Source organism: Leptonychotes weddellii, chromosome 3 (genome assembly GCF_054177405.1).
Source record: "Leptonychotes weddellii isolate Sample4059 chromosome 3, ASM5417740v2, whole genome shotgun sequence".
Taxonomy (NCBI): Eukaryota; Metazoa; Chordata; class Mammalia; order Carnivora; family Phocidae; genus Leptonychotes; species Leptonychotes weddellii.
The window spans coordinates 154294433-154366521 of record NC_138371.1 but is presented as its reverse complement, the minus strand read 5'-3'; the positions used below and the strand labels follow the sequence as shown (position 1 = coordinate 154366521).

At 33.5% G+C, this 72089-nt stretch overlaps 1 pseudogene; it reads right to left on the bottom strand.

The window, feature by feature from the left end:
* Positions 1-20999: 20999 nt before the first annotated feature.
* Positions 21000-21130, bottom strand: LOC115940467 (U4 spliceosomal RNA; annotated as a pseudogene).
* Between the last annotated feature and the right edge of the window lie 50959 nt (positions 21131-72089).

Genomic DNA, 72089 nt, shown 5'->3' with positions numbered 1-72089 from the left:
CAACAACAAAAGAACAGAGGAAAACTCCTATTACCAAGTTGATGTCACAGCTATGACTATAAAAGTCAGCACTGTGAGTGTAGTTTTAGGAACAAACTCAAGTATAATTGTCATTCAACTTATTATTAAATAGCTATTTTTGATGGGAAGAATGTTCTGAATAAAAGGTCCTGAATTCAGAGCTGATTTTGAGAAATTTATCATATTATTATGTGCACTTTTTTTCCCCCAATACTAAGAACATTCACAAAATCTTGTGTGGGTGTCAATTTTAGTTGACAGTTTTCAGCTTTAGCAGGCAGACAAGTTTTCCAGTTTTTGCCAGTGTCCCAACAATTTTACTGTGCAAAATCATACAAAAAAATGAAACATGCTACCAAAATTATTCCAGGTCTCAAGCAATTGGCAAGAGGGTAAAAATAAACAAAAGTCAAATATAACTTGACAGGCCAAGAGTACAGGAAAAAGATTTAGAAGATACATAACAAAATGGAGCTGGTTCACTATTGATTTTCTTATTGTTTAAAAAGGAATTTGCAAAGAAAATTTCTAAATAATAAAATGTCCTATGTGATCAGTTTTGTTTTAACTACATTTGTTTAACTGTGTATTATTCTATATTTTATTTTCCCATTTAGGAATATAAACAATGATTATGCTTAAAGAGACAAGAAAAGCTTACTGTAGTACTGTTATATGGGTACTACAGTAAATGGGTAAATTCTAAAATGTCAATTTTATACTTTTCATAATTTAATTGGAAATTCAAAGGAAATCTACAAAAAATATCCCCCAAACACTACATTTATTGAAAATAAGTCCCATCCATCTGTTAAAGATAACAGAATTATTAAGTCTATAAATCCTATATACTGATATTGACAAAAAGTTGTGACTCACAATGTTAAAGCCAATATTTATAAACTGAAAACCCGTACACTTGACCAAGTGTCTTTTATGTGATTTGAAAGAGATGGATCAGCTTTCTTTGTTAGCATTTTTTTTTGACTAAACTAAGTTATGGTATGCAGTCTAAGTTCATAACTATTTTTGTATATTTATTTAAGCAATATTTCCTACCCAAAACAGATTCTGCTTGTCCCTCAAAGATTATGTAAAGAAAAATCCTCCATAAAGCTGTCCGAAAAGAAATGTGTCTTTGCAGTTTTGTGGTTTATTTCTATGTGAAAAATATAATTGTAAATAAACAATAAACAATATAAATAAATAAGTAAACAATAAACAACATAAACATTAAATAAACAATAAAATCTCTCTTCATCTGATTATATATATGATATATATACATTATATATATAATCATTTATTATGTGCTAGGTACTCTTTTTTTTCCTAAAGATTTATTTTTTTTTTTTAAGGAGTGGGGGAAGGGGCAGAGGGAGAGAGAATCACAAGCAGACTCTGTGCTGAGCCTGGAGCCCTACACAGGGCTTGATGATGGGCTTGATTTCATGACACTGAGATCATGACCTGAGCCAAAACCAAGAGTCGGATACTAACCAAATGTGCCGGGTACTCATATAAATGTTTTATACCTAGTACTATGATTCTTATTTAATCTTTAGAAAACACTATGTGGAAGATAACATCAAAAGAGCTAAAGCAAAGTAAAACAAAGGAGTTTATTAATAAGAAATGTATTAATCTTTAAGAGAAAAAATAATTAGATAAATGAATGAATGCACCCTAGGTCCTTAGATTACCATGGCCAAGTTTTGATTTATTCTAAAAATTTACTAACTGCATGACCATGGATAATTCAAGTCAATATTTTTGCCTCTGTGTCCTAGTTAGTAGAGTGAATTTACAAATTGTCCTGCATAATTCATAAGCTTTGTTGAGATTTACTTTGAGAACCTGTAAAATTATGATAGTACAAAGTTCTTCTTGTAATTATTTTATAAATAAATCAATTAATTTCAAGGCACAGTCACTTTAGTATTATGTTGACAAAATTTTATATGAAGTAGAAATAACTAAGGCCCCCAAACTTTGTTGAGTTCATCCTAATCTCTCCAATGGGAAAAAGAAAAAAAAATCAACTTGATCATTTTCACTCTCTGCAATACAATTATGGGAAAATAAGTTACACAAAACATCAAGAAAATGCTTAACATCAAACTCCTTTATAATTTTTTCTAATGATTAAATGACTAAAAGCCCTCACTAAATGAAGAAAATAATTTTACTCATTCAAATTTAAAATTCGTATTATGATCATTAAAAACATCACTCACTTGGCTTGGGTGGTTTATTTTACCATCTTATATATGGCAAATTATTGCCCTAGACGTTCACAAATCTTTTCTTACACTACAATGCTTATTTCCAAGTTTCTGAGTTTGTATTCCAGTAATCCTTCAGAAGATTTACATTGCTGGGACATTTACACTAGAGGGGAGGAGATTGGAGAAAAGTAGGTGGCAGTGAAAATAATATTTAAACAGAAAGGAACAAGTGTGTAAGTGGAGTATAGAAGACTTGACATTATATGTAGTCTATTGTTTCCTATATTTACTGTTTTTGCAAAGTATTTGAGATATATTTTAGAGGGAGGAAGTTTTGAAAAAATAACGGCAAATATATCACATTTGGATATTAAGAATTCCATTCACTGAAATTATTTTGGCTAAGGGATTAATTAATTCATGTTGCAAAGAAACCTGATTAAAGGGAAGACATTTCCCTTTCATCTTACCTCTTCTTTTGAGTTATGATTTTTTTTAACATTTGAACCATTTTTAAAACCTATCCTTATTTAATAAGTTAGTTTTTAGGTAAACATTCAAGCATGAAATTGAATCATGTTTTCCTCAGGGATTCATTCTCTGTATCACTAACTATGCTCCTGTCAACTTTGCTACAACAATACTGGCTATAAAAAGAAATGAAGTGGGAAATCATGAAAGATTTAAGATTTATAAAGAAAAGTAATATAATTTTAAAACTTATGTTATTAAAGAAAACCTTGCATGATTTTTTCTGGATAAATGCACTTTAAGTTAATATGCAAATATGTAAAATATTTTTAAATTACAATGAAAAATTCTGAATTTTTAATTTATATCTATAAATGTTTGAAAAAATCTTACAATAACTGATGATATATGATGCAAAAATATGTGTGTATGTGCATGTATTACTTTATTTACTTATATATTTGTAATTAGAACAACATAATTGGCACTAAACATTCAGATTTGTCTCTAAAATAATGATGGTGATGCCTGAAGAGGATGTTAGAAGGATTAAAAAATATCATAATGTCTAGCAAATAGTATGCATTTGATAATAATAATAACAATAACAGTAACAAATAATACATATATAAGCATTAAAGAAAATAATTAAAATAATAATGTGGAGGGGTAGACAGTCTCAAGTTATTGATAAAACTTTTTTTTTAAGATTTTATTTATTTATTTCAGAGAGAGAGAGAGCGAGCAAGAGAGAATGAGCAGGAGAGAAGAAGAAGCAGACTCCCCAGTGAGCAGGGAGCCCAATTCAGGACTCCATTCCAGGACCCTGAGATCACAACATAAGCGGAAGACAGACGCTTAACCGACTGAGCCACCCAGCTACCCCGATAAAACAATATTTTTAAACACAGTTATAGTAATGAAGGATGGGGTATATTTGTCCTACTTCAGGGAGCTTTCCATGTGGGTTTTTATTCAGGTGGACAAATTAATTAATTCTATGTTAATCATTTAAACAAAAATGTTTTAGTGCTTTCTCCTGCTTTATTTGTCTCCATGCATATATCAAGGTTTCCTTAATGTTAAAAAGTGTCAGGGCGCCTGGGTGGCTCAGTCGTTAAGTGTCTGCCTTCGGCTCAGGTCATGATCCCAGAGTCCTGGGATCGAGCCCCGCATCGAGCCCCGCATCGGGCTCCCTGCTCCGCGGGAAGCCTGCTTCTCCTTCTCCCACTCCCCCTGCTTGTGTTCCCTCTCTCGCTGTGTCTCTCTCTGTCAAATAAATAAATAAAATCTTTAAAATAAAAAAAAGTGTCAAATGAATAATCTAATTTACAATTTACAGGTAGATTTTCTGATATTTTTAATAAGAATCTGGGTTAGACTGTGTGCATTTACACTAGCATTTTTTTAAATCTCAAATTATGGTTTTCAAGAAGAGAAAGAAGACATCAATTGTGACAATCCCCCAAAACCTTACATTCTATAAAGTTGTATTTCATCAAAAAGACAGAATCTTCCCAATAACTTTTTCTAACCTTTAGAGAGAAGAAATTCTCTTCTATTTTTAGATATGCGGTATACTTGAAGTATCGAGGTTTTAAAATCAAATTCAGTACACCACATTGTAACACTATACGGTGGTAATGGAGATACAGCTCTTCACTTAATGGCTCAAAATAAAAGGTGATATAAAAAGAATTAACCTGCACATTAACACGTTAACAAATATATTTGGACATATTGATGTGACTTTTCAAAGGATTATTTTAGGCTTTTTTCATTTATGTTTTTAAACATGAGAATTAAAGATTATACAATAAGTATGTGTTCACATATAATGAAGTGAGTTCATCACATCAGGATTTTCAAGGCTAAATCCCATACTTAAGGAAGACTGTTCCACTTTAATCCATTTGAAATGTTGAATCAAAATATATAAGTAAATCTGCTCATTGTGAGGGATGAATAATGTATATTTTGAATGCCACTTCTTAGCAGCATGAGAACAACATTCCACTTTCTGCAGTCATAACTTAATTTGATGATATCTATGCCATCTTCTCAGACATTGTGGGAATACACATTTGGATGCATGCTGACTAAAAAGCTAGCATGAATAAACCCAGCCAAGGTAGACTCCAGAAAATATGTCAGAACATCTACCTGAAATTTTGGCATACAATTATTTAGTTGACATATCTAAAGGTCAAGTAAAATGTGAAGAATGCATAAAAGAAACAAATACAGCAGGAAAAAGGCACTGAGGATTTTTTTTTTACTTAAAGTATTAGGAGCAGATAATGTACCAAGCATCTTACTGGGTAAGATGTAAATCATAATAGCTATTTAATTAACATTTTCTGTAATTAGCATTTTCTAAGATTAGAAATTAGAAAATATAGAGTTTACTTGTATATTTAGGAGACAAATTGCCTGAATTTCAGGAAAATGCTCATGCCATTAATGTGAATGTAACGGGAATGAAGTAATTGTTTGTTAACAATGTTCCTTTTGTAGTTATTTGTACATCCTGCAATGTCCATTTGTATAGTCTTATTCATATTGGAGACACGTATCAGATCACGTTAGGTAGGCCTTTCTGAATCCAGTGAAGTTATGTGAAATATAACAAACAATTTTGTGATTTAAGGGTCAAAATTTAAAAACATCCTATTTATATATATAATATTATTTTTATTATCAGTCAAAATTCACTACTTCCTCTCTAGCTCACTTATATAATAAAATTAATGGAGCCGGCTTACATGCTAATAATTATATAATTGAATCTGAGTTTTAGGCTAAATTTACTGATGTAATTTACAATTTCTTCAGATATTCAGATTAATCAGCTAAAAAGACCGTATCTGTCATACATTATTAGCTAAAAAGTTTTTTAGTGAAATAACAAAGATAATCAGTGGGTCAACTTTATCTCATTTTTAGAGTATGATATGTACATGTTTCAATCATGTTTGAGTATAAGGAATATAATTTAATAAATACACACACATGGACATCTGAATAATAGATACATTGATCTATACTAGAAAATATTTTCTTATATTTTCTTATATGTCATCACTGCTGGTGCATTAACTTCTCACTTTATGCATGATGATACTGAAGTACACCAATATCAGAAGGTAGTAAATGACTGACATTAATCTATATCTAACTGATATTTAGCACATATTATGACTTAACTACTGGCTAGATGGGAAAAAGAGAGGCAAACATGTTCCCAAATTAACTATCTAAAAAATAGTCAATTCCCATTAAATGTAACAAAATGATTTGATAGAGATGGTTGTAAGGTTTATAGAAAAAGGACTAAGCTAAGAAAGGTGTGGGGTTTGGGAAGTCTTACAAGCAAGCACTTACTTGCCTAGAATAGAGAAAAATAATAGGCAGGGAACTGAAAATTGTTCAGTTTTATTGGATCTTAGAGTATTACACAGTTAAGACATGAAGTTTAAGAAATAAATAGGGGCCTAAAAATGAACAAGGATACAGGAATTTGATTTTTGCTTTGTGTACCTAGTAGCTGAAAAATTTTAAGCAAAAAAGTAATAAAATGTGATTTTAGCTTTTGAATGATTTACAATTATGAAAATGATTCATGGGATAGGAAATGAACTTGAGTGTATAGAAGATGAATAGTAGAACAGATTAAAAGGGCTTGGAGATATTCAGAAAAAAAATAAAAATAGAAAAATGATTAACACTTTAGACCTAAGTAGTGACTAATTGTCAACAAAATAATTTAAGTGAAAATATTTCACTTATTATTAATAACCTTTCTCTATGCTACCCTTCAACATCTCTTCTAACTTTTTTTTTTAAAGATTTTTTATTTATTTATTTGAGAGAGAGAATGAGATAGAGAGCATGAGAGGGGGGAGGGTCAGAGAGAGAGGCAGACTCCCTGCTGAGCAGGGAGCCGGACGTGGGACTCAATCCCGGGACTCCAGGATCATGACCTGAGCCGAAGGCAGTCGCTTAACCAACTGAGCCACGCAGGCGCCCCCATCTCTTCTAACTTTTAACTTAATTTGGACATATAGGCATTCTTTTCAGCTACCTACATATAAATTCCTTTCTATATATGTATATATGACTATTATTATTCTTTGTAAAAACTCATTCTTATTTCAAGAGGCGGTCTCTTATTGGCTGATAACATAGATTTTATATATGATCATCATAGTTTTTTTTTTTTTGCTCAATCATATGGCATATCTAGATGATACCATTCTATTTCAATTTTTACAATACTTTTATTTTGTCCCAGTTAATTTAAAAACTTGATTAAATCTGAACCTTTAAGTTTCAAAAATAATTATTTTCATTTTTATGAGAAAAGGGATAGCTAAATCTCCTTATCTAAACCAGATTTCCAAGCCATTGGTTTGCATAAATAACTATTCAGACCCCTTGTGAATAAAAAAAAAACATTATTAGATGAACCATGAGAGACGATGGACTCTGAAAAACAAACTGAGGGTTCTAGAGGGGGGGGGCGTGGGAGGATGGGTTAGCCTGGTGATGGGTATTGAGGAGGGCACGTTCTGCATGGAGCACTGGGTGATATGCACAAACAATGAATCATGGAACACTACATCTAAAACTAATGATGTAATGTATGGGGATTAACATAACAATAAAAAAATAAAAAAAACCATTTTAATAAACTGTAACTCAAAGTGAATTAGTATTTTGGTATATTCTGACGGTTGTTTTGAAGATTCAATTAATGACGTAAAATGCTATGTGAGGGGCACCTGGGTGGCTCAGACGGTTAAGCTTCTTCCTTCGGCTTGGGTCGTGATCCCAGGGTCCTGGGATTGAGTCGCACATCGGGCTCCCTGCTCAGCAGGGAGCCTGCTTCTCCCTCTCCTGCTTCCCCTGCTTGTGTTCATTCTCTCTCTCTCTGCTGTCTCTGTCAAATAAATAAATAAATAAATAAATAAATAATAAAATAAAATGCTATGTGAATAGAAAGCAAATATAGTCTGCCCATATATTTTAGCCTTTATGTTTTGTTTTTTTTTACTTTAAGGATATTGTCTCATTATAATTCAAAATATTTCTGAGAAGTGAAACATTATTATAGATTCAATAGGTCACATAAACTTATAATGAATCGTCTTTATATTCCAAAAAGTATCTTTGTTATTATGTCCTTGAAGAAAGCAAATGCTTTAGTTTGCCATATTTTCATTGTTTCTATAATTCCTTCTCATTAGCTCATGGGCTCAAACTCAAAACTGAACTGAATGGATGATTTTGGTGAAAGTTCACCCTGTAATGTGGCAACAAGAGTTACAAAAGCAAGCAATTAAGATGTAGAATAATAGTGTTTTTGTTTTGTTTTGTTTTTTTAAATTTGGGGTTATTTATTTATTTTTGTTTTTTAACTTGAAGGAACTCTGTGGTCATTTAGTCATTTTTCTCTTCTATTTCTGTAAATGGGAAATAAATGACTCTTACTCACTTCATATCATACAAGTATTTGTGTCATAGTTATGATTAGGATCCAGGTCTTCGGGTCTTAGTCAATACTTTGTTTCATTATGGATGTTGAGAAAAAAATTGTTTCTTTACATTTTACCAGGAAGACTACATCCTTCCAGGCTTGTAGGTATCAAACTGCTGCTATGTGACTGAACTAAGACTTAGTTATAAAAGAGAAATAAAATAAAATTAAGCTCAGACAGTTTTCTAGAGTTTGTTTCTATTTGAATGGAGGAACAAAAATGAACATTGACCCATTTCTATCATGCTTGCCAAGTTCCCCTTATACTGTACTGACAACCATCAGTCACTTTGTCAGAAATGTGCCAAAGATTCCAGTCATTCATGTAGCACTGCACCATAATACATACTGTTTAAGTCAGGCATTAAATCTATCCCAGAGCTCTAACCTTAAATCCTTTTTTGTATTTAGCTGTCTGTGAGTGACAGGGCTAATTGGTTCACTGTCTTGTATAAGGTTACTTTGTACCTTTGTACAGTAGTCAGATGACGGATTTCTGAAATTGTCAAGCTGGGAAAGTTAGTTCTTTATTTTTTACCTTCCTACAGGTCTTGAATGTATTCTTAAACACTCCTATAAATGGGCACAGCCTCTTTATATGAACATCACCATTGTGGGTGCCTCTAAGAACCTAAATTTTATCCTACTTGAGAAATCCTGGATTAGGATATATCAGAATGATATAATATTTTTGACTATGTATACTGGGTGTCAAAATAATCAGATGAACATGAAAAATAACAGTAAAATTGTTATTTGACAATCTTCACAAGTGTATGAACCAGACTCTATTCTATTATGCACATTATGTTTACTGAATTCAGTCTCCATATTATTAAAATCTGTTCCTTCCCTAGTTTTCAAATTTGTGTAGCCACTCCACTGAAAATTTAAAGAGATATAAACATCTTTAAAAAAACAATAATAATAAAAGAGTCTAAGCATTGAAAAAAAAACTGTCTTAGTTCATTAAGCTGCTAGAAATAACTATGGAAAACAGCATAGAGGTTCCTCAAAACACGAAAAGTAGAAATGCCATATGATCCAATAATTCCACTACTGGGTATTTACCCAAATAAAATTAAAACACTAATTAAAAAAATATATGTACCCCTATGTTTATTGCATCACTATTTACAATAGCCAAGATATGAAAGCAGCCTAAGTCCATCGATAGATGAATGGATAAGGAAGAGGTGTGTATACATACACATACAGGAATATTACACAGCCATAACAAAGATGAGATCTTGTCATTTGTGACAACATGGATGGGCCTAGTGAGTATTATGATAAGTGAAGTAAGTCAAATTGAGAAAGACAAATACCATATGATTTCACTAATATGTTGAATCTAAAAGGAAAAAATGAATAAACAAATAAACAAAAAGCAGGATCAGACCTATGAATATAGAGAACAAACTGATGGTTGCCAGGTGGAAGAAGAGTGGGGAGAGGGACAAAACAGGTGAAGGGGAGTGGGAGATGCAGGATTCCAGTTATGGAATGAATAAGTCATGGGGACAAAAGCACAGCATAGGGAATATAGTCAATGATACAACAATAGATAAAATGATACAACAAATAATGTTGTATGGTGATGGATGGCAGCTACACTTGTGGTGAGAATAGCATAATATATAGAGAAGTTGGATCAGTATGTTGTATGCTTGATACTAATAGAGTATGTGTCAACTATAGTCAAGTAAAAAATTAAATTAAAAAGTAACTGGTGAAAAAAGAGAGATGTTTTGCAAAAGTTGTACAATACACAATATTTGACAACTGAGGCTTAATTTTTGAGTGAAAAGAATTAGAATCTTCAACATTAGTTATTACAAAAGCAGGATGGTAAAACCTCTGGTAGTTCTGAGTTCATATGAAGGACAACACTGACAATTTCTTATAGTGACATTTCATCACTAGTCTTGCAGCATTTAGTGTCATTTAGTAGTATATACGATGAATAACATTCCTTAAGTCATACTAGCAAGTATCACATTTTTTGATAAAAAATATACATCAACAGTTGTTCCAAAATCATCAGTACTATAAATTCCACAACAGCAGCTACTTATATAATAGCTACTGATTGAATAGGGCCAAAATCTTCATTTAACCATGTAGATATACTACTGAACATGCTTCCCCATCAATAAATACCTTCTTTTTCTAAGAATATGGTTATCTATAGAAGATGAGTTTACTAATTACTTTCCCATTAGCAACTTCATTTAGCTATTTCTCTGGCTTCCTCTTTTTAGTGAATATTCACAAACTGCATTAATTGGTTTCCCAGTATGGCATATTTACAATCCAACAGTTTATCCTTCCTAAATTACACTCTTAATCTCAGAGTAAACTTCATTATCTTTTTGGTTTGAGAAGTTATTAAATTAGTAATAATAGCCTGTCTCATCATAAACTTTCATATATATGTCCAATTGTCAGAGCACATTGGGGAAGTTACTTGTGTCTAAAATCTTGATCAGTATAATCCAGTAGAAATATAACTAAACCAAATATATAGTCTTAAATTTGTTAGTAACCATATTAAAAAGCTAAAAATAAATAAGTAAATTAATTTTAGAAATTATTTTATATAACCTTATTATCCAAAATGTTATCATTCAACATGTAATTCTATAAAGTTATTGAGAGTTTGTATTCCTTTTTGTACCATTTTCAAAATCTATTGTGCACTTTACAGTTGAATACATTTCAATTCAGACTAGTTACATTTTAAATGCTTGATAACCAAGTGACTAGTGCTTAACATATTGGACACTATAGGTCCTGATTGCTGATAAAATACTATTTGATTACAACATATTAATCCCAATATTCAAGATGAAATGACCCAAAATGTTATTCCTTTGAAGCTGACTTTCCTCAGCATTGCATGAAATTTAACAGAATACCCTCTCACCAAAGCCTAGACAGCTATTGCAGATCATTATTATGGTTGAAAGGATGGAAGCCACAGTAAAAACAGGTCATCATCCAGTTCCCTTATATAAAATTTCTCTCTAGCCTCCTCTCCTTAGAGGGTTATAGCCTTGAGAATTGATAGAAACATGTTTCCCTCTTTCATTCCACAGAGCATTTTATACATCTCTCTTCTCTTTCTTTCTCCTGTTCCGGCTACAAGCTGCTTTCTCAGAAAATCCACACTTTTAATGTTCTGCTACTTTCCATAAACATCCCCATGGGAATTAATTCATTTCTTATTTCTACTTTTGTCATATGGATTTCTGGTAAATACAAACCCCTATTAATACGGCATTTTAAAAAATTCTGTCAAATAACTTTATTTTTGAGATATTTTATTTCCCAGGCTATTTTAAGAAAATATAACAACATTAACCATTTAAAATAATACAATTTTATTTAAAAAATAATCTATCCCAGATTGTGTGTGTGTGTGTGTGTGTGTGCAGGATACTAATCTTAAAAATACAATCAGATCCAGATATGTTTCACAGTGAGTTAATATTGCAGGCTGAATTACTATAAACTATAAAGTTTAAATTTTTTTTAAGATTTTTTAAATTTATTTGAGAAAGAGAGAGCATGAGCATGAGGGGCAGAGGGAGAGGAAGAAGCAGGCTCTCTGCTGAGCAGGGAGCCCAACACGGGGCTCAATCCCAGGACCCCAGGATCATGACCCGAGCAGAAGGCAGACACCTGACTGAGCCACCCAGGTGCCCCTAAACTATAAAGTTTAAAGAAGACTTTTATTGGGGCACCTGGGTGGCTCAGTCGGTTAAGCGGCTGCCTTCGGCTCGGGTCATGATCCCAGGGTCCTGGGATCGAGCCCCGCATTGGGCTCCCTGCTCGGCAGAGAGCCTGCTTCTCCCTCTCCCTCTGTCTGCCGCTCTGCCTACTTGTGCTATCTATCTCTGTTAAATAAATAAAAATCTTAAAAAAAAAAAAGAAGACTTTTATTTGCAACTTGCCACTTTAATTGCTGTACAGAATTCTTTTCCAAATTAAAACAAAAATAAAGTAATAATCTGTGGTACTTTGAATCCAGATCTTTACATCACCTAAATAGCACAACCACAGGCATGTGAAGCTAACTCATTACTCCAAAAAGTGAAATTTTTTTCATATCACAGACTTTGCTTCATGGGCTAAATCTTACTTTCAATTTAGGAGAAATATCCCTTAATCCAAAGAATTAGGAATTTTGACTAAAGAAAATAATATTAAAATTGATTCAGAACCAGTATTTTCCATAAAATAGCATTTCTTTTTATCTTAGGTGATATAATTGGGTGACCCAATTATTCAGATCAGTTCACATCACAATGAACCAACACCCATCTTCAGCCCAGGTAATGAAAATGCAAAAATGATGCACTTCCTAAGCTCTATGTATTCACCTCAAATGCATCCACAGTTTGTACTTCTCAATATATTTTTATATTTTTTACATATGGTTACTCATTAACTAGAAAATGAATGAGTCTCCTAAATAAACATTCATTGTAGCTCACCTAAGCAGTCTTATGTCTTTATCCTGCTTACCTCTAGAAAACAAGATTAATTAGTTCCTAGTCTATGATCCAGCAATCCCACTTCTGGGTATATATCCAAAGGACATGATATCAGTATCTCAAAAAAGATATCTGCACCCCTATGTTTATTACAGCTCTATTCACAGTAGCCAAGATATGTAAACAGCCTAAGTGTCTGTCAACTGATAAATGATTTTTTAAAAAGGTAATGCACAAACACACACACACACACACAAACACACACATACACACACACACAGGAATATTATTCAACCTTTAAAGTGAAGAAATTCTGCATCTGTGACCACATGAATGAAACTGAAGGATCTCATACTAAATAAATAAAGTCAAATACATAAAGATTCATAATCTCACTTACCTAAATAGGTAGTCAAACTCAAAGTCTTAATGACCTGAAATCACTAAATATGTATAAGTTAAATTACTTTATGAGTAAATGTTACTGTTCATGTTACCAAATGTTACAGGGAGAAGGAAGCTGAAGATCAAAATTGTTAAATTTGTCCTTCCACATTGCTAGTTGCCCAGTAAGTTCAACAAGCTTATTGATTATGTTTGCAGTATTTTTACTAATATATTAAATTGGAGTAAGATTCTTATGTGGATTCCGTAATGTATTATCTATGAATCTTCATAGAAGTAATTTTACATATAGAAGCCATCTGATCCAATATTTTAGCACAGGCTAAGGATGTAAAGTCTAAGGATGTAAAGATGAGTAAGACCATGCCCATGGTCCTCTTCTGGAGGCATACAAAGTAAACAGAAGATTATAATGCATTGTGATTAGCTCTAAGCTGAAGTAAATATGGAGAACTAAAGATATTCAATCTCTAGAGTAGCTGGAGTCTGGAAAAAATTACCTGAAGTTAAGATTTCTCAACTGAAGTGATCAAGATGTCCCAAGATCCTATTGCAGAGTATGAAAGTTCTAACTAAAGTAGTTAGGGGCTCCATAACACTCGATGGAAAGTTGCTGGTAACACAAGAAGAAACATGAACAATAAGTAGGAAATAAAAGAATAATGAAATATATGTTGATGAAAGGTCAAAAAAGAAAAAAATATGTAATTTTTGTTTCAAGATAGAAATAATCACCATGTAATAAATGGACTATTTCTTTAAATATTTTTTCTACAGAAGAATGCTTAATAATGCCCTTTCCTTTATCATTTACTCTAGAGAAATATGAGATACATTATTCTTTTTAGAGTTGCAATTATCCATGTTAAGAATATTTCTCTATTACTCTCTATGTATACGTTTCCAAGACGCTATACATTCTTATTCCAGAAATAGGGACTTTTAACAATTCCTATGTAAAAATAAATCCTGAGTAGCTTATCTAAGTTCTTAAAATAATGAAATATAGGAAGAAGTCTCTGCATGGATAAACTTTCTTTTCTTTAAATATTTTTTCAATAGACAGAGGCACCTGGGTGGCTCAGTCAGTTCAGCATCTGCCTTTGGCTCAGGTCATGATCCCAGGGTTCTGGGATAGAGACCTGTGTCAGGCTACCTGCTCAGCGGGGAGTCTGCTTCTCCCTTTCCCCCTGCCCCTCCCACCCCCACTCATGCTCTCTCTTGCTTACACTCTCTCTCAAGTAAATAAATTTTAAAAAATCTTTAAAAAACTTTTTTTTCAATAAGCAAATCTATTTTATTTAGTGATGTCATATTAAATTATTGCAAGTGTTTTTTTTTAAATATTTATTTATTTGATAGAAAGAGAGAGAGAGAAAGGGGGGAGAAGAGGGAGAGGGAGAGAGAGAATCTCAAGCAGACTCCCCACTGAGCATGGAGCCCAACTGGGGGGGTTCAATTTTGACCCTGAGATCATGATCTAAGCCAAAACCAAGAGTCAGGCAATAAACCACTTGAGTCACCCAGGTACCCCAAATTATTACAAGGTTTTAAACAATTATATATGAAGACAGAAATATACTCAGAGAGGGGGCATAATATATTCCACAATATAAATGAAGTTTTCTTCTGTACTCTCTATACCAGGAATACCAAAACAGAAAAGCATGGCTTTAAAAATGCAAAGGAACTTGATAAAACAACTTACTATATAACTTATTAAATTTTATAAGCTGTATTAGATGAAACAAGTTATTTATGTACTTGCTCACATTCATATTAATCTATAGTGGAATTCAAAAACATAAAATCAGGCTTGGAATTATTATTTTTTTCAGTTTCCTACAACATCTGTCAAACTAGTCAAGTATAACAAGAATATATATAGAAGTCATCATAAATGTATCTGCTATTGAAGTTGATAAATGAAGTTCTTTGCCCCTTAAAGAAACATGTAAGGGATATCAGAAGAGTATATTTATTGGTTTTAATGGAATATATTTAAAGTGTTCAAAAAGGGGCGCCTGAGTGGCTCAGTCGGTTAAGCGGCTGCATTGTGTGTAGATATACATAGTTTGCACTGTTCTGTTTTCTACAATTAAAATCACAAAATAGGGCGCCTGGGTGGCTCAGTTGGTTAAGCATCTGCCTTCAGCTCAGGTCATGATCCCAGGGTCCTGGGATCGAGCCCCATGTCGGGCTCCCTGCTCGGTGGGAAGCCTGCTTCTCCCTCCCCCACTCCCCCTCTTTGTGTTCCCTCTCTCGCTGTCTCCCTCTGTCAAATAAATAAATAAAATCTTAAAAAATAATAATAATAAAATGTTCAAAAATATTGAAGACCATCTCAATCAATGCCAAGACATGGAAACTTATTTGGGGTTGTTGGGTTTTTTTTAATGAGAAAAAGTTAATTTTATCAAATCATATAATTTTATTGGCCCTTTCCAGTATATAAGCATAACACTAGAAACTCAAGTCTATTTATAGATACCTGCACTTATTAAAACAAGGTCCTTGAACACTAGACCATAGTTATTCTTGTTTTCCTAACAATATAAGGACAGACTGATGACCATTCAGTTTATGAAATAAAACTAATTGTGTAGGCTCCCTCTCTCTCTCCCTCCCTCTCTCTCTTTCTCCCTGTGTGTGTGTGTGTGTGTATACATATATAACTGAAGAGAAAAGAGTTATTCAGTCACTTTAAAAGATAAAAAATCGACTGAACATGTTTAAAAATACATATTTTGTGGTAAATATGGAGAAAATAAAAACAACAAACTTAAAACAAGTACAGTAATCATGTTGCTGGCAATAGTATCAATTTATTGGTATCATAAAAAAGAAGACTTATTTAATTGGTTACTGACTAGGTAATGGTATCTAGGTTATGGTGGCATCTAGGTTATGGTACAATTTGCTTAAAAGTCATTTGTTTAAAAAAAAAGTTTGGTAAAATGCTGACATCCAATCCTATTAGGTTGATTTATTTTCTATTCTAAGGCAATATGAATGGACTGGTATGAAGAGAGCCAAGGAACAACACAAACAGGATGTTGGTTTGAATATGAAGCCAGTCATATTTGGTTTTATAGCCTGGTATATTTTGAATGTAAGATAATTTTTTGAAGATGTTATTTATTTATTTATTTATTTGAGAGAGAGAGAGTGCACAACCAGGCAGACCAGCAGGCAGACGGAGAGGGGGAAGCAGTCTCCCCGCTCAGCAGAGAGCCTGATGTGGGGCTCAATGTGGGGCTTGATCCCAGGACCCTGAGATCATGACCTGAGTGGAAGGTAGATGCTTAACCTACTGAGCCACCCAGGTGACCCTAAGATAATTTTTTTTAAATGGACAGAAATAGTTCTTATACATTTATTTTCATGGATACCCTTAGTTTCATGGTCATACTTAACAATAAACTATGTTCTAACTAGAGCTCAGGGTTTATTTTAGATACTAGACTGAAGGTTTATTAAAGATAGATTTTATCCTTAAACATTGCATTTTGATCCACTTGTATATTTATGTGTATTAAAATATTGTGCACTAAATGTTTTGCACTCATTCGCTATTATATAGCCAAGGCACTTATTGGAATTATTGTGATTTACTCATGAAAATGGCATGGGTCATGGAAAATTATTATCTTTCCTTTCTGGATAATTAAATTACTGTTTTCCAGTATTTATTTTTGGCTCCCATTTCTGTATAACAAAAATAATTGTTTTATTTGTGTGGCATTGATTTGATTTTGTTGCTAAAAAAATTTGGTTAAATGTAAAATAAAGAAAATGAATTCAAAAATATTTTATGTATACTCAACCAATTTTAAGACTAGATTTTTGTTTGTTTTGGGAACATGGGAGGCATCTTCAAGTTAACTCCTACTATTCATTTAACAGGACTCAAATAATCATTGATCCCATTCTTGCTTTCTTTTTTTTTTTAAGATTTTATTTATTTATTTGACAGAGAGAGACACAGTGAGAGAGGGAACACAAGCAGGGGGTGTGGGAGAGGGAGAAGCAGGCTTCCCACTGAGCAGGGAGCCCGATGCGGGGCTCAATCCCAGGACCCAGAGATCATGACCTGAACTGAAGGCAGACGCTTAACGACTGAGCCACCCAGGCGCCCCCCATTCTTGCTTTCTGCTATATAAGATACTGCAGGATAATAATCACTCATATCTCCTGCTCTAGATCTGGAAGTGTACATTTGGCCAACATTTCTTTTAGCAAGAAGTTATATATACAGTTTACTAAATCTTGTCCTAAAGCTGGCTTGTTATTGTATCTTTGCTTTTTTAGTTCACATGGTTATGTTTTGTGGGTTTTTTCTTTTTTTTTTTTAAGATAAATATATTGTGACCTTATATTTATCATTCACATTATTGACCTTACAACTGTATATCTTTAATCAAGCCAAATTTCAGTTCTCAAAAACCACAAAAATCATTACTTATTTGCTTTATCTTGCAACCTGCACAATAGTATCATATGCTTCATAGTGGCATTAGAAGCCAAAAAAATAGTTTATGTAGTAGAAATAAAGAACTTCATGATATCAGAGAAAAGGGTATATCACTCTTCTCTGAAAAATAAAAATGTAAAAAAAATCCAAATTTCCTAAACAAATTACCATGGTCTTGAAAACTGGAGAAAACAAAATTCTCAGTTCATTTTATCATAGGAAAAGGAATACATCTTGAGTGTTTAGAATATGTATTTTGAACAGGGAGCATATATTGATTTCTAAATGTTTTAGAAATGTGCACTTAATGCACATTTGCATATATTGATTTCTAAATGTTTTAGACTATGTGCACTTAATGAACTTAATATATTTTAATTAATATACCTGAGGTTTTAATGTGTTAAAATTTCATTTCATAAGTTCATAGGAATATTTATGGAGGCAAAAATATTAGTTACATTAAAAGAGATATGGAAATAATTCATTATTACAAAAAATGGTGATTAGAAAAAAATCAAATGATTATCCTGCCTGTTTTATAGATTGTACCTAGGATAACCACATGTGATTAAGACACTATCTCTTTATAAAAGCGTAGGAGTATAAAAGTATTATAGAAAATAAGAAGGTTAACATTTTGCAAGACCTCATGAATTAATGGAACAAAGAAATAATCATCAGTGGTTTTGAATATCACTAAAAGAGAGACAACCAGACATTATGTTCAACATAATGGAATTTTATAAAATCATCTTTGAAAAATTCTTGCCAAAATATTAAACCTGAATTTATCTAGACACTGAATTTAACTATTAATTTTACAGGCAGTTCAGGAGAAGAGCATGTAAAATGACCACTGGGATGTAAGCATCAAGAGCCAGACTGTATGTTATTAAAGGAAACGTATTTCTCCCATAAACATACTTTTTAAAAAATGTGGGTGAGAAAACCTATATAAAATAAAGGATACTTAAGAAGCCAAAATAACCAATTAAAATTTATAACCTTTGTCTGTCAATGACTAGACAAAGAGTGACAGGAAAGACTCTATGTTAAGTTTTACGTGTGGTAATGTTATTGTGGCAATGACTGAAAAAAACCCTCATTAAAAATAGTTTCTGAAATACCTACAATTACATAGTGTTAAAATCTGTTTGAGTTACCTGAGGTGGGGAGTGAATAGGCAAAGGCATAGATGAAACAAGATTGTCTGTATCTCGAAAATTACTGAGGCTGAAAGATTGGCATATGAAGATTCATTATGCCATTCTATTTCATATATATTTGAGATACACCATAATATATGTAAACATTCTAGAAACATAGATATTTCTATAATGCTAATGAGAAGCCATTCAATGAGAAATGCATTTTGCATTGTCTCTCTTTCCCAGCAGTTATATTATAACTATCCCTTTGTATTTCAAAGTTACAGAGCATGTTAATTAAATCTAATTTAAAAGTTTAAAAGTTAGACAATTTATTAAATTTTGGCCTTACCTGGCATAAAAGCTATCCAAAGTGTCAATCAAATTTTGTTCCACTGACCAGCTCCAGTGTCTTTGGGGAAGAGGAGCTGAAGTGGCTGGTTGGAAGAGTTATTTTATCAAATTTAAGGATGCTCAATCAGATATAACTATTTGGCTTTGGACAGTCATCCTTTAGATCTCCCTTCATAATTTTTATCTCCATGTCTATTTTCATTTTAAACCACTTGCAAGTACAACATTTGTGTTTATAAATATATTTTCTCTCTTTATATTTCCCTCCAAGAACAATTGCTTTGACTTATTCTAATTCCATAAATAGAAAAGTAACACTGTCTATAACCATTCTTTAAAAATTTTTCAGTGCTATGCTTATAACTGAACATTATTTTCTTCAGTATATCTCAGATGGATATTATAGAGAAAATTATTATAATTTATATAAATAACCTAAAATATATGTGATAGGGTATTGGTGCTCATTTGTACTTTTTAGACCATTAGAATTGCATCATTTTTCTTTTATAGTTAAAACTCATTACCATATCTTTATAGAAAAAGAAAAGCCAAGTATTAAATTCTGCCTTATAATTCTAGTGAGCTATGACTTCAATCTAGTTAAGAATATTAAATTTAACTGTCTTTAAGACTACTGCAGTAAGGGGCGCCTGGGTGGCTCAGTCGGTTAAGCGGCTGCCTTCGGCTCAGGTCATGATCCCAGGGTCCTGGGATCGAGCCCCACGTCAGGCTCCCTGCTCAGTGGAGAGCTTGCTTCTTCCTCTCCCTCTCCCTGCTGTTCTGCTACTTGTGCTCTCTCTCTCTCTGTCAAATAAATAAAATCTTAAAAAAAAAAAAAGACTACTGCAGTAATATATATGATATATATTATTTGGCCATTTTAATGAACTTCTTATGAAATAAAAGTCACTTTAATTTATTTGCAAGACAATATTAAATCAAGATCCACATGCAATTAGGTGTAAATTGGAAGTTTAAATTTTGACCCTGTCAAACAAACAAAATGGAAAAGTTTTATTGTGAAACACTATTCAAGAACAATAAAAAATATTAAATTCTCAAAACCCAACTTAACCAAACAAATGGGAATACATGTGTTAGATAAATGTGGGAAGTCATCACTGCATGATACTGAATGATTGATTCCCTATCTCCTACTATGTATAGACATGTGTGTGTCTGAACCCATTTGATAGTTAAATTACTGAAAGCTTTCTGATTATCAAATATTTGCTAAAAATAAATACATAAAAGATTCCTTGGGGCTCCTAGGTGGCTCAGATGGTTAAGCGACTGCCTTCGGCTTGGGTCGTGATCCCAGGTCCTGGGATGGAACCCCACATCCGGCTCCTGGCCCAGCAGGGAGCCTGCTTCTCCCTCTGCTTCCCCCTGCTCATGCTCTCTCTGTATCTCTGTGTCTCGAATTAATAAATAAAATCTTAAAAAAGTAAAGAGTTCCAATGAGTGCATTAGTATTTATGAGCTTCAAAGAGGGTAAAACTATTAAAATCCCTTCCCAGAATTATGATCAGAATGAGAAATTTAATTTCTCTGCTATTATATGTTTAATTATATTTGAGTAGTATAGGAAATAAGTTTTCAGACTTAAAAGATATATGGAAGACCAAGATAGAGTTACATTTCATAAACAAAATAGCTGTGCAGATCTTTTGATAACTCTTTCTAATTTATGTAGACATATTTTTCAAAGCCTACTGCAAATACTGAAATTTGCATATAATGTGGAATCTTGGAGATTAGAAAACATCAGAAACACCTCATATTTAATGTCAGGTGAGGTACAGTATTCCAAAATGAATGCATCGTTTTTAAAATATCGATTAAAGATTTTGTTTGGAACAATGTCAATAACTGAGCTACCTTTTATGTATACAGAAGGAATTCTATGTTCCTATTTTAATTAGCAATAATCTTACCTCGGATAAACCTCATTGGCTACGATACTGCCATTGCACAAAGCTTCTATGTTCCTATTTTAGAACAATAAATGGCATGATACCTATCCTGAAGTTTACACCATGAACTATTTAAATTTTTTATAGTTATTATATAACCAAATGTAGCCATGTTAAGAATTTCAAGTAATTATAGCCGTGTTAAGAATTTCAAGAAATTGTGGCATAGAATTAAACCAAGAATATTAGGTATATTCTTTTCCAAAGCAAGTGTACATAGATTATAATAGTATTTAGTATGCAATAAACACAGTAATAAAGACAAAAATATTTATTATGAGAATAAATTAGTAGTAGTAGATCTCAGCTGCAACTATTCTATGAAGTATAAAACCTTAAGCTTTAACATGTAATATTACATGTTAATAGGGAAAAATTACAAGATTCCAGGAATCACCAAATAGATGTTATAGATACTAAACACTCAGTAAATGAACTAGAAAGTGGGCTCTTACGATACCAGCATTTTGTTGTTCATGCTTTTGTCCTTTTGTGTGATTCCCTTTCTTTTAAAATGAAAAAGATCCATGACTTGCTTCTAACCAATAGACTATGGCAAAGGTATGCCACGCCTGTGATTTCATTAAATAAGGCTCGATTTTGCTGTAAGAACCACCTAGTCTCTACATGTGGGTGGTTGGCTTAAGAAGCAAATTGCCAGAATTCCTACAACTGTAGGAAATGAATTCTACCAACAACCTAATGGAGCTGGGAAGTAGATTCTTCCCTGGCTGAGCCTCCAGATTACAAACCAGCCCTGAAAGACCTTTGATTTCAGCTTTGTGAGACCTTAAGAAATGACCCATCCAATTCATGCTTGGATTTCTGACCTATAGTAACTGTGAGATAACAAATGTGTATTGTTTTAAGCTGTTAAGATTTTCATAATTTGTTATGCAGTATATAAAACTAATAGAGATAGTTAAAAATAAAACCAGTAGGTTTCTGGGAAAGAAAATATCATCATTGCTTTCTTGGCAAGGAAGAGGTATATTACTCAGGTATGTGACAGCAGGTTTCCCTGAGGAGATATTGCAAGCATACTGTGAGTGCTCTTTGAACATGAATGTTCATTTAAAGGTTAGTCACTTTTTATAGCTGATGCCTAGTTTTATTTAAATGAATTATTCAAAATTAAAGAGAGTACACAGATAAAGATATCAAATAAAGAATAAATTTTTACTTTTCAGGAAAATTCTACCTGTGGTAACTGGGAAGTTAAGCTAAAGGAAAATCATTGCAACTTATAAACAAAACAATAACAGTTTTATAAAAGTCACAGATTCTGGAAAGTCATAGACTTTATAAAAGTGACAGGACAAAAGCCTAAGAGGAGGGCATGGTAGAATGAAGATCAAAAGGGGAAAAAAGGCATTTTATGAACATGAAGCAGTTTTGTTATGGCACCATTTTCCTATAGCTTGAATCTATTAAATAATAGAAAATGAATAAAATAAAGATTACAAAAGCTATATTAATTTTGAGAATATAGAACATCCCCACAAAAGGACATTCTTGAAAAAGGAGACAAAAAAACAGATCCTTACATACAGAGAACAAACTGCTGGTTGCCAGAAGGGGGAAGGGTTGGGGATGGGTGAAAAATGGGTAAAATGGAATAAAAGTAGACTTATTGTGATAAGCACCGAGCAATGTATAGAATTGTTGGATCATTATATTGTACACCTGAAACTAGTATCACACTGTATGTTAATTATACTTGACTAAAAAAAGAAGACTTTTGGAGAGTTATAACTTTTAAGATATGACAAAGTTAATTCGTATATCAGGACCCACAAAAGGGGGGCTGCCCCAAACCTCAACCTAAGTCAGCCTACACTTACGGGAAATACCCCTCAAGGAAACTTAACATACACCAATCATGATCCTCCAATTCACTGTTAGCTAGCTTATCTTACCCTAGAAAATAGGAGCTGCTAGCCTTATAAGGAAATCCCTGACCTCCTAGCCAACCATGCCCTGTTCCTGCATTGCCTCTTTTAACACTCTATAAAACTTGCTCTTTCCCCAGATCCCTCATGAAGAGTACTCCACTGCTTGTGAGGCATTGTAGTCCCTTAATCCATGAGTTGTTTGCCCTTGAATAAAGGACATCACAATTGTTGTCACGTTGTTTTTGTTTTGTCATTTAACAGACATATTTTTTATTTTTTTAAAGATTTTATTTATTTACTTGAAAGAGTCAGAGAAAGTCAGAGAGAGAGAGAGAAAGAAAGCACCTGGCGGGGGGGGGGGGGCGGTGCAGAGAGGGAGAAGCAGGCTCCCTGCTGAGCAAGGAGCTCGAGGAGGGCCTCAATCCCAGGACTCTGGGATCATGACCTCAGCTGAAGGCAGACACTTAACTGACTGAGCCACCCAGACAACTCTAACAGACATATTATTTGTCTCATTATTAAAACTGAATAAATATAATGCATCACTTGAGTTTTCATATAATCAATAGGAATTGAACCCTGAACCTGGGCAGCAGGACCATTAAAGGAAGAGTGGGTAGGGCTCTGGAGTTGGAAGATCATGATCTGAAATCCTCTCAAAGTCCCTGATGATATCAGAATGACCAAGGAACTGAAACACAGATAAAACTATAAGGACTCCTAAAGTCTTCATATTCAAAAAATAAGTATTTTAAAATGGCAAGTGGATAATAAATTCAAATTCAAATCTCTCAAAATATTTAAAACAATATAGTAGAGTCACAGATAAATGGAAATCACCTTTTCTCTATTTTCCCAAATTGAAGATGGCAAATACATAGTATGTCTTGCCTGAAAACTGACCATTGCTGAAAAGTGTCAAAGACCAATGAGAATCTAAAATACTAGGCTCTGTCAAAACTCTGATTTTTTTTCTTATCCAAAAGGAAGAAGCATCAGTGTGGCTACATTGTCCCTTTTCACCTGAGGGAATATTTTCTTATGTCTAAAAAGAGAAAAAAAGCAAAGGAGGAAATCCAAATGCAAATTGTATGTTCATTTTAAGTTCCCAGTTTTTTACTTTCTATTACAGTTACTGACATAAAATTAAGGAGATGCATGAGAAAGTGTAATTGATCACTTTCATTATTGTTAAGTCTATCAAATCTTGACAATCTGAGGAATAATATCCACTGTGTCCATCACTACTTACTAGTATGATTAACTGACATTTGCTGAGATCATCATAAACATGATATTTTATCAACTGAGATGAAAATACTTTTGGATTTGAATTATTTAGTTCTGAGTATTTCAACACTTATTTTATTCATGTCCATAATCATATGATATTAACACAGAAGTGAGGTCAGAAGTGGGGTTATTTCTCAATGTCTTAGCCTGCATTTGTCTCAGACTCACCTCATTCTAATACGTTGGTCCTACAAGTTACTTCCTGTTTCATCTTATTCCAGGTATCAAAATCCTTCTTAGCTTCAAAAAAAAAAAAAAAATCCTTCTTAGTGACTGAATAATCATCAGTCTACAACTATAAATGAAATTAACAAATATACATTGTATTAATACTTTTTGCAAATCAGAGGAGTGAAAAAATAACTTATGTAGAGACCTCCATTTAATTTATACACAGTTGTTCTGTCTGGCCTTTTACACCAATATACAATTTTTTTTTAGCTATATAACCTAGAAATCAGTTCCTTTTTATATGAGGTAACTAAGTTTCTTTAAAGATGAAATTGAAAAAAAGAGAACATAAAATGACAAAATATATTTTTAAAATTATAAATTATCTTTTGAATCTTTGACTCCTGAACATTTGCATGATATGTTATGCTCCTTTTGATTAGTATAAGATCTAGAGACTTACATTGCCAGTGTTTGCTATGTCCCACTGATTAGCACTCTATTTTGGAAAATAAAATTAATTTAAAATCAGGTATATTAAAGTAAAACAGGAAAACATGAGGTAGGACACTGCACATATCTGGTATTCAAAATTACTTTAACATTGTCAAAAAGCAGTTCTTTAACTTACCTTATATTTATAAAAATTCAAATAAAATAAAAAGGTGAAGTATTAAGAAAATAAAACATTTCAAAGTGAGTGTGCATGTATTTGTGTGTGTCTGTGTGTAATATTTTACTGAATCATTTGGGAGTAAATTTCTTTTTTTTTTTTTTAAAGATTTTTATTTATTTATTTGACAGAGAAAGACACAGTGAAAGAGGGAACACAAGCAGGGGGAGAGGGAAAGGGAGAAGCAGACTCCTCGCTGAGCAGGGAGCCTGATGCAGGGCTCGATCCCAGGACCCTGGGACCATGACCTGAGTCGAAGGCAGACGCTTAACGACTGAGCCACCTAGGCGTTCCGGGAGTAAATTTCATGCACTGAGCCTTTTATTCCTAAATATTTCCATGTATATTTTCCCCACACAAGAGAATTTTCTTATATAACAACAGTACAATTTTGAAATAAGTAAACTAAATATTGATACCAGAGTTGTCCTTAAGTTGTGTAGGACTCAAGGAAAACATTTTTATTGTTCCCTCTTCTATATACATAATTTATTTTAAAATGTACTAGAAAACTTATGGGTTCATATGGTAATTTTATGATTTAAAATAATGGGTAGAGAAGAGTATTTGTTTTTTGTTCAAACACTGTGTATGAAGATTCTTCATAGTATGTAAGTACCATCTCCTCTTGGTCAGGTCTAAGAACCATCTCTTAATCTTTTCATTTGTCAAAAAGTGCCATTGTTGGCTGATTTGGTATCTCCCAACATGAATAACACACATTATTTACTCACATACCATGGCCCATTAGGGCCAGTATACATGAACCAATAGAGATCATCTTGCCTCTGCTGCTTCATAACACCACTTATTTGTTACTGGCCACATCATTACTCATGATGCTGCTCATACAATGTACCACCATATATACTTGCTTTCAATGACTCTCCCAAATTTTGTTAGCATGTTTCATTGATGATAAGGCAAGTCTTACCCAGAATATGCAGGCAGTGGGAACAATCTTTCATTTCATGGTTGTACTAAATTTGTGTTCAGAATTTTATTGTGTAAACACAGAACACGTTTCCAGCCATGGAATCTTTTGAAATCTTTAGGCTATAATCATTACACTTCTGGCTTTGATTTCTTCCAATATTGATCATACCCATGCCTTTTACATAGTACCACTAGCAGGGAGGATAGAAAAGAGTGGTCCTTTTTATGCATGGAATGCCTTCCCCTCAAACAGTGTGTATTAAGTCTGACCTGAGAGAGCAGAATAATACCATATAAATCAGTAGCAAGAGAAGACATTCATTGAGAGGGAACAAGATCAAAGATCTTTATGTTCACTTAGAGATATTTTATAATTTAAGGTCTATACATTTAGATCAGTGCCCATTTTGAGTTAATTTTAGTATGTGGTACAAAGTATGGGTTGAAGTTCATTTTTTTACACATGTACATCCACTTTTATCAAGGTCATTTATTGCAAAGACTATACTTTCTCTATTAAATTACCCTAGCACTTTTGTAAAAATATCACCTAACCATAAATATGTGGGTCTATTTGTGGAATATATTATTTTGCATTGATCTGTCTACTTTGACACATTGCTGTATTCCCCTGATTATTGTAGCTTTATAATAAGATTGACAACAGATAGTATAAGTCCTATAAATCTTTTTTTCTTTTAATGTATTTTAACCATACTATACCTTTTGCATATCAATATGACTTTTTAAATATGCTTGTCTGCTTCTATAAAAGAGCCTGATGGTATTTTAATGTGATTTCATTAAGCCTATAGATCAACTTGGGAAAAATATACATCTTAACAACACTGAATCTTCAAATCCATATACCCAGTGTATCTCTTTGTTTATGCACATCTTTAGTTTCCTTCAGCAATGTTTAGTAGTTCATGATGTTGCACTAAAAATAACATTTAGGGTTTTATTGCCAAAGGAGAATCACAACAGCCATAATGAGATTGCTTACAAATCTATAGCTTTTTTTTTTTTGTAAAAGAATAATATGCTAGTAAAAGACTAAAATAAACATATGCATGAAGGTCAAAATCTCCCTCAGAGTATAAGATCCAGCAAGGTGAATCTATTTTATTTTGGGGGGAGAAGGGGGAGAGAGAGAGAATCTTTTTTTTAACAATTTTATTTTTTATAATTGCATTTATTTATTTGAGAGAGAGAGACTGCAAAAGAGAGCATGAACAGGGTGAGGGGCAGAGAGGGAGAAGCGGACCCCCCCCTCTGAGCAGAGAGCCCAATGTGGGGTTTGATCCCGGAACTGCCGGGATCATGACCTGAGCTAAAGGCAGATGCTTAACCGACTGAGCCACTCAGGTGCCCCTAGAGAGAGAATCTTAAGCAGGATCCACATTTAGCATGGAGCCCAATGCAGGGCTCAATCTCACAACCCTGAGATCATGACCTGAGCTGAAACCAAGAGTTGGTCCTTTAATGGAGTGAGCCACCCAGGTGCCTCCAGGTGAATCTTAAACTCTGTTTACCCTTTACAAATGCTACATCAGGATACACTTACCTCTTGGGTCAGAAGATACTGACATGTGTACAGAGCACATAAGAATCAGAAACCCAATATGCTGTTTCAATTGAGGATTCTCATGCCCTGCTATACATATACAGATGAGAAGTAAAGCACTCTGGAGGTATCACCAGGAAAGAATACAGATTTTAAGTTTCCCTATTATCAATAAACAATGGGACAACCTTATGTAAGCCACTCCATATAACTGAAACCCATGGTTACAAAGCAACATTATTTTTCAAATTATTTCATGACTTGATGGAGGTCAGTGCCTTGCAGGTAATTTAGAAAAATAATTCAGGCCAGTTCCATGCTTGCTGAATTAATCCTCCATAGCACATGTGTGTAGACCTTGAATATCTTTGGTCCCAAATATTCTAATTATTTCGTATCTTTCAATATTCAAATGTACACCACCAGTATGTTAAAATATAATAGATTATTATATTAATCTTGTATTTTCAGCCATGTTAAACCTACTTATCAGTTGAAATAATTTTTTATTGTTTGTTGTTGTTGTTAAATCCCTTAGGGATTCCTATGTCAGTAATCACATTATCTAAATATAAAGACATTTTTATTTTTTCTTCTCTTGTCTGGACTTTTTCTTTTTTTTTTCTTTGCCTGATTTCACTGGCAATATGCTCCAGTATATTGTGGAATAGTAGTAATCAAGGTGGATATCCTTGCCCTGTCCGTGATCTTCATGGTAAAGCATAAAGTATTTGTTCTTTCACTATTAAGTACAATATTAGCTGTAGGCTCTTCATAGATGTCTTTTACCAACTTGTAGAATACTCTTTTCATTCCTAATTTTCTAAGATTTTTTTTTTTTTACCTTGTTTGGTGCTGTATTATTTTTTGTATCCCTATGTATATTCTTGATCTTCTCTGGAATGTGATTAAGTTACTTGGACAATCTTGGGTTTTACTTTTAATGTTTGTTACGCATAACTATGTCTGTTTAATATAGGGTTAATTTTCACCAGGACTGAAGCAAGAAGCTTCCTTGTATTCTGACTAATGCCCATTATCATGAAGGGTTCCACCGAGGCTGTTGGAAATAAGCACTCTTCCTGGTTCTGTGTCAGCTCTGGGCATTGTTTCCTCTAATCCTTTGAGTGGTTTATTCCCTTCCTTGAGAAGTTTTCTTAAATGCATATGCTGATCAGTCCTTTCAGAATATTCAACAGAATATTCTCTGCTGTTATTTGGAGTTCTGTCTCTGTGCAGCTCTCCCCTCTCCAGTGTTCTTTCAAACTGGTGGCAAATTCCAGCCACCCTGCGCATCTCAGATCCCAGTCTGTTTCATCAATTCAAGGAGACCAACAGTTAGATTTAAGTTCCTCCTTTGCTTCAATCTGGGAATATTCTCCAGACAGCAAACTTGGGTGACTGTAAGTTTCACTTGGTATGTGTTTTGTATCTCAGAGATCACTTTTATTCATGATCTGATGTGCAATGTCTGAGGGATTTTTGTTTAAATATGTTTGCCCCAATTTTATTTGCTTTAGATGGGAAGGTATATATGATTACTGTTGTTACATCTATGCTAGAAGTGGAATTTGAGCTTGCAGTCTTGCTCTGTACATGTCCAGCATAGTCTTCAGTTAAGATTCTACACAAAGACTACTGATCTCCCCCTTTGTACAACACTCTCTTCTCTGTACTCTGCTAATCAAATTATAATTAATTTAGCAGTCTTCAGCCTCCTCAATTTAGCAAGATTTCTGCCATGCTTGAGATTCTCTTTCCTGCATTGTTGTAGTAAAGTGTTCCCAGGCAGAATGCTAGGGTAGGATTGGGGTGATTACATGTTGATCATGAGTCTCACCTGATGATTTTCCTTCCCTTCAAGGATCAAAGTTCTGAACTAGCGCAATGTTTAAAAACACTTGTTTCAGGGCGCCTGGGTGGCTCAGTTGGTTAAGCGACTGCCTTCGGCTCAGGTCATGATCCTGGAGTCCCAGGATCGAGTCCCACATCGGGCTCCCTGCTCGGCAGGGAGTTTGCTTCTCCCTCTGACCCTCCTCCCTCTCATGCTCTCTGTCTCTCATTCTCTCTGTCTCAAATAAATAAATAAAATCTTAAAAAAAAAATAAAATATAAAAACACTTGTTTCATTCATTGTGCCCAGTTTTATGGTTGTTTTCAACAGGAAGGTAAATTCAATATCACTTACTCTGACACAACCAGAAGCAGAAATCATATTTCCATGCTCTCAATTATGCAACACCTCTTTAACTGTTCCTTTTCTTCCTATACTTACTGGGACACACCAGTTTCTTTATTGATGGTCCCTCAATAATTGACCACTTCTATATTAAACATGATTCAGGGCTCACAACTGGAATGGTTTCTATTTTCTCTATGTATGCAATTCTTGAGTATCTCAGCTGGTTTCATCAATTTGTATTCATTTACCTAGTGCCCAGACCTCTAAATTTCAAGCTTATATATATGAATCTGTGTACTTGATTTTTCCTATTGGATATCTAATAAACCTGCCAACTGACATTAGAAATCCAACGTCTCCCAATTACCTCTGACAAACAAACAATCACAACTCACAAGCAACTACTTTCAGTATTATCACTTATTCTTTCCCAAGTCACCCAGTATCCTCCACCTAGGTAATTACAACAGTCTTATAACTGATTTTCCTGCTTTTATCCTGCACAAACAGCATGAAAGTTGGCATTTTAAAACATATATCAAACCATATTAGTCCTCTGCATGAGCCCTTCCAAATGGCTGCCCATCTTGCTAATAAAAAAAAAAAAAAGTAATTTCCTTAGGCCATAAGACTCAGCACAATTTACATCACTCTCACTTCAACTAGCCCTTGCCTTTATTTACTCAGCTATAGCAATACTGGAATTTTTGCTCTTCCCCAAATAGAACAACCCTCGTCTTCAGATCCTTAGTTTTTTTCTGCACCATGAATGCGTCCCCTGCAGATGGGCCATGGCTTCAGTTCCTTCATGTCAGTGCTCAAATTTTATGTGAACAAATACTTCCCCAAATTCACTATATAAATATGTTCTTAGAACACACCACCTCTATTTACCTTGCTTAATTTTCTCCATAGCACTTTACCTCATTTGCCATATTACTATGTTTGTTTCTTTATTTATTGAGATTGTCTCCTAATTAGACATTTATGAAAGCAACACACTGGACATCCTGGATACTGCCCACCATTTGGTGGGTATTTCATAAATAAGGTTGAATGAATGACTGGATGGATACATGGAAATTATCAATCAGGATTACTTCATCCTCATATCTTATTAACAGAACCATCTTATACACAGAAGATGGTTTACTTAACTAGTAGTTATATTAGAAAAATCAATTCCATGGGAATAAAATAAATAAGCAAGTAAACAGACAAATATATCAGAAAAAAAGTGTGTATAACTGTTGATAAAGATTAAATGCCACAATAATTATATAAGTGCCCTAAAATGTCTTTTCAAAATATTCTTTTCTCTAATTACAAAAGAATTTGGTGTCTTAGTCTCCTTGGGCTGCTATACCAAATATCATAGATTCTGTGGCTTAAAAAAAACACATACATTTATTTCTCACAGTTCTGGAGGCTGAAGTCCGAAATCAGTGTGTCAGCATGATTGGATTTTGTGACGACCCTGTTTCTAGTTTATTCATATGGCAGAAAGAGTGCAAGCTCTCTCCAGTCTCATCTTATAAGGGCACTAATCCTCTCATGAAGTCTCTGCCTTCATGATCTGATTACCTCTGAAAGTCTCTATCTCTGAATACAAGCACAGTGGGAATAAGGGTTTCAACATATGAATTTTGTGGGGACACAAACATTTAGTCCCTATCAGTAAGTTGACATGTTTATTGAATGATGCTATAATCTAGGAATTATATTGGTTTCTAAGAATACAGTATACTAAATAATCTGAATCTCTGTTCTCAAAGGAAATACTGAAAAGACAGGCTAAAAAAGTAATACAAAATTTTTAAGATAATTTTTGGTATAATAAAGGAAATACACTTGGTAATATGACAGAAATTAATTGAATTTTAGTTGGGATTATAGGACATGTAATCTGATGAAAAGATATTTGAATTTAAATCTATACAACAAAAAGAAAGTAGCTATTTGAAGATATGGGTAATATAATTCTAAGTGGATATCAAAGACTCTGAAACTGAAATGATATGTGTAAGGGAAAGAAGGCTAGGGAATTCTGAGTCCCAGTAATGGATACAAAAAGCAGTGGGAGACGAAATTAGAGTGGCAGATTTGGGCCATGTCATGTAGCACCTGGTAAGCCATGTGGTAAAGAAGTCTGAATTTCAATCTGATTTAAATGGGTTAATATTGGCCTGTTTTATAGAGAGAAATTATGTTATTTGATTTATGCTCTAGAAATGGCTCCCAGGCTGCTATCTGGAAATGGAACTGTAAGACAGATGGAAACAAAGGCAAACCAACCAATTAAGAGACACTTACAGTAGTCTGAGCAAATAGTTTAGACTAGTGGATAATAGGAAAGATGAACTTAGACAAAATATTATAAGTAGAAATGAACAACTTGCTGCTAATTGGTTGTGGGAACACGGAAAGAAATGAGAAGAATCAAGAATAACTCCTCTATCTCTGTGTGAGCAAACTGTTGGTGTGATGCACAGAAGGAAGGTACTTGATGATGGCAGGGCATGGCTTTGGTGGGGTTAAAAAATATGTTTCAATTTTGATAAGTTTAGTTTTAAACTTGAGATACATATTACAAATCCAAATACAGATATAAATATATTTCAGACAACTGTGGTGGCGGGGGGCAGGGGGAGCTACATATTCAAGTCACCAGCATAGAAGGCTTTTAGAGACACGGAGACAGATGAAATAATGGAAGAAGAATTATATATATAGAATTTGGGGCATGTTCAAAAAAATAAGACAAAATACACAATGGTAAAAAGACTTACTGCTTTCAATTGTTTTACAAAACAAGGAGTCAAATATGCATAAAACCCAAAATTTAAAAAAATCAAAACTCAAAATATATATTGATTAAAAATAGTCATTAGTATTTCCTTTATTAGAAGCCATACTTGATAGTTGAATGAATGTTCAAGTTAGATCAGAAGTAATAGCCCAGGGGCACCTGGGTGGCTCAGTCATTAAGCGCCTGCCTTCAGCTCAGGTCATGGTCCCAGGGTCCTGGGATCCAGCCCCGCATCTGGCTCCCTGCTCCGTGGGAAGCCTGCTTCTCCCTCTCCCACTCCTCCTGCTTGTGTTCCCTCTTTCGCTGTGTCTATCTCTGTCAAATAAATAAATAAAAATCTTTAAAAAAAAAAAGTAATAGCCCAAATGCCTTATAATAAGAACCACAATTTCTGAGGTAGAGATGATTTCACAAAAGATGAAATAATATCAATATTCAATATGAAAAGCTTAATTATACAGACTTACAGCTTAGTCTTTACTAAGCCAATCTCAAAATTTCAATAATAATAAACATAAATTTAGCAAGTATACTATAGATAAGATAGAAATTGAGAATAAAAATTCAAATTATTAAAACAACCTGACAGTGGTGGTAGAATAGATACATTCATGGACTGAAAGGAGAGGACAGAAGCACTTCCAATAATGTAATAATATTCATTATATTGTATTGCAATTAAAATGTGTAATTTTAGGGTCTTCTGGTTGGCTCAGTTAGTAGAGCATGCCACTCTTGTTCTCAGGTCATGAGTTCAAGCCCAACATTGGGCAAGGAGAATACTTTTAAAAAAAAAAAAGTGTAATTTTAAGATACAGATGTACTTATTTATGGCAGTTCTACATCAAAATAAATACATATGTGAAGTTATAAAAGCACTACTAAACTATAAGTAAATAGCAATTTTCCACATACAGTAAAAACAAGAGGTTTGCATGAACCCAATTTGCTGAAAAGGTTTCATAAACTTGTCAGTCTTGCTCACTGGTTGGAAAAATGACTCACAGTGATGGCCTTGTTAGGTCTGTGTATTATAATTGGCCTAAGAAAATATTCCCCTTTATTTCTTTAACACTGATGCTGTTTTCACATAAGATCCATGTAAAATTACCTGTATTTGAAATGCTTTTTTTCTACTTTCAAATGTCAGGTTATTAAATTTCTTTTTTTTTTTAAAGATTATTTATTTATTTGAGAGAGAGAATGAGAGAGAGAGAGAGAGAGAGCACATGAGAGTGGGGAGGGTCAGAAGGAGAAGCAGACTCCCCGCCGAGCAGGGAGCCCAATGCGGGACTCGATCCCGGGACTCCAGGATCATGACCTGAGCCGAAGGCAGTTGCTTAACCAACTGAGCCACCCAGGCGCACTAAATTTCTTTTTTATTTCTCTATGGAACAGGCCGATTTTCCATTGTGTAAAAATGTCACAAAACAGCTGTGACCTTATGTTTGGAGATGACTGCCACAATAAAGTGTCAAAGCAAGTGAAAATGCCGTTCTGTGATGAAATGAGCTACTTCTATCACATTAATCATTTTTTTATAATGACTAGCACAGGTGTAGATTGCTGAATATAAGATAATTAATAAAATGACTGTTTACTATAATATTCTTCATTACCAGTAAATTAGAAAAGAAATTAAAGATGTAGTTAGGTCACCATATGTCACATAAATGAGAGTTAGGTTATTCACATGGGCAGAACTATGGGCTAATTCTAAGTCAGAGGCTATTTTTATCATGCTATGGAACCTTGGAACATTTTTATTTCTTAATATTTTATATTTGTTCTTGTGTTAGAAACAGGAATAAAATTTTTAACACCCAGATATTATTGCCCTTACAGACAAAAGTACTGAAACTTCCCTTTCAATTTAATAGAAAATGCAGCACTTGTAACTTTTTACTAGAATAGGTATTTAGGATAGCACATTGTAACATATTTTCACAAGAATATTTGTTTTTCTTTTTATCTCACATTCTATTGAGAAATGAACCTGTTTTAAAAATCTGTGTATTCAAGCTTGCCAATTTTTCTCTTACTTTTAAGAGTGTGTATCCACTTCTCATAGTTTTACATTATTTACAATTCCCATTTTTAATGAGCCTTTGAAGAAAATGTAAACAGTAAATAGACAATCACTAGAGTTGTACTTTGGATACACTCTATACCTGCTTTACAAATGGAAGTCTTATGATGACTGTTTTTCACAAAAATTAAAATAAACTGTATCAATAACTGTATCAAAAACTTAATCAATAATCAAGAATTATCCATAATTCTTGTTACTTCTAAAGAATTCTAAATACACTTATTAAATATAATGACATTAAGAAAAAGTAGAAATGAGAGCATACATAAAGAGCATGAAGTCATACTTAGGGATTTGGAAATATGTTTAGTCAACATTTTAAACATGTGATTAGATAGTTAATTTCTCTAGTGTACATGTCATACTTTCTATTCTTTTCTCATTGGAGAGAGCAAATCTAAAAATATTTAAAAATATAGTTGTGAGCAAGTGTTTCATCTAAAAGAAAAATTCACTCAATTTCAAATATTATCAAGAAAGTTTAATTAGAGTGAGCTCACCATGTGTTTGCTAATCACTGACACCACCTTCAACACACACACACACACACACATATACACACACACACAACACAGGGACACAAAGACACAGCCTATATATATATCATGAGCACAAACTGCAAATTCTCTATACAGAAAAAAAAGTGTCTCTCCGCTGTTAACTTGTTAGTTGTATAAAATCTGATGTTCGGATCACTAATTTGAAATGTTTTTCTCTTCTACAGAGCATGGGCTTGAACAACTGAACATTCATATGGAAAAAAGCTGAAGCTCAATCTAATTGTTATACCATACATAAAACCAAGTAAACAATTAATTATATGTGACTGTTTAGCTTTAATTTTTACAAAACTATAGGAAAATTATTTCCTTAGGACATGCAAGTTTTTCCAAAAATATAACTTATAAAAGAAAAACATGGTAAGTTGAACCTTATCAAATTGAAAACTTCTGTCTGCCAAAAGACACTGTATAAAGAGTAAAACAGTAAGCAAAAGGCAATTGTAACATATTCCAAAATAGGTAACTAATAAAAGACTTGCATCAAGAAATTATAAAGAACTCTTAAAACTAAGTATAAAAGCAACTTAAAAAATCAGCAAAAGATTTAAAAAGATTTAAACTTCATCATAAAAACAAACAAATGGCAAATTAGACTGTGGAAAGATGCATAATATCATTAGTCCTTAGTGAAATCAGTTTAAAACGACACTTAACATACCACTAAACACTTCCTAGAATGGCTAAGATCCCGCTCTTGCCATTATTAGGTGTTAATGAGGGACTGGAGAAAGTGGAACTCAGATATTTCTGTAAGGCAGGCAACATTACACAGACATATGGAACACTGTTCCTTATAAAGTTAATGTGCACTTACCATAAGATGCAGCAATTTCATTTCTAGGTATTTACCCAAAGATATGAATATTGTATTCATTCAAATATCCCTTGTGAATATTTATAGCAACTTTATTCAAAATTGCCAGGAACTGGAAACAGCCTAAACGTCCAGCTAGTGAACTGGTAAACAATCAGTGGCAAATCCATACAAATGAAATACCACTCAGCGTTTAAAAAGCAGCCAACTACCTACATGGGCATCAGCATGGATTAATCTCACCTTCATAATACAAATGGAATGAAGACAGACCCAAAAGGCTACCCACTGTCTGAGCCTGTTCAAATGGCTGTTCTGGATTAGGCGAAAATTGTACTGACCTAAGTCAGATCATGGGTTTCCAAGAGATCAAGTGAGGACAAAGCTTGTTTGCAAGTGGGTATGAGGGAATTTGGGGTCGTGATGGGACATCCTGACTGTGGTTGCAGTCATACAACTCTTTGTCATTTGAATCTCACATAACTGCAGATTTAAAAGGATGACTTTTACTGTAGGCAATTTAGACCTACATCAAATTATAACAAAAATATAGGAGGAAATGTTGCTGTTTTGATGAGAGAGGTTATGTACCTACCTCTCTGAAAAGAATAGGGACAAAGGGATAAGGATAAAGCTTGCCTTACTTGAAAACTGTAACCTGGAAAACTCTACCTCAGAATAAGAAGTTCTTTTCTCAATAATTGTTTTCTAACTTTTACAATGTTTTCTTTCTTTTCATTTCTGCCTTAGATAAAAATAGGATTTTAATAAGTAGTGGAAATAAAACCTAAATTTTAGAGCAAGTTCGTTACTATTTATCAGAACAAAACACATCCTTGCTTATTATATGTCAAGCGGATGAATGCAAATCATTATCCTTTCTAAAAAGGCATTTGACCAAACCCCCCTAAGAAGTAATAAATGCAGAAATAACCTACCAAGTCACATACTTTTTCTATACCAATGCAATCTACCATTTCCTTTATCTTTATAATTAATTTGTTTAAATAGCAGTTCTCATGATTGATTTTAGAACACTGGGTTCTGATAATGTTCTTACCCTAGCAAAAGATTAAAACAACAGATGGAGAGAACAATGTAACATAATAGAAGACATATAGTATCCAAGGTATATAAAGAAAAGATAACCTATAGGGTTTAGAACAAAGTTCATGAACAGAAATTAAGTAGTCACAGAGCCCAAAATATTTATAGCAATTAAAGATACAAAAAGGAGCTCAATCTTATAAGCTACCAGATAATTATAAACTAAAGCAATTAAAAGCTATTATTTCAAACCACAATCCTGGGAAAAATAAAGTAGGATGAGTGGTTCAAGTATGGGCAAGAATAAAGGACAAAATTATTTTCCTTAACTGATTCTGACAGGGTAAAATGATGTTATGTTTTTAAGAGCAATTTGTCACCAGTTAATTAAACTGAAAATATCCGTAATCTATGGCCCAGCAGTTTCATTCTTAGTTGAATACCCTGACACATTTGTGGCACAAGTACAATAGGACACTTAGACCTGAATGCTTATTGCAGTAGTTTGTTACAATAGAGACACTGAAACAAAGCATATGTCCACAATATAAGAATTAATAAATTAAAATGTGGTATCTATCCACAAATTTGAATACTTGGCAGTTGAAACTTATATGAAAGTGAAATTAGATCATAAATGTAGTTATAAGTAAAAAATAAAAGGAATAAGCAGATTATGTATACATTTTTCAGAAGTCACATGAAAGGACATATACACAGTGCTCTATATGGTAGATAGATTTTGTCCTGTATATATGTAAAAATATAAGAAATTATATTAAAGGAATAAGGTCAGACACATGACACTGCCTTTTGCTCTTGAATAAAGTTTAGTCACATCTACAATATTTGGTTTCCAATAGGAACAAAAATAAAACATATTATTATATTTAGAAATTTGTTTCTTTTAATAATTTCCAATATGTTTACATTTCTGAAAACAGAAAAGTAGATTGTAATGACTATTTTTTCAGTTAAATTTTCAAATTTAGTCTTTGTATGTGTAAAATGAAGCAAGTCAAGATACAACTTTTATGCTATTTTTGGTATCTCAAGTAGAAATAATAGCATAAAAAACCAATTCTTCAGTATGTTTATTTAACAAAATGTGGCTTGGAAGTAGATTTTTTTACTTGTACAATATTAGCCTTTTTTATAGTTTCTCTGTAAAGCATAATTTCACCAACCACAGAGACTGGAAAAAGTATTCATCATTAGGTCTTTGTGTTAAAGCCTTTAAAAATCCCAGTTTCTAACAAAGAACATACATTTTCCTGTCCTGCTGAGATCTACCAAGCAGCAAATATGTGCAAAGACCCCATGATAGCAACAGTAGTTACAACGGTTAAAATCTAAGGCAGTACTGCATTTTGGATACACTAAATGAAGAACACAGTCTGCAGGTCATTAATTCTGTTTATATGTGTAGCATTTGAAATTTAGGACTTTGGGTTAAACAGTATTTTTAGTAATATGAAAGTAAAAGTAACAACCTTGTAAAAGGCAGTGAAGACAGAATATCATATCATTAAAAACAAATAGGCTACTTTGAAACATCCAACTAAGAAAAGGTCCTAGGGAAGTAAAAATTGTTATGATGTCCTACTTCCAAAGAAAGTAAGATTTACAGCCAAGGATAAGATCAGCTGAATGTCATTTTTTGTCATCTCTCAATGAATATATGTGCTTAAGAGCTAATATATTACCATATTTAATAAGTTTCTAAATGGTGTACCTGAATTTATGATTGGTTCAATTTGTGCTGTGATTATGATTCTTTCATATTTCTATACACATGTGTAAGCACACACCCTTTTATTTTATTGTGTAGTATTTTGGTTGGCTGCATAAAAGTCTCAGCTTACTTTGGTGTTCCAGAAATGAGTCATATAAAGCACTAAAACAAGTCAGGAGAGCTGCACAATTCCACTTAAATACAGACAGTACTGTGGAAATCCATTCAAGTACTTTAAAGTTTGAAAAGTAACCTTTGACTTGTAGCAATTTAAAGCATTGAATATGATGTAAGCATAGGGCTAAATCAACAAAAGCTACAGACTTGGACTGGAAACCTTTCCCCTCAGAACTCTTTGTCATATCACTCCAAAAGATGACTCAACTAGGAGAAACACAACAAAGACCGTAAATATAGACAGAACTAATTTATCATAACTGATAAGGGATATATATCCCCTTAAGCACCCAGACTTTTCTGTTAGTGTTTTGACATACAAAAGAGAATTCTTGTCTCTAACCAGGAACATGACAATGCCTAGATACAGTCAATAAGTTAGCCCAACTAACAAACATTTATTCTCATTTTAGTAGTCTGCTTTAAATTTTTTCTGCTTTTTTTCTCCTTGTCTAACTTCTTCTGTAATATATAATGAGCAGGTGACAATATAGATGCATGAATTGACAGAAAATTATGTATTTTTAAAATGCTTAGTTCCACCCCCTCCAAGGTCATAAAATATTATGAAAATTAGGAAATGTTTTGAATACGGAGTGATAGGTCTTACAATAAGCTCGAATATAGGATATGAGCAGAACAAATTAATAAAAGAGGACTCCTAGGGTTATGGTCTAGGTAACTGAGTAAAAGATTGTGTCACTTGATAATTAGGGAAAATGGCAATCATGAGAATAAGTCTTCTTTGGGTTTCTTCTGTTTCCTAGTCTATCTCCTCAGGCTCTTTTAGATTACCCATGACAATACTTCCTTGCAGATAAATTCTCTTCTCAGACTCTTCTAGGGAATCTTCATAGACCTAATATCCAAGTCAAATAGAAATATCAGGTTTAAAAATACAAATGTAGAAAATATTAGCATAAATGACATTTAAATACCCAGCCTTACATATCATTCTCAGGATAATGAATGTAGATATAGGAAAACAGTGGGTGCGAGTCTCAGTCCTAGAAAACTTTAATAATTAGAGGTGCATATGGGAGGAACAGCCAACAAAAGTAACTTGGAATGACTGTCTTGTGAGACAGGAGAATAATCAAGTGAAGGCAATGCACCGAGTTGCTGATATGATCAAGTATGTGAAATGCTGTAGATAAAATGATGAAACTTAATTGATAGCTGAAAAAAAATACTTCAGAAAAAAGCGAATATATAAATATTTTGAATAATTATAGCAAAAGCGTCACTCTGAATATTTCGTTTTGTAAATGACAGGAAATGATTTGCCCTCTTCAGTGGGAAACAAAAGCCAGTACCTCTAAGGAACTGGGACAGAAAAAAACTAAGGAAAGAGGATGAGAAGAAGCAGCAGAGGCATGAAATTTTGAAGAACTGATGTGAAACCCTAGACGTAATACCAAAATTAAAATCTATACTGGAAAGGAGCACCTGGGTGGCTCAGTTGTTAGCCGTCTTCCTTCGGCTCGGGTCATAATCTCAGGGTCCCAGGATCGAGCCCCACATCGGGCTCCCTGCTCCGTGGGAAGCCTGCTTCTCCCTCTCCCACTCCCCCTGCTTGCGTTCCCTCTCTCACTGTGTCTCTCTCTATCAAATAAATAAATAAAATCTTTAAAAAAAATCTATACTGGAAGTGCAGAAGAAAAATATTTATTCACATATAGTAGACAACAAAAATCTATGATTATAGGTATGAAAAGCTCTACTAGAATGTAGAGGAGAACAGAGAGATTTAGTAGGAAGTGCAAAGAGAAGAAAAGATGGGTCACAGAAGGAACAATAATAGTCAATAAATAAAAAATAAAATATTCACATGTAGTGGTAACCATAAAATGATATAATAATATATGATTTTCACTCATCAAATGTTAGCAAGAATGTGATAAAAGGTTCCTGGAAGTACACCATTATTTAAAGCTTTCTGACAATCTATTTATTTGTTCTCATACATTGGGACCCAGTAAGTTCACTGGTAGATATCAATCCTAAGTACATTTAACATATTTTCTGAATTTTATATATAAGAATACTTTAACTATCATTTCCCTTAGCAATACTAAATGCAATGCAAAATTTCAAACAGTTAGTTATTAAATAAATATTGGTATGTTGTTAGAGTAAATATAGATGAGCATTAATGATTTTTTTCCTTTTTTAATATTTCCTGATTAGTCTCAACGTAAGTAAATACTATTAATTTAGGCAAATTGAGGTATTTGTATGCAGGCTGACCTACAGCTGACATGCACATATGCCTATTATGTGGAGTTGACAACTTCCATCTCCCCTTTATTCATACAGGTATAGTACCAACTACTGTCACAGAAGCAAAATCACTTAAGGAGACATGAATTATAAGGTCACAACTGATCTGAAGCATTAACACGTCTTGCAGACTTTTGGGTGATGTATATAACAGAGTTTATCCATAGAGTGAAAAACATGCCCCTGTGGGTAAATTCACCATTTGTTAGGTGTCAAGAATTATGAAGAGTTAAACTTTGGAGGGAACAATGGATCCAAATGTAGAATATGGTGCTTAGAATGAATCCAGGCACAACTATCAAGAAAGCTGGAGAACACTTGATGTGGAAACAGCTGTGAATGCCAAAAAGGGCTATGTCATAAGGGATCACATAGTCAGTGGTTTTTAAACAAATGGAGAAAACAAACAAGACCAGATCTTGTCAGCAAGTTAAAATGAACAAAAAAGGCATTTTAGAACAATGTTGAGCGCAGGAATTTAAGGAACTGTGAGCAGTCTGGGCTGAACAAACATTACTCCTAAGGGAGTTTTGGATACATTCAAATTATGCCCCTGATGATTCTGAATGATACTAAAGATGCAAGGAATCCTCAATATGAGATTGAGAGTATGTATGTTTAAGCCAGGGTACTTGAAACTCTACTGATCCTATGATCTCACTCATATACTTGGACTTCAAATGAGGTCTGTGTGAAGGTAGAATGAATACTTTGTATTTTTCCAAAGATGTTGCATTGAGAACATATCTCACTTATAGTAAGTATATTACAGAATTATAACAGTTGCTCTTCATTCCCACCAAGGACAGAAATGTATACAGTAATCTACAGTACAAAGAGAGTTTTTGAAGTAGCAAAATGTAAATGGATTCTAAAATATATTTACAGCAAATTAGATAAACAGCAACAGCTGTTAATAATAAACAGCTGTTTTTTCCTATAATAAAAGAAATGATACTGTTTGCATTGGATATCAGCTACTAAATAAAAGAGCATATGTATACAGGTTTGGAAATAAATATTTGGTAAATCTTTGTTGACTTATCTATTTATGCAAATTTTTTACATTCATATAAATTTTGAGACTCGTAGTTTTGTGCAGTCATATAAGTTTTAATCTTTAAGTTTTTCTTAAAATATAAATGCTGTGAAAATGTAGAGCTGTACTCTAGCTTTCCACTATCTTTCAAGATAATATTGATTTACAAAACAATCAATGGGATTAATAGCAAATATTTGAAATTTACTATTAATAATAGCTTACAAATATCATTACTGTTTTTGTTTGGTATTCTGTTCACAGAAATAACTACTGGTTTAACGTAACATATACTTCCAATTTCCTTGAGTAATGATGTGTGGGCAGTGTTTGTATTTTTTGAGAAGAGTAAATAATTGCAACATTTGATTCTGAAATTGCATAGTATTTTTGCTAATCATTGTTCCCTTAAGATCAAGGAAACAATCTATGATTAGGAAGAAAACAAGAATTCCCCTATAGTCAGTTCTATTCAACATTGTACTAGAGGTTGTACCTGGGTCAATAAGGGAATAAATATACGTATATATAAAGCAGACAGATTGGAAAGTTAAAAGTAAAACTAGCTCTATTCAGAGATAATGTGATCTTGTATACACAAAATATTAGGAATCCACTAAAACTACTTGAACTAACAAATTTGTTTAGCAAGCTTACAGGACAAAAATCAATATAAAAATAAATTTTATTTCTATATACTAAGCAATGAAATTAAGTAAAAATTCAGTTTATAGTAACATTACAAATAATAAACTTGTTATAAAATAGTAATGCAAGACTTGTACACTGAAAACTATAAAACACCACGGAAAGAAAATACAAAAAATAAATGGAAAGGCACCTGTTTTCATGGAACAGAAGACTAACACTGTTAACATGGCAGTGTTCCATGAATTGATCTATAGATTCAATACAACCCCTATGAAAAACTTAGCTGTACTATTTTTCTGCAGAAGATAAAAATCATATGCCTACAATTAAATGGAAATACAAGGTGTCCAGATTAGCCAAAAAAAAAAAATCTTGGAAAAAAATTTGTAGTAATCACATTGTCCTTTTTCAAAACTTACTACATAGCTGTAGCTACTTTGGAAACACTGTTAGGCAGTTCCACAAATGCTATACAGATTATCATATGATCCAGTAATTCTATTCCTTGTTATACACCCAAGAGCAGTAAGATCATATATCTCCATGAAAATATGTATATAAATGATCACAGCAGCTTTATTCCTAAGAGCCAAAACATGAAAATAACTCAAATATCCTTAAATGAATGGATAAAATAAATGTTGTCCCTCCATACACAATGAGATGGTTTGGTAATAAGAATAAAGTACTGATACATATCACAACATGTATGAACACTGAAAACCTTATGCTAAGTGGTGGAAGCCAGATACAAGGCCACATATTTTATGATCCCATTTATGTGATATGTACAGGTTGTCAAATTCATTCAAGACAGAAAATAGATTGGTGGTTGCCAGGTGCTGAGAAGGGAAGGTAATGAATGGGAGTGACTGCTAATGTGTATGCAATTTCTTTTAAGTTTGATAAAATGTTCTAAGGCCAAGTAGTGGTAATGCCTGCACAACTCTATGAATATACTAAAAAAACACTTAATTGTTCACTTTTAAAGGGTGAATTTTATATATGAATAATCTCAATAAATCTATTGTTTAGAGTGGGAGATGGAGGGGCAGAGGGAATGAGAGAATCTCAAGCAGGCTCCATTCCCAAACCCTGAAATCATCACCTGAGCTGAAATCAAGAGTTGGACACTCAACAGACCAAGCCAGCAAGTGCCCCACAAAGATAGTTTTAAGAGACCAGGAAAACAAATAAATATATAAATATATTTAGTACTTCTATTATCCTAAAGACCTTAAGAGGGATGCATGAGTGGCTCAGTTGGTTGAGCATCTGCCTTCGGCTCAATCATGATCCCAGAGTCATGGGATCGAGTGCCATATCGGGCTCCTTGCTCAGCATGGAGCCTGCTTCTCCCTCTGCCTGCCTCTCCCCCTGCTTGTGCTCACTCTCTGACAAATAAATAAATAAAATCCTTTAAAAAAAAAAAAAGACCTTAAGAGAATCTGCCTTTATTTTTCATTAAATTGGTAATGATTATACAGATTCTCATTAAAAAATGTTATTGATAATAAATATCCTTAGTTATTATGCTTCTCAGGTAAACATGGCTTTAATAATATTAATTATAAAGTATTTTGACATATGTCTTTTAATCACAATTTATTTATGCTTATTTATTTTCAATATAATTTCCCAGGGATTTCATTCACTCTAGACTATGGAGATCTTATAATAGTTTCTTAAAGAACTGAAATCACTTTTGGAGGAGGAGCAGGGACTTAGTTCCTTTTCCTTTACTATCTATATTAAAGAAGACTTAAACTTGTTATTCCTTTCAGTTTAAGATTACTCTAATTACTGGATACATTGGATGGCACTTTGATTCAGCCAGGCAATTAAGAAATATACACAGATGAAATAAAGGTGTGAATATATAAGGAGAAAGTGACCTCAGAGCTTTTTTGCTTCTATTTTTTTTTTCCCAATAAACAAAAAACCTAAGCAAGCATTGAGAGGAGAAATTTGTAATTTCTTAACATTATCTCAAATCCTGGAAAATTCTATAAACATAATGTCAGTAACTTTCAATTTCTTTAAACTTAATTCCACACAAATTACAGTCATCTACATAATAAGTACTTAAGAATACAATATCTTTGAAGTCTGTCAGGATGATCTCTAAAAAGCTTTGTTACTCATTTTAGACCCTGCCATTACTGCCCATCAACTAACCTTTTTGTCTTTCTTTTACTTACCTTGTATTACAAAACTAACCCGAATTTAGGTGAAAGTTGTAGTTTAAATGGTAAATAATTAAAAAGTAAGCTGCCAGCTCATCAGCAGCAGTATATTATTTTGTCAAGATTTTAAGAACAAATCAATTGTTTCTTTAGCAAAAAAAAAAATAATAATAATAATAACTGTTGCTGCAGTCAGAGGTAAGGTATTCTATTAAAAGTAAATTCCACAGAAAAGCAACGGTGCCCACTCCAACTGATAAAAAGAATAGCTGGCATGGCATATTTTGTAAGAGTCATGTCAACAAAAAGCTTTTAGAATAAGAAGTATGTGATAAGACAGTTTATAAGCCTATAAGCTTCAGTGTGATTTATCTTTCTGCAATGTGAATGGGGATAGATTTATAAGCTATCCCTACCATCCACTGATGATTCATTGAATAAGCATGTTTTCAGGCTGCTGTATACAGAACCTTCAACCATAAAGTCATGCAAATGGTGACTCACATGCTGTATTTTCAAGAAGCTTTTAAAATCAGACTTTTAAAACCGTAGTTCACCAATTACAACAGGATCTTATGTTTGCTTTGTAACTGACATTGACAAGGAAAAGTACTTTTCTGAGTGTCCCTTTAGCTGTTTATCAGACATTTGTGTCCCCTCATATCTGAATGGGTGGAATCAAATAATGCTATTATTACAATTTTCAGCTTGGTCTTAGGGTTTATTTCTGTATTTTTGCTATCACAATAAAGCTTATCAGAGACCACTGTAATTTCAATTTGCTGTGGTACTGAACAATAAAGCCCAGTATAATTCCATTGATTAAAATATAATAATTGACTAACCTCAACCTTTTTTAGAGTTGAGAAGATTTGAAGATTAAGATTTAATCCTATGGGTCAACTGTTTCAACACTTGCTCAGACCAAAATTAACTAAATCTCAAGATGACTAAGCATTTCATGTAGAAAATTCTAGTTTTTATAATCCATTTTAAATTAGAATTCTCATTTAGATGTACCTATAATTTAAAAACATGGCACTAAATAACTCAGATGCAGCTTTAATCATTTTGTAACAAATGTAACAAATTTTTAATTTTGTTAGAAAAGTCATTTCCCATTTAAGATGGCTGAGAGTAATATATATATATATATATATATAAAATATATTATAGTATTAGACCCTGGGGCTCTGTGATATGTATATATATATGTAGTGTTTTAATTTCTCTAATGCTAAATGGCTATTCTTAATTATTTTCCTAAGCTAATTGTGACTGATTTTTAAAATAGAGGAAAAGTTTGCAAAATAAAATCATATAAATCACTAAAACTGTTTCAAACTAATTTGTTGTAGATTTTATAATTTAATATATACATAGAACTGTTTTAGCTAAGAAGACACAAACTAAGGGCAAGAGTGGACAGCAAGTATCAACTGACTGAATCCAGTGATCTTGTCTTCTTTGGTTTTAAGTTACTTTTTTAAACCTTCATCGTATATGTTGGTATGGATGTCACTATGAGTCAGGTCACTAGGAGTCAATAAAAGTGACGGAAATTATCTTATTTTCTACCAATGCTAGAACTAGAAAGAAAAATATGAGTTCCACCATTTATAAAAAGTCAGAAATGGCTTTCTGCCAATCTTCATAAATTTCTAATTTAATCAACACTTCAGAAGAAAAATGTGAGCCAAGTACATTTTTGGAGTAATAGACAAATCTCCTTAACCCTCTTGCATTATCAAGTTCAGTTTTGCTCTTTTAAAATCAGTCATTTCTACCCTGGTAATATAAGCCCAGTATTACATAGTGGTTATATTTGTGCTCAGTAATATTTGCATTCAAATGAGAAAATAAGGATCAAAAATATCAAATTCTCAGATAAGAGCAACCAAAAGAACTTCAATCCATTAAGTCTATGTTACTGTTTCAGTTAAATTAGGTACATTGTGCTAGTTACATTTTCTTGAAATTATCCACTTTCCAACTGAGGTTGTGAATGTCTACCTAAGATGGCTCTTCTCATATTATTTATTAAATATCTGTTCTATGCAAGATATATAATAACTGTTAGGGCCAAATATGTAAAGACACAGTCCCTGTTTCAAGAAATTTATAATCAAAAGGGAAACAAGTAAATTAACATTTGATGTTTTTAGTGGTGAAAAACTATGATAAATCTCGGTATGTCATTATGGAACATTCCCTGGCATATCATTAACCCACAGTGCCATTTGAATTTGAGATTAAAAATTTTGCATTAAATTAACATTAATATTAAAAATTAATATCACTAGGGGTGCGTGGGTGGCTCAGTCAGTTAATGTCTACCTTTGGCTCAGGTCATTATCCCAGGGTCCCGAGATGGAGCCCCGTGTTGGGTTCCCTGCTCACTGGGGAGCATGCTTCTCCTTCTCCCTCTGCTACTACCCCTGCTTGTTCTCTCTCTCTCTCTCTCAAATAAATAAAATCTTGAAAAAATTAAAATTAAAATTAATATAACCAATAAATTCTTCTAAGACAATTATTATTCATATTTAAATGAAGAAATTCTTACTTTGTACCACAATTCCTGGACTTTTGTGAAAGCTCTGAAAGTACTTCTGCTATAAATCTATTTATTTTATATCTAACATTTTAAGAAATTTTCAGCTTTTGTTCAGTTTTTCCATAGCAAACAGAACAGGATGTTTTGAGATGTTTATAAATAATGCATTAGCTCAGCATTGTATAAAAAAAAAAGAAGAAAGAAAACAGGAAGTACTAAATCCATGGCATTTGTAATATATACACTGAATATTTGCTTGCCATTTTGAAAGTTGCAACTGAAATTTATGGCTTCCGGGCTGGAGGTTAGGATAGTATTAGGCCCCGGGGGCTTTGTGATATGTAATTTTGTGGTATGTGTTGATGAGCAAAAGTGGGGTTCATGAGGGAATGGCTCAAGCTTTATTGCTTTGCCTTTGGAATAAATGTGCATGGAAATTGTAAGAAAGTGTTAAGATTCCTAAAAATTATTTGTTTCTAGGGATGACTCATAAATCTTTTGTAACAACCTGCCATTTCACATCACATAATCAATAATTATCATCCTTAGCTAAGGTAAAAGAATCTATGGGAAAACATTGATAACTAGATCTCTTCTATTCCTGGATTACTTGATTTTCACTGAAATGAATACTTCAGAATCTTAAAATAATATATATATTTTAATCTTCTCATGATGTTTTTCCCATGATAGATAAATATATCCATGTGTACTTTGTTATTTGTTATGTTTTCCTAAGTTCAGACTGATTCTCAAACTAAATTATAACAATAACAAAATATGAAGGCAAACAATCATTTTTAAACTATTTTAGTAATTATTGGCCAAAGGTCAGGAAAAGCTTTTTTATTAGGCATAAGTTAATTAGTATTCTCTAATAACTTTTGAGATAAAATGTAATTATGAGACAGAAATCAATCATGAGGGTTTTAAAAACAAATAATCATATATTACATAACTGATTCCTCAAACTTTTATGGGATTTCACGCTTTTGTTTTTAAATATTGAAGCAGTATACATTCTATCATTTTTAACAGAAGTCAGTAAGGATATCTGAGAAAAGCCACTGTTTCCAAAATAAAACATAACATGATTACCCACGTTATGATATAAAACATTCTCATTCAAGTGTATTTTCATTACTAAGAGTCCAGCTTCCTCTATTGTTCTGATTAAAACAATAAAATTTGAGTCATGTAAAATGAGTTACATAAAGAAGAAAAACCACATAGCCATATAGGTGATGCATCATTAAGTGTTTATCAAAATTCAAAATACATTTTTGATAAAAAGTCTAAGATGACTAACATTCTAGATAAGTAGGAATACATTGGAATTTTCTCATTCTTATGAAGAGCATCTACAAAATCCTATATTTGTTATGATAAAGAATGGTGAAAGACTGGATGTTTTATTCCTAATGGCAGTAACACACAGTAACGCGACAAGGATCTTCACTCTATTCAGCATGGTACTGGAAATTCCTAGCCAATGAAACAGACCATGGGAAAAAATAATAAAAGGCAGACAGATTGGAAATGAATCAATGAAAAATTTTCCTATTCACAGAATACATAGTTACATATGTAGAAAAGCCGAAGAAAACTAAACTTAAAATTAACTTTAAATATTAAGTGAGTTTACTAAGAGTATAGAATAAAATTCAGCATGCAAATAAAAGCAATGTAAAATTAGGAACAATTTTTAAATAAATATCATTAATAATGGCTCCAAAAAATTTGACAAAATTAGGTATAAATCTAGCAAAACATGTAGAGGGTTTGTATGCTTAAAATTATAAAATCCTGACAAAAATTAAAAAAAAATAAGAAAGTTACCATGTTCAAAAACATAACACATTTAACAAGAAGACATATGAGAAAATTTTCATGACCTAGAGTTAACAAAGGGTATTTAGACATGACCAAAATAAAGAATAAAAACACAATCCACAAAAGAAAATAAGTTTATACATTGAAATTTATCAAAATTAAAACATTTGTTCCGAGAAGTCTCTGTGATAAGGATGAAAATTCAAGACACAGACTTGGGAGGAGTATTTATTTGCAAATCTCACATTTGTCAAAGGATATGTATCCTTAATATATAAGATATTCCATAAACTCAAAAGTAAGGAAACAATTTAATTATAAAATGGCCAACATATTTAAACAGATGCTTAAAGAAGATATATAGAAGGTAAACATTCCAAAAGATCCTCAGTTTAATTAACCATTAGCGAAATTAAATTAAAACCATAGTAAGATACCACCACATACTTATTAAAGAGTTAAAATTTTAAAAAATAAAATAAAGTGTGAAATCTTGTAGTGATAGCAAGCTAACTTGATCTATCATACTTTGCTGGTAGAAAAGTAAAATAATTCAGCCACTCTGGAAAAAAGTTTGAATGTTTTTTTATAAAATTTTTATAAAATTAAAATCCACTTACCAAATGACAGGATAATTGTACTTCTGGACATGTATCCTAGAGAAAGGAAACTAAGTTTATTTTTATTTATTTTTTTAAGATTTTATTTATTTATTTGACAGAGAGATAGAGAATACAAGTAGGCAGAGAGGCAGGCAGAGAGGCAGGCAGAGGGAGAGGGAGAAGCAGGCTCTCTGCTAAGCAGGGATTTCTATGGCCGAGGCCAAAGAGGTTGATGCCTATGCTCTCCTCTAGGATTTTGATGGATTCCTCTCTCACATTTAGGTCTTTCATCCATTTTGAGTTTATCCTTGCATATGGTGTAAAAAAAAAAAAGGTCCAGTTTCATTCTTCTGAATGTGGCTTTCCAATTTTCTCAGCACCATTTGTTGAAGAAACTCTTTTTTCCATCGGATATACTTTCCTGCTTTGTCAAAGATTAGTTGACAATAGAGTTGAGGGTCCATTTCTGGGGTTTCTAGTCTGTTCCATTGATCTATGTGTCTGTTTTTGTGCCAGTACCATACTGTCTTGATTATTACAGCTTTGTAATTGAGCTTGAAGTACAGCCTTGTGATGCCACCAGTTTTGGTTTTCTTTTTCAACATTTCTCTGGCTGTTCGGAGTCATTTCTGGTTCCATATAAATTTTAGGATTATTTGTTTCAGCTCTGTGAAAAATGTCAATGTATTTTGATAGGGATTGCATTGAATGTGTAGATTGCTCTGAGTAGCATAGACATTTTAACAATATTTAGTCTTCCAATCCATAAGCATGGAATGTTTTTCCATTTCTTTGTGTCTTCCTCAATTTCTTTCATAAATGTTCTATAGTTTTCATAATATAGATCCTTTACCTCTTTGGTTAGGTTTATTCCTAGGTATCTTATGGTTTTTGGTGCAATTGTAAATGGGATTGACTCCTTAATTTCTCTTTCTTCTGACTCATTGTTAGTGTATAGAAATGCAACCGATTTCTGTGCATTGATTTTTATATCCTGCCACTCTGCCTAATTCCTGTATGAGATTTAGCAATTTTTGGGTGGAGTTTTTTGGGTTTTCCACATAGAGAATCATGTCATCTGCAAAGAGAGAGAATTTGACTTCTTCTTTGACAATTTGAATGCCTTTTATTTGTTTTTGTTGTCTGATTGCTGAGGCTAGGACTTTTAGTACTATGTTGAACAACAGTGTGAGAGTGGGCATCCCTGTCATGTTCCTGACCTTAGGGGGAAAAGCTTTGAGTTTTTCTCCATTGAGAATGATATTCACTGTGGCCTTTTCACAAATGGCTTTTATGAAATTGAGGTATATTCCTTCTATCCCTACACTGTGGAGAGTTTTAATCAAGAAAGGATGCTGTATTTTGGCAAGTGGTTTTTACTGCATCAATTGAGAGGATCATATGGTTCTTGTCCTTTCTTTTATTAATGTGATGTATCATGTTGATTGATTTGCGGATGTTGAACCACCCTTGCAGCCCAGGAATAAATCTCACTTGGTCATGGTGAATAATCCTTTCAATGTAATGTTGGATCCTGTTGGCTAGTATCTTGGTGAAAATTTTGGCATCCATGTTCATTCAGGATATTGGTCTGTAATTCTCCTTTTTGGTGGGGTCTTTGTCTGCTTTTGGGATCAAGGTAATGCTGGCCACATAGAAGAAGTTTGGAAGTTTTCCTTCCCTTTCTATTTTTGGCAACAGCATCAGAATAATAGGTATTAGTTCTTCTTTAAATGTTTTGTAGAATTCCTCTGGGAAACCATCTGGCCCTGGATTCTTGTTTGTTGTGAGATTTTTTTTTTTTTTTTAATTACTGCTTCCATTTCCTTGCTGGTTATGGGTCTATTCAGATTTTCTAGTTCTTCCTGTTTCATTTTTGGTAGGTTATAAGTTTCTAGGAATGCATTCATTTTTTCCAGTTTGCTTAACTTCTTGGCATATAGTTGCTCATAATATGTTCTTAAGATTGTTTGTATTTTGGGGCACCTGGTTGGCTCAGTCGTTAAGCCTCTGCCTTCGGCACAGGTCATGATCCCGGGGTCCTGGGATAGAGCCCCACGTTAGGCTCCCTGCTCAGCGGGAAGCCTGCTTCTCCCTCTCCCCCACTGTGTTCCCTCTCTTGCTATGTTCTGTCAAATAAATAAATAAAATAAAAAATAAAATAAAATAAAATAAAATAAATACACTTAAAAAAAAAAGATTGTATTTCCTTGGTGTTGGTCGTGATCTCTCCTCTTTCATTCATGATTTTATTAATTTGGGTCCTTTCTCTTCTTTTTGATAAGTCTCACTAGGGGTTTATCAGTCTTATTCTTTCAAAGAACCAGCTTCTAATTTCATTGATCTGTTCTACTGTTCTTTTGTTTTCTATTTCATTGATTTTTGCTCCAATCTTTATTTCTCTTCTCCTGCTTGATTTTTGCTTTATTTGCTGTTCTTTCTCCAGATCCTTAAGGTATAAGGTTAGCTTGTGTATTTGAGACTTTCCTAATTTTTTGAGAAAGGTCTGTATTGTTATGTGCTTCCCTCTTAGGACCACCTTTGCTGTAACCCAAAAGCATTGAATAGTTGCATTTCGTTTTCATTTGTTTCCATGAATTTGTTTTTTTTTTTAATTCTTCTTTAATTTCCTAGTTGACCCATTCATTCTTTAGTAGGATGCACTTTAACCTCCAAGTATTTGGGTTCCTTCCAAATTTCCTCTTGTGACTGAGTTTCAATACATTGTGGCCTGAAAATAGGCAGGGAATAATCCCAATCTTTTGGTACTGGTTGAGACCTGATTTGTGACCCAATATGTGATCTTTCTGGAGAATGTTCCATGGGCACTCAAGAAGAATGTGTATTCTGTTGCTTTTGGATGAAATGCTCTGTATATATCTTTGAAGTTCATCTGATCCAGTGTGTTATTCAAAGCCCTTGTTTCCTTGTTGATCTTCTGCTTAGATGATCTATTCATTGCTGTGACTAGGGTGTTGAAGTCCCCAACTATATTGTATTATTATCAATGTGTTTCTTTAATTTTGTTATTAATTGACCTATATAATTGGCTGCTCCCAAGTTAGGAGCATAAATATTTATAATTGTTAGATCTTTTTGTTGGATAGAGCCTTTAAGTATGATATAGTGTCCCTCTTCATATCTTACTATAGTCTTTGGTTTAAAATCTAATTTGTCTGATATGAAGATTGTTACCCCAGCTTTCTTTTGACGTCCATTAGCATGATAAATGCTTCTCTACCCACTCACTTTCAATCTGGGGGTGTCTTTAGGTCTAAAATGAGTCTCTTGTAGACAGCATATTGATGGGTCTTGCTTTTTAAATCCAATCTGATACCCTGTGTCTTTTGATTGGAACATTAGACCATTTACATTTAGAGTAACTATTGAAAGATATTAATTTAGTGCCATTGTATTACCTGTATTGTCCCTGTTTCTGTAGGTTGTCTCTGTTTCTTTCTGGTCTATGTTACTTTCAGGCTCTCTCTTCGCTTACAGGATCCCCTTTAATATTTCTTGCAAGGCTGGTTTAGTGGTCACAGATTCTTTTAGTTTCTGTTTATCCTGGAAGCTCTTTATCTCTCCTTCCATTCTGAATGAGAGCCTTGCTGGATAAAGTATTCTTGGCTGCATGTTTTTCTCATTTAGTACCCCTACTATATCATGCCAGCCCTTTCTAGCCTGCCAGGTCTCTGTGGATAGGTCTGGTGCCAGTCTAATATTCCTAACCCTGCAGGTTAAGGAGTTCTTGTCTCAAGCTGCTTTCAGGATTTTCTCTTTATCTCTGAAATTTGCAAGCTTCACTATTTATGTTGGGGTGTTGATCTATTTTTATTGATTTTGAAGAGGGTTCTCTCTACCTCCTGGACTTGAAAGCCTGTTCTTTCCCCAGATTAGGGAAGTTCTCAGCTATGATTTGCTCAAATATACCTTCTGTCCCCCCCCGGTGGACAAAATAGGATGATCCACTTGGTCCTCAGTGTATTTTGGTCTGTTTGTTAGAAAGCACTAAATCCCAAAATTGTAAAGAAAGCAAAACTTATATATATACAAAAATAAAACTGAATACAGTGAAAGGAAACAAAATGAATAATATAACAATAAAATGTAAATGTAAAAGTGAAAGTTAAAGAATTAAACAAAGAGTTGATAAAATAAGAAACTTATTTTAAAAATATGAAATGAAAACTTGTAAAATCTCACACACACACACACACACACACACACACACACACACACACCTCGAAAAAAGGATATTAAAGTAAGGCTACTATTGAAATCCAGCTGAGTATGAAAGGGTAGTTCAATATCCTGGTTCCAAAGAGAAAAAGAAATTCTTCTCTAAACCTGCTGGGAAAAAAACAACACTCTACATACATACACAAATGCACTTTCAACACTTCCTCATTTGAACTCACTAGCTATAATTAAAACATACATGTTGAAAATGGAAAAAAGGGGTACCTGGGTGGCTCAGTCAGTTAAGCGGCTGCCTTCGGCTCAGGTCATGATCCCGGGGTCCTGGGATCGAGCCCCACATTGGGCTCCCTGCTCGGCAGGAAGCCTGCTTCTCCCTCTCCCCCTGCTTGTGTTCCCTCTCTCGCTGTGTCTCTCTCTGTCAAATAAATAAAATATTTAAAAAAAAAAAAGAAAATGGGAAAAAAAAGTAAAAAGAACAAGAAAATTTAAACTGAAAGATAAAAGAATCATGAAAAGAAACCTTGAATTCTATATAGTATTTTCCCAGAGTGCAGGAGTTTTGCAGTTCTGTGTGGTCGAAAACTTGGTATTCACCTGATGTTCTAGCTGGTCTTCTGCAGGAGGGGTCTGCTGCACTGATTCTCTCAAGTGTCTCTGCCTGGATGGAGTTGCACCACCCCTTGCCAGGGGGCCAGGCTCAGTGTAAGCTGCTTCGGGTTGCTCTATGTGGCTTTTGTTCCCTGAAGGCATTCTGCAGCACTTCAGAGGATGAAAATAAAAATGGCAGTTCCCCTATCTCCAGCCCAGGAGCTGAAAGATTGTGGCCCCCTCTCTTCAGTAAACCCTCAGTTTACCGTGCCAAACTCTGCAGACTCCTGCAGTGAGCACCCACGAGGATCCTCCCGGAGGAGGGAGGAAGGTGGCCAGGGATCTGCTACTTGCAGCTCCCCCACCACTGGAAGGAGGACGGTGGCCTTGTTTCTGCCCTTTGCAGGGACCCCACATGGAGAGCAGTTGCCCAATCTTGCAGCAGTTCTCAGTTTATGACAAATCAAGCTGAGAGCCCACTCCCGGGCTTCTGACCATAGCTTGTTTCCCCACTCCAATGCTTGGGAACTCTGCCTGCTCAGGTACCCTGTTCTTTTTCTGACCCTGGGGATCCTGAGATCACACTGTCCCACCTGGGATTCTGCCCTGCATCACCATCTGAGCACCTCTCAGGCAGGGACGGCTCTCCCTGGAGCAGACTTCTAAAAGTTCTGATTTTGCACTCGGGGGCTACATCACTTTCCAGTAGCTGACTTATGGAAGTTCCCTCCTCCTGCCATTTATCTTCTGATATATCCCCTCAGATTCACTTCTTTGCACCTCCTACCTTGCAAAAAGTGTCACTTTTCTATTTGTAGAATTTCAGCAATTCTTTTCTTACATCTCAGGCATCTCAGGTTCAATTTATAGGTGTTCAGAATAACTTGATAGATATCTAGCTAAATTCAAGGGACCAGATGAAAGAGGTCCCCTACTCTTCCACCATCTTTAGAAAGCCACAGAATGAATTTTAGAAGTGAACATGCAAGGCAGAAATTTTAATTACTTAACAATAACAAAGGATGATCAAAACCTGCTCTCACTGGCAAACATTGAGAGGTATGAGAACCTCCCCAATGTCAGAATATCATTTGGGAAGTTACATATATCCAATGAGATATATAACTAGTCTAATCAGAGGTCAACTTTATCAATGTCATTTGCAAAAGAACACGTAGCAGACACTCCAAGTAGGACTAACTACTGATAAGTGGACTAACAAGAGCTCATGCATTAACAATTTGATTTTAGGAAAAAATAAAAGAAATGCAATCGCACTTTATATCCAAAGCCTGCTAAGGGTAATGACCTACACATACAGTTGTTCCACACTTCACTTGATTGATTAACTTCTGAAAGTTTATTCATCTCTAATCAGGTTAGAAGTGAATTAGAGTGCATTTATATTCATAATTATAATCACATCTAAATCAGTAGACCCAAGAAATGTGATATTTCCCATTCTGATACTGGCATTCTCATAACCATTTGTCTATTTATACTTTTTAAAAACCATGTTTTGTCTTATCATCAATAGCAGTACTGTTGCTAAAATAACATAATCTAAATCAAAAAATGATCTCTTTCTATTGACACCATGGTTTAAACTAGACATGCTTTTAGAAAGCCATAATAAGGAATAAAACACACTCAAAAAAAAAAAACCATGAAAGATTATGAAATTATTTATTTTAAAAATATGAAATGAAAACTTGTAAAATCTCTCTCTCTCTCTCATACACACACACACACACACACACACACACACACACCTAGAAAAGAGGATATTAAAGTAAGGCTACTATTGAAATCCAGCTGAGTATGAAAGGGTAGTTCAATATCCTGGTTCCAAAGAGAAAAAAAAAATTCTTCTCTAAACCTGCTGGGAAAAAACAACACTCTACATACATACACAAATGCACTTTCAACACTTCCTCATTTGAACTCACTAGCTATAATTAAAACACATATGGGCCAAGCTCCTTTGGTTTCAGCTAATGTATTGATTCTTTCAACCACAAATGACTATTCAGTTCTCTGTATATCTTGGGTTCAGGAAACATATCTTTGGATGAGACACAAAAGTCTCCTCCTCTTTTGGAGCTTAAATCCTATAGAATATGACCAATAATAAATAGCAAATAAATAGCAAAATTATGGAGTTATTGAAGGAAAAATTTCCTGGGTAGAAAGAGCAACTGGTATAAATGAGGAAAAGCACATATGAAACTGATACGATTCCAGAACTGTCCAAAATTGGGCCAGAGTGCTGTGGACTCAGTGTGAACAAAGGAAGATGATAGCAGGTTAGTTAAGGGTGGTTGGCAGGCCCAGGAAGGACAGACACTTCTTGGGAAAGAGGGAAAGGTTTATGGTCAGTGAAGCATAAAAGAATAGTACAATAAAGGACAAAGCCATTTTCCTTTATACATTACTTTTAAAATAACTTCTATAGCTAAATCCTAAAGGGGGGGCGGGGGGGAACAGGATCCTCTTTGATCCTAGAGGCCTGTTTTTCTTCTGTACCCATTATCAACATTGGCCTTGATTTTTTAGGAGATATTTCATCTCAGTTAATAATGGTGTCCAAATACTGAATAAAATAATTAAAGTTTTTGCTATGTAATGTCCGATTAGCCAGAATTCTAGAAGTTTTCTAATTTAGATTTATCAGAACAGAATGGTTTACTGACATAGGCCTAAAATAGACATGTATATTTTTAGAAGGTAATGATTATGCTTCTTTCATTTTCAAAGAGTTTCATTTGACCTCTTTGACAGAGCTCAATAAGCTCTGCCTGATAACACCTGTGATATGTAATTTCAAAGGAAGTGCCTGCATTTTTTTATGGCTCATCAGATCCACTCTGAATGGTCAATTAGTGTGTATCAATAATTACTGCACATTCTAGAAAAGAAGATTTATATGGAATTTATAAATTATAACTCAGTTATCCATCAAAAAAGAGATACAATAACACAGAAGGTGAGTGTGAACCATGCCAAATTGGATAAGCTCTCACACACCATTAAACAGACTCAACAGTCATGTTAGGGGGGAAGACTTTTGCACTTTTTCATTTTGCCTTCTCATCACTTGTTCCAATTATGTCTCTCTGTAAATGAGGTCCATAAATGCTGTTAAAAACAGAGTCATCTAATGCCAGTTTCCTGTTTAATAGTCATAAATATAATAAAATGATAATAAAAAAGACAGTTCATTAACATGAACTATCCATTACTAGACATAAAATTTATTATATTTAATACATAGCACCATCTAGTGAAATTTAAGGGGAATGTGTAACATACTGAATATGATGCTGTTTTAAAACAACTTTGCAAATCTTAGAGCTTAGTTCTTGTGCATTAATTATACATTTAAGTGTCTCCCTAGAAATTTCCCAAGGAATAAATAAAATGTTATATCACACACACTTTTATATATATATAATATATAATATAATATATAATATATATAATACATACAAATATATATTATATATTATATATTATATTATATATTATATATAAATATATAATATATAATATATTTATATAATATATATTATATATTTATATATATAAATGTGATTTATATATATATTTATATATATATATAAATCACATTTTTAAATGCTTTTTTTTATATTGATATGTTTATACAACCAGTAAAATGATCTCTTTCTACTCAAACATACAAGCAATCATAAGCAAGGATTTATTATTTAAGCAGGTGTTTGTGTTTTTTTTAAGATTTATTTATTTATTTGAGAGAAAATGTGCATGAGTGGGAGGGGCAGAGGGAGAGGGAGAGAGAATCTCAAGTCTGACCTGGGACTCCATCCCAGGACCCTGAGATCATGACCTGAGCTGAAACCAAGAATTGGATGCTTAACCAACTACGCCACCCAGACACCCCTAAGCAGGCGTTTATTTGATATTAAGAAGAAATAATCTGAAATAAGTCAACTATAATATATGAAAGTAAAGTGATGCATGTAGTATGCATGGTCTCTCAAAACCATTCACAAGTTACAGAGAGGAGAGTAATCAGGATATCCGCAAACGTACCTCTATCTTTTTTATTCAAAGAATGTCCCTAATAACTTTTTATAATACTATTTGATGGTCTTTTGTGTAAAATAGAGGCTGATAGTTTATGAAAGTTGTCATAATAAATTTAACGTGTTAGTTCACAAAATATACTCTGGCTTGTTTTAAAATATTAAATACTAAAATATCAATTATACTAAAATAGTACATATATATATATGTAACACCCAGTGCTCCATGCAGTACAAAAACAATGAATCGTGGATCACTACACTAAAAACTAATGATGTATTGTATGGTGACTAACATAACATAATAAAATAAAATAAAATAAAATAAAATAAAAATAAAATAAAACAAAATAAAATAGTTTACAATCCAATAATTTACAAAATAGTATATAAAGAATTATGTGAACATCATATCTTATTCCCTGTGCTGATTTCCTGACATTAAAACAGAGTTCATTTATGTGTAACATTTATATTTCTGCACTAACAACTAATTTGAGTGTCAATGATGAGAATGTGTCATTCTTTGTGAATAAATTACTTTTTTAAATTTTAAATGTTTATTCATTTAAAATAACAATCCCATTACACAGTAACATTTTTTATGAAAAACATTTTTCAAAACAAGAAAAATTTTATGAAAATTTCACAAAAAGTACTGATTTACTTTTTTTGCAAGTGAATAAATTATTTTGAAATGACAACAATGTTTTAAAACTACCCTGGCTATGGTGAGCGCTGTGAATTGTGTAAGACTGTTGAATCACAGACCTGTACCTCTGAAACAAATAATACGTTATATGTTTAAAAAAAAAAAAAAGAAGAAGAAGATAGTAGGAAGGGAAAAATGAAGGGGGGAATCAGAGGGGGAGACAAACCATGAGAGACTATGGACTCTGAGAAACAAACTGAGGGTTCTAGAGGGGAGGGGGGTGTGGGGTTGGGTTAGCCTGGTGATTGGTATTAAAGAGGGCACGTTCTGCATGGAGCACTGGGTGTTATATGCAAACAATGAATCATGGAACACTACATCAAAAACTAATGATGTAATGTATGGTGATTAACATAACATAATAATTAAAAAAAAAAACTACCCTGGCAATAAAAGTTGTATAGGACTGAACAATATTTTTTAAATAAAAAGAGTAAGTCATTATATAATAAATTGTGGATATCTTTTGCATTTCATAACTGGACTCTAAAGGCAATTCTAAAGAGATAAGTTCAAATGACTTTTGTAATGATTTCAATAAATCAATTTTATTATTTAGCTATCCAGTAAATATTGATCAACTATCATTAACTATCAAATTAATGAAAAGAAGAGAACTGGTTCAATGATGAGAATACACTGTCTGACTTTCTAAATATTAGAGTGTAATTGACCAGAAGCCTTAGGTGCTATGCTCTGAAATCCATTTCCATGTGTGTTCCAAGGCCATGCTTTCTACAATCTCCTCCCTACCCATGACTACGTATGATACAGAATGATATAAAAAAGCCAGACTCATTCTTGGAAAACACAGGACTCTTCTGGCAGCCACCTTTGACTTAAGAACTCCACAGCCTTGATGAAATTTCTTTAAATTGCTACTGTCTGTAAAGCTTCTACCAACCTTCTTTCCCTGTCTCTTTCACTGGGGTCAGACTTGGATTGCAATTCAGTGGTTCTCCTTGATTATTCCAACTCCCAGATCTCAGCCCATATTTTTCTCATGGTCCTTTTCCCTAATAAAATTCTTGCACATTTAATCACATTTAATTCCATTTGCCTTTACTTCTAGGGGAATTGCAAAGTGGGGTCTGAGATGGACCAGAATTTTTTTTCCTAAGAGTGATAGATACTTACTCACTTGCTTTTGTTTTGTTTTAATTATTTTTAAAGATTTTATTTGAGAAAAAGAATGAGCAAGGGAGAGAGCACGAGCTGGGGGAGGGGCAGAGGGAGAAGCAGACTCCTCACTGAGCAGGGACCCCCACATGGGGCTTGATCCCAGGACTCCTGGATCATGACTTGAACTGAAGGCAGATACTTAACCAACTGAGCCACCCAGGTGTCCCTTCGTTTGCTTTCATTACACACAAAGCTAAAGCCTGCACAACCACATAGAAGCTAACAGAATACTGAATCCACAGGCTTGGAATCCCACCCAGAGTAGCACTGGGTAAGGGACACAACAAGGGTAAAATTTAACTCTAAGTTATGGCCATCAACAGGTCACTTCAGAACCCATGTGCCCAGAGACTGGAAGTCAAGCACAGAGGTCACTATAATGTCAGACATAACTGACTTTGATGAGTAGAAAGAACTGCTGTTGTTAGACAGTGGGGTAGGGAAGAAGATGTATAGAACCCAGTTGATCCACTTGGATAACCTCTGTTCCACTGGTACTTCTGTGACCCATTTTAACTGTAAACACACACATGTGGCAACCTTGGGTTGAGAAGAAGGTATGATTATCAAGGGATCAGGCCCATCTGGAATGAAGTTTTGGGTCATACTACTAAGTAAACCAGCATGAACTCTGAAGAGATAACTGAGATTGGGAGGGATTTAGAATGGACAGTGGTTTTGGGAGAGGGTATCAGTTGTAACTTCAAGATCAGTTGCATCAATGGGGGCTAAAATTTATAGCAGTACACTTTTCTAAGTTTTTCCCTATTAAAAAAAAAAAAAAAAAGGCTGCAGAAAACCACAGAAGAGCTACCCTAATCCTGTGTGGAGAAGCTAATCTGTCCAGCACAAGAGGTAGACTCTGGTAGCCATGAGAATGGGAGCATAAATGAACAAGAGCCCTAGCTGCTGTGCCCTGAAGTTCATCAACCACATATGCATCAAAGCCAAGTTTCTCACTAACTACTCCCAGCTAATGACTGAGAGTGGCAAGGACACTAGGGCTGGCCTATTCTTGGAAGACAAGATTCATCTGATTGCCAGATTTGGCTCCAGAACTGTCCAGTCACTGTGTTCAACATTTCTAAGACTGAAAAACAGTCTCGGACTCTTTAACACACATTCCTATTCTTTCTCCATTACTTGGAATCAAATTTGCATGGTAGCATGGTGGATCTTCCAGGTTACCAGGCTCCTGCCCATTTTCTCTCAGGGGACATTTCAGGCTTTTTCTCTAATAACATTCTTGAATGTTTAATCCTGGCATTCCAAAGTCAAACAGCTCAAGACACTAATTATGCACCATGTTAGGAATTGCTAAATATACTAAGATGATTGCTTTTGCTGATCCAAAGCCAGTAACATAGGAAAAAAAAAATCCTTCCATCTTTGAATTAAAATTCTTCCTGCATTTAGAAAGGCTAAAATAAAAATTCTTATAGGTAAGTACAAAAAAGGAGACAAACATTTTCGTTATAGGACATAGGATAGGCAAAATAGAGAGACTAGAAAATCTGTTTCCCAAATCACAGCTCAAAGAAACATGGAAAGAAGCCCAATAGTTCACACTAGGAGACTCTGCTCAGAAAGGACCAGTTACCACAGAAATAAATTGTATTATTTATGCTTAAATCCTTATAAGTAAGGGGAAATTATATACTGGACATCAAGTTTAAAATATCATCTCGACAGAGTTTTCTAACACAACCTGTCCTCATTTCTTTGCAAAATTTTATGAGTAAGTGGATTTCCATAAAAGTCTGGATATTAAATTTTAAAGCTATCAAACTGTTATTTTTAGGGTAGAAATTACAATTTCTGCTTATGGCATTCTCTTTGGTATGGTACATTTTTGTGAACAGTTTAAACATACATATATGGGGAAAATTCCTACTTATGTGTTCTTAGAGTAACCTAAAACAATTAGTTAAAATACATTCACTTTAAACTGCGCAGGGGTGCTGCTCAGGAGGATCTCCTAGGTGCAATGGAACCTGGACTGTATAAGGGGGTATGTGATTACAAGCACACCCACAGTGGACGTTAGGCTAGTTGTTTTCTGCAACATGGTGATAGACCCTGGAAGAGAGGGAAGAGCAGAATGAGTGTCCCTTGCGTTGTTTTGTTGAACACTAAAGCTTAATATCTGTAATGATTCAGGAACTTAAAAGAGGATCTTGTGTCTCTATTTGCAGTAGTTAGAAATATGAAGAAGTTAGATATGAGACCTCAGGAAGTAATCAACAAAGGAGGGTAGCAGTGATGCAGAACAAGGAATGACTTATATGAGAAAAAAATCTCAGGAAACATTTATGCAATGCAGAGAAATTTATCGGTACTGCCAGAAAAGGCCCCCATGGTGATGTTGGGGATTTTATTTTGGGGATAATGAAGTAGAAATAAGCAATCTCCCTGTACTAAAAATTTATCTGTATAAAACCATATATCTAGGCAGTCTCCAATCACAAGCTGGCATATTTGATCTTTTTTTATTTGCCTTATATCTAGATATCTAACTATTTTTTAGCAACCTTTGGCAGACAAACATAAGCTTTAATACTGGGCACTAAAGAAGTCTTGCCTCAGTCAAAAGAAATCATGACTTCTATATCTATTGTCTGCCCCACTTTCATCCAGAAGAAAGGGTGCCAAAACCCTTTTATCTGCAAAAGGTAATTTAGACACTTGGGCATTATGAGTATATATTTTATTGTTTTCATAGATGAACTACAGAAGGGGAAAACTGTGTTCCTCCTATTAAAACAGCCTTTTCCATTAGCCTAGCACCACACTGCATCTAGGAATGTAGAACCAGATACACTTTCTTAGAAAGGTCAAGTGTATGATCTTTTATTGAAACACAAAAAAGGAACTATGAGGAAGGAATTATGAGTCTATTACTTAGGAAAGGCATGCAGAAAAGTATCTTCAATACATATTTGGAGACAAAGCCTTTCTATATTAACATATCCTTGAGCTAGGAAGATTTATTTCTTTTATTTTTGACTTTAGTAAGTTGATGCAGTCTGCGATAGAAAATAAGACACATTATTCATTACTGACAAGTTTTGTACTTTCCTTAAAGTTCTCCCTTACACGATCCTAAGCCTGTTGAAAATAGGCTGAGATTATTTTACTCACTTTTTAAAACTCAATGCCTTCCTAAAGTAGTGCCTGGTACAACTTTTATCTTGAGGAGAAATGCATAAGAAAAAGTTATATATTTTTATATATTAGAGATAATACTTTAATAAAGTTACTTTTTTATCCATTACAATGAACACATTTTTATTGACTTAAGCAAAAAAATATTAAAAAAAATGGGAACAACAACAGCAGAAGTGTTGTCACTATTAAAATTCGTAAGGACATCATGACTAATAATAACATTATACTTATTATCCCTGTTTATGTAAATCACCCAGAATTCTAGGTCTCAGCACATCTCCTATTTGCAATTATTCCTCATAATTGTCTTTTAATACTTCTAATAGTTCTCTGCATAGATTTTATTTCTTCATATCTTACCTTCCTTAACTTTGAAAATTCTTCCAATATACAATCCAAACTCAACATTCATTATCAAAGAAATTCCTAAATCCTTAAGCTCTTTGAACATTCCTGAGTCTCCTCCAAAGACAATGCTACCTCTAAATTTTTATTATGTGACAGTGTTTTTTTTTCTTTTTTTTTCTCCCATCCCTTACAAAATGGGCCCATAATTGTGGTACACACATTTTTTGGCCCCTCATTCTAGATTTTAAAATAAATTCCATTCTTTCTCCATAAATTACCCTAATTTTCAATCTCATGTCATGGATTTTATACTATACAATCTCTCTCATGATTGTGGTTATTTACTAAGACGAATTTTATTTCCCTTTAGTTTTCAGATTAACTAAGTGTCAGACACAATGAATAAAGCATAATCCCATCAAGGAAATTTGACACAAAATTTCTGATTATTAGGGATAAAGAGACATTTCTAAAACATTTAAAAGAAAAAAATAGGGGAAAAGAGCAATAAATGATTATCAAAATGTTAAAGAAATTTTCAATAGCAGAACTGGCAACTAATGAAAACTGAAAACATTAAAATTATCTGGCCAGACTATTAATCAAATGCAGATTAAATATGCACACTCTCAAAAAATGCTTCCCATTTACCATGTCATGAAACTACCAGAGGATGTTTTAAATGGCATTAATGTGATAATTCATGAAAAATGAAAACATTGACTACAGAAGTTAGAGAGTTTATGACAAAGGGGGGATAAAGATAATTATCAAGAAAATGGTAAGGGGCACCCTGGTGGCACAGTTAAGCAGCCTACTCTTGGTTTCAGCTCAGGTCATGATCTCAGGGTCCTGGGACTGAGCTCGGCGTCAGGCTCCCAGTGCAGTGTGGAGTTTGCTTGCTTGGAGCCTGCTTAAGACTCTCTCTCCTTCTGCCCCTCCCCCACGTGCTCTCTCTCTCTTTCTCTCTCAAATAAATAAATCTTAAAAAAAAAAAAGAAGAAGACATTAAACAAAATTGGAAGACACACTTAAGAGAACAGTACCAGTAACAAAAAGTTCATATCAAGACAGGTAAACAAAAACACCCAGGGGTAAGTTGATAAATAACACAAGGATTTCAGCAAGATTTCAATTTCAGATAAACTACTTTTTAAATATAAAATGCCCCAACTAATGCACAGGACAAAAAAATACAAGAAAAATAGTTTATTTAATAAAAAAATAGTTATTTATTTGAAATTTAACTTTTATTTTTATTTGCTAAACCTAACTTACCTTATCTATGAAAGATAACTCTAAGAAGTGAAACTTCTAGATGATTTGATATTTAAACATATTTACATGTACTGACATTATTTTAGAGGCTTTAGAAGAAAACAATCTCAGTTACCTAATAAGTTAAGCAAATGGAAAAATACATTAGTAAGTTTGGAAATAAAAATTAAATAAAAAAGGAAATGTAACTATTGAGAATTAATTCTGCCAACTATTATGTATTCATAAATGTAAAAATAAATAATTTAATGAAGTGATTGGGAAAGAGAAGTGTGCATATGCATGCAGGTGCATGTGTTTATCTGTTTGCTTGCAATTCTAAAAAGTGTTAAAAGGATAAACTTATTTTCTATGGTATTAAAACAAATAATACATAATTTTTAAATTAAAAAAATAGATAAAAGATTATTTACAATTATACAGTTAAATACCAAGACCTAAATGATCAGAGAGTTGCTGCTTCTGGTGTATTGATCTCAGGAATAGCAAGATTTGGGACAGAGAAATGCTTTTTTTTCCCCTCCATCTAACACACTTTTAGTGCCTTCTGATACTAAAAATATGTTTAAGTAGAAATTTGATAAAATTACACACTAACTTAAGTCTTTAATTACATCTTGGCTTTTGATCTTATACAGAAATTAGATGTATAGTCAGAAACATGGCACTCAGCTTACAATTTCAGTTATGTCTTCGTAGTACTATATTCTGTTGTATTTTTTTATTTCATAGCTTTTATATTTTAGCACTTTTAAGTTTAAAGAAAAATTGAATTGAAAGTACAGTCAGTTCCCATAAACCCTTTTCCCCACTCAGAATTTCCCCTATTATCATGTCTTCCCTTAATGTAGTACATTTGTTTTGATTAATAAAAAAATTTTGGTATGTCATTTTTTTAAATTTTAGCATTTTTAAGATTTTATTTATTCATTTAAGAGTGAGAACACAAGCAGGGGGAGAGGCAGAGGGAGAAGGAGAAGCAGACTCTCCACTGAGCAGGGAGCCAGATGCGGGGCTCCCTCGATCTCAGCACCCTGAGATCATAACCTGAGCCGAAGTCAGACGCTTAACCATCTGAGCCACCCAGGCGCACCAATTTTAGCAATTTTTAAATTGAGGTATAATTGACATAAAATGTTATATTAGTTTCAGGTATACAACATAATGATTTGGTATTTGTATACACTGCAAATTAATCACCATAAGAAGTATAGTTAACATCCATCACCTTACATAGTAATAACAAAAAATTATTGTGATGAGAAATTCTAGGATCTACTCTCTTAGCATTAACTAGAGTCACAATGCTGTACATTTCATCCTCATGACTTATTTATTTTATAAATGGAAGTTTGTAACTTTTGATCCCCTTCACCCGTTTCTCCTACGTGGCCATCCAGCCCCCACCTCTGGCAACTACCAAACTGTTCTCTGTATCTATGAACTTGTGTTTTTGTTTGTTTTCATTTTGTTTTGTTTTTAGATTCCACATATAATTGAGATCATATAGTATTTGCCTTTCTCCATCTGACTTACTTCACTTAGCATAATGCCCTCAAAGTCCATTCTTGCCTCAAATAACAAGATTTCATTCCTTTTTGTGGCTATATTGATACATTATTATTAAATACAATCGATAGGTTCCCTTATGGTTTACTCTTTATTTTGTACATTCTATGGGTTTTAACAAATGCCTAATGACATATATCCCCCATTACAGTATTATACAAAAAAAGTTTCACTGTCCTAAAATTCCCCTTTGCTCTACCTATTCACACCTCCCTGACATACCCCCAATAACCACTGATCTTTTTACTGTCTCCATAGTGTTGCCTTTTCCAGAATGCCATATAGTTAGACCCAAACAATATATAGCCTTTTCAGACTGGCTTCTTATACTAAAAGATATGCATTTAAGGTTCCTACATGTGTTTGTGTGCTTTTGGAGCTCATTTCTTTTATTACCGAAGAATATTCCATTGTATAGATATACTATCATCTGTTTATCCATTTACTTATTGAAGGACAACTTGGCTGGTTCCAAATTTTGGCAATTATGAATAAAACAGATATAAATATCTGTGTGCACATTTTTAGAGTACATAAGTTTTCAACTCATTTTGGTAAATGCCATGGGGTGCAACAGCTGGATTGTATGTTAAGAATATATTTAGTTTTTTGGGGTGCCTGGGTGGCTCAGCCGGTTAAGCGGCTGCCTTCGGCTCAGGTCACGATCCCAGGGTCCTGGGATTGAGCCCCGCATCGGGCTCCCTGCTCAGCGGGGAGCCTGCTTCTCCCTCTCCCTCTGCCTGTCTCTCTGCCTACTTGTTCTCTCTCTCTGTCTGTCAGATAAATAAATAAAATCTTTAAAAAAAAAAAAAAGAATATATTTAGTTTTGTAAGAAACTGCCACTGTCTTCCAAAGTTTCTATACCATTTTGCATTCCACCAGCAATGGATGAGAGTTCCTGTTCTCCACATCCTCACCAGCATTTGGTGCTACTATATACCAGTAACCAAAATATTAGGAGCCTTTAATTATAATAACAGCATCCTTGAAATGTGGCAAATCATTTAGTTATGAGGCAGCAAGAGTACTTGTTTCATATCATTTTTTTACCTACAGGATTTTAAAAAATAGAATGCTATAAAATGATTTGGAAGCTAATAGTTATGAAATATCCATGAGTGGAATTGATCTATTTTATACTTAAACTTTTTTTCCAATGATTAGCTATTTGTTGATTAATTAAGCATATCTGGACAATTTTTCCTTGAATTGGAATTGTTCTTTCTTTTTCTTACCTAATTCTATTTTATTTTGTCTTCCCTAGTTTTGAGATTTAACACTATATTATTTCTAATTTTGTTTGGAATTTTACTTAGAAAGTAGTAATATGTGTGCATACACACACATCCCCATTGGTTTTATTATTTATAGCTCAAATAGATTCACTGAACTTTTAATAATAACATGAGGCTTAATGCCTTATGTTGGACTGACATCTATACTCTATACTCAGGCTTAATGCACTATGTTGGACTCATTGACAAAATGGTCAAGAAATGCAAATATTCAATCGAAGAATTAAATAATTAGGCTCTCATTCCTTTCATTATTCCCGTAACTTAGGACAAGTCACTTAACCTCTTCTCAATTACCATGCATGGAATGAAATGAGGAACATACCATACAAACATTAGGTGCTTTGATGAGAGAACAGAATAACATAATATAATATGCTTTGAAAATAAGCATCATTTGTATCATATGGTTATTTGCTTATTTTATATTTATGCTTTTTAAAAACATAACTCTGGACCCATCATCAATTAGTATACTTGATAATATTGAAATCTTTCATGTTCAACAGTTTGAAAGTAAGTTTCATGTGATACATTTTTAAGATGTGGATATGATTTTTAAAGATGCATTTCTCATAAACAAACTGTTTCTCTAGGTTATTCTTTTTGAAAAAAGATACTCATCAAACACAGCAAAATATAAATATGAATGATAATACAGAGATCCTTCTCTGCTGAGGAAAAATAAATACTTCAGTCATAACCAAAGTAATTTTTATATAATATCAGTAAATGGGATAGATCTATGGGGCAGTGGCTTAAAAATGATAATAGAAACCTCTTTATTCTTCTCATAATAAAGGAGATAAATACAGAAAGATACAAAAGTGCCATTAGATAAGAACTGCTTGAGTCTAAGTGGTCCAGGATATCGGGATTGTGTAAAAATACTTATTCTCACATTATCCTGGGCCCATTTTCACATATTTTCAAATCAGAGAAAGTAGTGGAAGCTCTCTTTAAGATTTTCTGGTGAAAATATTTCTTAGTTCTATCTGTCACATAAGCAAATGTTAGATTTTCATTAGAAATCAGGATATATTGGGGCACCTGAGTGGCTCAGATGGTTAAGCATCTGCCTTCGGCTCAGGTCATGATCTCAGGGTCCTGGGATTGAGTCCCACATCTGGCTCCCTGCTCAGCTCCCTTCTCCCTCTCCCTCTACCCCTCCCCTCACTCGCGCACAAACTCTCTCTCTGTCAAATGAATAAATAAAATCTTAAAAAAAAAAGATTTCTTTCACACTGATACATAGCAACAGTCAAATCTTGAACCTGGTAAATGCTTTATGAGGATGGTGAGGTTATCTAGGTGATATGGTGGCTCAGACCAAGGAAGTAACAGGGGAATTGAGAGGACTGGACAGATCCCATAAATATTTAAGTGGTAATATGGTTTACACAGATCAAAAGTTGATGCATGGGATAAAGTAAAGGGAGATGGTCACTTTGAAAAAAAAGTGACTTTACTGGATTGATAAAATCAGTTGGACAGTGATGACATTAAGTTAGGAAACAGAGAACAGCCAGCTTGGATAATGGGGATTTTTTTTCTTTGCCCTATGCTGCACAGAATTAGGCATTTTAGAAATAGTTCTAATACCATGTTTCATTCTTTAAATTCTCCAAATGTCCAGTTGTTAAAATTATATACAATAAACATGTCTCACTAATTAAGGCAAAAAGATTTTTAGAGCATATTTTATTTCATTTTTAATTTTTTAGACAATAATAATAGTCTGTCAAAAACACTATGTACTGAAAATTCTGGGAAAAGTTACAATTTGAAGGGTAACTAACCAATTTTGAATTTTTCCTTTCCTATACTTAAATATAATTTATACTCATAAATAAATATGAGGTCTTGTTATAATACTCCTTATGAAGAAAGATGTCTTACACCCCCCCAAAATGTTTCTGAATTATTTTGTGTTCTTTTGGTTTTACCCTTGTTTTGCCCAAGTGTAAAGGGAGATTCAAATAGTGACACTATGCTGCCACCTACTGGAAGATATGGGAAATTATCTATTTATTTATTTATTTATTTTAAAGATTGATTTATTTGAGTGAGAGAGAGCTCGTGCACCAGTTGGGGGGACGGGCAGAAGGAGAGAATCTTCAAGCAGACTCCCCACTGAGCATGGAGCCATATGTGGGGCTCGATTTTAGGACCCATGAGATCATGACCTGAGCTGAAACCAGTATTAGGACACTTAACCTACTGAGCCACACAGACACCCCTGAAATTATTGATTTTAAATAATGGTATGACAGTTATGTATACCACATCAAATGAGAACACTCATGTGATGTTCTGGATATTTTTCTACTAAAAGAGTATCAGTGACATGATATGATACATGTCTTTCTCTGATATGAGGAATTCTTAATCTCATGAAACAAACTGAGGGTTGCTGGAGTGGTGGGGGGTGGGAGGGATGGGATGGCTATGTGATAGACATTGGGGAGGGTATGTGCTATGGTGAGCACTGTGAATTGTGTAAGACTGATGAATAACAGACCTGTACCTCTGAAACAAATTAATACATTATATGTTAAAAAAAAAAAAAAAAGATAGCAGAAAGGGAAAAATGAAGGGGGGAAATCTGAGGGGGAGACGAACCATGAGAGACTATGGACTCTGAGAAACAAACTAAGGGTTCCAGAGGGGAGGGGGATGGGGGAATGGGTTAGCCTGGTGATGGGTATTAAGGAGGGCACGTACTGAATGGAGCACTGGGTGTTATACGCAAACAATGAGTCATGGAACACTACATCAAAAACTAATGATGTAATGTATGGTGATTAACATAATAAAAATAAATAAATAAATATAAATTTAATAAATGCCATTTTAATGAAAAAAAAGAGTATCAACAATGTACAAAGGTGTGTATCAGTATATGTTAAAATTTTCTTTAGTTATAATTAAAATTGTTTTATGCTTTCTTATCCTCTCCATGGCCCAATTCTAGTTTTATTTTATAGAAGCATATACATTCAGGAAATTAAGATTTGATGTTAACTGAAACCAATACATAAAGTTAATAAATATTTACATTCAGTAAAACAAAATACAATCTTTAACCATACCTGAGGATATAAGTAGAGGCAAAAAGGAGTGTGCAGGAAGAAGTAAAAAAATAAAGTGATTCAACATGGAGAAGGAGGTTGGAGTTAACATATAGTATATTAATTTAGGACAGGGGTATAGGATTCACCTAGATTTGATTACAACTCTGAGGCTTAGCAAAGGTGAGTTTTGAAATGTCAGTTAAGCACTTTATCTCAAATTCTCTGTATTAAAATGGGAATAATGTAATTTATATCACAAGGCTTTTGCAAGGATTAAATTAGGTAATATCTGAAGAGCACTTGCATACATTAGTCATAGAAAGCAACAAAAATAATATCTAGCAACAAGATTTTTGAATCATAAAAACATTCTTACAAGTT